At 41.1% G+C, this 72,089-nt stretch overlaps 2 protein-coding genes across 5 annotated transcripts in view; both read left to right on the top strand.

Annotated features, from left to right (window-relative positions):
* ap3s1 (adaptor related protein complex 3 subunit sigma 1) overlaps positions 1-10,315 on the top strand; it is an 11,304-nt gene extending 989 nt beyond the window's left edge. The window contains exons 2-7 of one of the 2 annotated variants that reach the window (XM_080467142.1): positions 2,757-2,848; positions 3,348-3,459; positions 3,552-3,623; positions 4,839-4,946; positions 6,383-6,424; positions 9,468-10,315. In XM_080467142.1, coding sequence (XP_080323268.1) covers positions 2,757-2,848; positions 3,348-3,459; positions 3,552-3,623; positions 4,839-4,946; positions 6,383-6,418 — 420 coding nt within the window. In that variant the 3' untranslated portion in view covers positions 6,419-6,424; positions 9,468-10,315. The remainder of the gene's footprint in view (positions 1-2,756; positions 2,849-3,347; positions 3,460-3,551; positions 3,624-4,838; positions 4,947-6,382; positions 6,425-9,467) is intronic. The other variant, XM_080467141.1, reaches the window with a different exon arrangement.
* A 1,905-nt stretch (positions 10,316-12,220) lies between these two features.
* On the top strand, positions 12,221-71,396 carry commd10 (COMM domain containing 10). Of its 3 annotated transcripts, XM_080468034.1 has the most exons (8): positions 12,225-12,383; positions 13,928-14,018; positions 14,899-15,009; positions 15,452-15,607; positions 18,699-18,809; positions 39,405-39,435; positions 70,496-70,555; positions 70,880-71,384. In XM_080468034.1, exons 1-7 carry the CDS (start codon positions 12,355-12,357, stop codon positions 70,522-70,524), a joined length of 558 nt encoding a protein of 185 aa, XP_080324160.1. In that variant the 5' UTR covers positions 12,225-12,354; the 3' UTR covers positions 70,525-70,555; positions 70,880-71,384. The 3 variants fall into 3 exon arrangements, with proteins under 3 accessions (XP_080324159.1, XP_080324160.1, XP_080324161.1); XM_080468033.1 differs by lacking the exon at positions 39,405-39,435 and having other exon boundaries at positions 12,221-12,383; positions 70,880-71,396; XM_080468035.1 differs by lacking the exons at positions 39,405-39,435; positions 70,496-70,555; positions 70,880-71,384 and adding an exon at positions 18,976-19,632.
* The last annotated feature ends 693 nt before the right edge of the window (positions 71,397-72,089 follow it).

Genomic DNA, 72,089 nt, shown 5'->3' with positions numbered 1-72,089 from the left:
ATTTTTCTCTCAAAATAGATTTATTGAATAACCAGGAGCTTCAGTATTGTGTGTGTGCGCGTGTAAGAATCATACACAGGCACTATAGCAAGGCACCTTCCCTTACTTCACGGCGGTTTCTCACCTGCTCACACGCCGCTGTGTGCATCGCTTCCCTTCCTTCCACGAGCATTTGTTGCAAGTCAGTCTGGCACAAGCAACAGGCCCAAGCTGACCCCGCAAGTCTTCAGTGGGCTTGAGGTCACGAGTGCCGGGTGGTCATTCCCTCCGCTCCCAAAATAATGGCGATCGTCTCTGATAAACCCCACGAGGTTCGTCATCTTTTGGGACAGAGTTTGGAGATGTGGGATCGATACTCATTGCAGAATTGCACCTATTTGTGCAGAGTTCATGGCTTCACCCAGCATGATCCATTTGGCCCATTTTGTATGTCTATAGTCTGGTAGAGGAAACCATCAGAGTACTCTGAGGAAACTCAAAGGCTTCCAACTATCAAACTGGTAAAAGTTCCAGTGTAAGCAGAGAGTGCGAACTACTCCACCTCTACAAGGAGTTACTTGTACTTGTAGTAGTGGAGAACTAAATCCTCGGAATCTGGTCCAGCTTTAGAAGAAGATGAAGATTTCTACTTTCTCTGAAATTGACCCAAAACCTCCTCACAGTTCAGGAGGCCGTGTTTAAAGTCCTTGTTTGATCAGACACTGTGTTCAAAATGTGGACGTGGTGCTTCTCAGAGCGTGGGGCGTGGCTCCCACGCTGGGTGCTCCAGCCAGGGCGATTGCTTTTCCCAGGATGACTTTTCTTTTTTTTGTATTCGTTTCTGTCCAATGTTCATTAACAAAATTAAAGATGAATGGAAGAGTTTATTAATGAACGCAGTCCCTCGGCTGTATTTCTCCACTTTCTGCTGACGATGATTGAGACGTTCCGTGTGAATGCGTTTGCACGTCAGGATTGATAAACTGCGCTTGATTGGATTATAGGAAAGCCATACAGACACCCATCTGCTCTGTTACAGGCCAAGGTGTCCGCTTACAAGCCCGCAGCGTCTAAAATTTCACACGAGCTGCTCGCTGTGAAAGCTGCCCCCGTCGTGCAGTTTGTTTAAGTTAGTTTGTTGTTAAAGGTGGGCCTCGGTTTGCACTTTGAGGTTGTGCAGGCAAACACAAGTTTGACTTATTGTGTGTGTGTGTGTGTGTGTGTGTGTGTGTGTGTGTGTGTGTGTGTGTGTGTGTGTGTGTGTGTGTGTGTGTGTGTGTGTGTGTGTGTGTGTGTGTGTGTGTGTGTGTGTGTGTGTGTGTGTGTGTGTGTGTGTGTGTGTGTGTGTGTGTGTGTGTGTGTGTGTGGAGGGAGTGATAGAGAGAGAGAGAGTTGTTTCAAACGAATCCGTCAGGTCTGAGGGTGACATCTTTGGAGGAGGGCGGTGAAATATATCCACATGCTGCTCATTTATCTCACACTCGAGGGACTGTGTGGACAACGGGGGTGCACTTTATTGGAAATGTGACAATGCTGATTGCTGTAATTAAGTAAGGCAATCACCGGAGTATACAGTGAACGTCTCCTAACACTTTGCACTTATATTCAGAGCCACTGTAACGACGTCTTTCCTAATTCTTTGCGATGTGAAGTATGTTTAGTGTATCCGTGTTGGGTTCTGTGGTCCATAACGGGGCTGATGCAGACACGTCTACAGGCAGTTTTAAAGTCGCAGATCGCATGAAACGCTCGCATTTTGATTGATTGCTAGTAACCAGGGAAACTGTGCATGCACAGGAAGAACATGTGAAACTCTACATTATGATTTTGTCCACAATCAAACAAGTTATTGGTAATAACTAGTGTTTACGTGTCTTTGTACATGCTTCTAGAGAGTCGTCAGTGTGGATAAGCACATTTCTCTCATGTTTATTTCTGTCTACATTTACATGATTTAGGGACCGAATGTGGTTTATTTTCAGTGTCAAACTGGGGCGGACCCGCAACGGCCGTGAGTTACAGAACTGAATGTACCATGTATATCTGAATTTCATCAGAGAGGAGCGTTGTTGCTGCGCTTTCTCTTTAAATCTGTAAACCAAATACAGGAACTGAGAAGTAGAATCTGTCGGGGCTGATCATTTGCAGCTCTGTAACGAAAGCTCTGCGAGTCACATGACCGCTTCAGTCATCCAGCCGGCTGCATCCTGGTCACCCTCTCCTCTCCCTGTGTGCACGGAGCGGTTATGGACCTCTGGCAGGGCTCTGGCACCCTCGCTCCCTGCTAAAGCCGGAAGGTTCACCCCAACATGAACATGCCAGAAACAAATGTTTTTAGAAGCTTTCATTGGATTCCTTTTTTTCATATTACCTAATGTGTGTTAAGCTGCAAAACAATGCATTCCAGGAGGCTTGTTTTTCCTATTTAGTCTAAAAAGCCCAGGGATATTTGAGGGTTTAAACAAAATCTCATCCATTGGCGAATTACGAGATAAGTCTACCTTGCTTCAGTTTGTCTAGTAAAATCATTGCCCCTGTGGGTAATGTTGTGTGTTTGACTATGACAAAGAGAAAGATTGGTATATAAATCAGTTTGAAGCAGTAAACAAATAAAAAAAAAAAAGGAGAAGCGAGACCAGCGTTATTACACCTGACCTGCCAGCCTCATCCGTGGCCGGGTTGTAATTCCTGGACGCAATTAAGCAAATAAACTACCGCAACTGTTTACCATTTCCTGGCCGTCTTAACAGGATCCTTTCCCTCATTTGTCCCCGCAGAGTGAAGACACGGAGCAGCAGATCATCAGGGAAACCTTCCACTTGGTCTCAAAACGAGATGAGAACGTCTGTAATTTCCTTGAAGGAGGAATGTGAGTTCATGAAGTGTCCCGTTTTCGGGCTGTCCGTTCCGACGCGGCCGTTTCCAAGTGTTATAGAGCCCCGTTTAAACTCGGCAGTCGGTGCCGGTTTGACACACTAATGTTCCACTACAGGGATTCACTCCACAGTCTGCAGGAAAGCTCAGAGGCCTTTATGTAAGACGATCAATAGTAACAGTGTTTGGTGGATGTTCATTCATGAATCAGGACCTAGGTGTCTGTCTGCATCTTGGGGCTCCCCCACTCGCCGTTTTGCCCTCTTATCTCCTCCAAAGGATATGACATTGCTGCCACTGCAGTGAGAAATATGAATATTGTTTTTCTCCAGGTGTTTTTATGTGTCAGAACATGTTTGCATGAACTCCCAGTGACCTTCAGCAAAGCAGAGATCAAAATCCATCCACGTAAATGTACATTAGACAGCCGGCGACGAAGGTCCGTGTGGTGGTAACGGGGAATCTGTTGAGTTTTCCGCTCTCCCGTGTTACAGGCTGATCGGAGGATCCGACTACAAGTTGATCTACAGACACTACGCCACGCTCTACTTTGTGTTTTGTGTTGACTCTTCGGAGAGCGAGCTGGGAATTTTAGACTTAATCCAGGTAAAGACTTGACACGCCGCAGGTAATCTGTACGACGCTGGAGTTTTTTTTGTCGCGATAAACGACAGGTTCAATTTTTTTTTTTTTCGCAGGTATTTGTGGAAACGCTGGATAAATGCTTCGAGAACGTCTGCGAGCTCGACTTGATTTTCCATGTAGACAAGGTAGGACAATCAGTTGTTGCCCTCAGTGTCGCAGTCACTGTGTCTGTCTGTAACATATTGTTGTTCTCAGCAGCTTCAATCAAAAGTGTCACAATTAAGAGGCGATGTGATTAATTTATTATATTTATCACATGTCATATTTATGATTTTCCATTTATTTTTCATTGATTATTCCAGTTCTTTACATAAAGTTCTTGAGTAGTGAAAATGTTTGTATTTTCCTTATCACATTGGCTTTTTTGAATTTAGGCTATACTTCGGATGAAACATGTTCTGGGAAATTGTGATTGGCATTTTTTTTTTTTCCCCCATTATTTTTTTTATGATGTGCAGAGAAAGCAAAATGTATCATTTAGTTGGAAAACAAATAATCGGCAAACTAATTAAACAATCAAGAGTGACGCTCCTGGAGTGAGTTTGATTTCAGCTTAGTGAACGATGTCGAGTGTAACTCATTGAAATACTTAATCATTTCAACCCAGTTGTTGTTGTGACATTCACTAGCCTTTCCTGGTCACAATTCTGTTCAGTTTCATTGGTTGAATACATCTATTCTTCATAGTTTGATCCCATTTAAAAAAGAAATGGTGGACATGCACCTTCATAGTCATTTCAATTTCCAGTTCTAATCTCTAAGATAAGACGCATTTGTGGTTTTATAAACCATATTAAAAAAAGAACCCTATTATATTGCTTTACTTCAGTTCTTTCAAACTTCTCTGAAGCCAGGAAGAGGCTGTTTTGTGTCTGTTTCACTTCTGATTGACTGAATGTTTATTACATATCAAGGAGGACTTTTACCATAGACCGTATGTTGTCTATGATTGGCTCGCAACGGCTTTCTTTGTCCGAAGCAAGTCAATCAACACTTGTCGCACTCAGATTCGCTCACCAGCCAGTCAGAGGTAGCGAGACGGTCCAGAGTGCTGCCGCAGGAGGATTTATATGCAGTGGGCAGGCTGTCCAGCTGAAGGCAGATGATAACAAAAAAAGACTTTACATATAGTTACCGTTTTCTGAGTTATTGACCCGCACAGTTGCTGACTGCATTCATTTCCCCGTGCTTCCATTGATTTTCAGCATTTGTCCAGAATTGATTCTGCTGTGTAATCCAAAACAGAACAAAAAAGGTCTCCCTACAAAACCTGGGAACATCTTTTGCTGAGTCGGCGAGCTGCCGCTGTAATGCACACGGCCACCTCTTTTGTGTCTCAGGTTCACAACATCTTGGCAGAGATGGTGATGGGCGGCATGGTCCTGGAGACCAACATGAACGAGATCATCATGCAGGTGGACGCCCAGAACAAGATGGAGAAGTCGGAGGTAAGCGTGACCCTTCCCCTTTAAGCGTACGTACGACCCGATTCTCACCTCCGAGCCCTCTGAGGTATTGTCTACAGTATGCAGGCATGTGTGTATGCTGCACCCTGCATGCATCTCTCCAGTGACCTTGTGGATGCGCCCTACCTACTCTTGAGTGTTTGTGCTATTTTTTTTTTTTTTCTTCCCCCGGCCTCTTCTCTCGCTGCTGCACTGCCCTCAACGCAGATCAGGACACATGTTTTTTCTCTTGTAACCCCCCTCCCTTCCCCCTCAGTTATAAATTACAGTACCATAGTCATCACTTCTATCATTATTACACAGAATATTACCATTGTTCAATGCACCTCCAGAACCTGTGACCATTAAGTCTCCCATATCACCCAGATTTTGACACATAGTAATGAAAACAGGCTGTATCTCTACATACTCATGGCTTTTAGAGGTGAATGTGAGTTTTTTTTTTAAAAATGCTTTTCCAATGTGTTTCGTAGCATCTACACATCGGTGTCCTTGCTTAGATATTTGCTCTGTGCAAGGACATTGCTTTGCTTCTCCATACAGCTTCTGCGAGCAGATAAACATTTCTTTCTTTGTTGGAAAGTCGTAATCAGACAGACAGCCAGAGACAATTTCATGAATTGGTTCGGTTCTGCGTAGTGTGGATCGTATCCTCTGATAAAAGCTAAAACTGTACTAATTGTTTGGCTTTGTTTGCATTTTTATTAACAAGACACTGAGTCAGTGTTTTTCGTTATCTTTTTTTTTTTTTTTTCTTTGCTGAAATCCTTTTTTACTTTTGCAAATGAGAAACACTAGAGTTGCCATGATTTTTTTTATTTTATTTTTTTTTTAACGAAAGTTTGCTTCGGAAGATTTTAAACTTGCCGATCACTTGTTTGCACTAATGTTTTTATAGTGTCCAAGTATATTTCTATATATCTTTCAATAATCTTAGCCGCACTGTGTGCTTTTAATCAGACAGACTCTTCTTTTCCAATTGACGTTCTGTAAGCAAAGCCTCTTACTGTTTTCCAGTCATCAGAGCTGCTCTGTCTCTTCCCTCTTGGACCTACCGTAGACCACAGTTTGTTTTTCACACTGATGCTAACTGGTATGGACACGGCTCATTTGCAGGACAGTGGGGGCGGGGGGGGGGGGGGGACGAGAAACGAGCTGTTGTTGTTCCTTACCTACTAAAATTATATTTCTCAATTAATATCTTGGCTTTTTTTTTTTTTTTTTTTTTTTCCTTTCTTTCCCCAATGAAGAAAGTTGCACGAGATGGCACTTTTCAGTTGGCACATGTGGTGTATGATAGGTCCTATCACTTTTTTTCTGTGCAGATAAACTGTAATTACTTTAATCTGCTTTAACATTCCTCATTCCTCTTTTTCCTGACCCTGTCCAGTTCTTTCCATTCTTCTCTCTCTTTACAGACGTTTATCTTTCAGTCTACCAGGCAGGACAGGTAGACACAGGTACTGCTAAATTTACAACCGAGTACTTTTAACCTTAACTGGAGTTTAATCCCCCACCCCCACCCCCGCCCTTTGAGTCCCTCCATACGGCCCTCCATGTGATAGCGAAGTGATGTCACTAACATACAGCAGGGATCTTTCATGGCAGACTCAAAAATACCTCAAAGAGCAAAACAATCTCGGACAATGAGGAGTTGAATTTCTCATTTCGAATTCAACACTATGATTTTTGGGGCTCTACTTTGAGACGTCACGTCCAGGATCAAGTTCCTTTGGCCTCTACTGTCATTTATAGGAATTAAACCGGCAAGATAGGCTACTGGGTTGAATTATTTGTAACCACCTGAAGTCATTTCAGGAAACATTTCAAACACATTTATTAATTAACCCCCCCCCCCCAAAACGTTTTCGCTGATATAATTGGAAACATACTTTATAGTCATTCTTGCATAGAGTTGGATGAGAACATCTGCACTACTTTTATGGTATGAATTTGAGAACCTTAGGATAGGAATCTGAAACAGGCAAATAGCGAGACTGGTTCTGTCAAACCGCATCACATTATACACTGACCTTCACTTCAAAACTCCAGCACTTCATTAGTTAATTATATCCTGGACTATATGTTGGCCCGAAAAGGCATCAGGGAATTAGTCGCCGAAGCCAATAAATTGCCTCGCACATTGCACTGCATGAGTTAATACCATTACAGTTCAGTTTTAATGCAACAGCTATCAGCCAGAGGCCATGTGTTTTTCTATTGTCCAGTCAGTTATACCACAAAATGTCTGTTTGAAGTGATCTGAATGTGAGTAGGACTTACGTTTATATGAATGTGGAGAGGAATTATCCAGGATAGCTTTTAATTTTTGTATCAAAACTCTCTCACCAGTGGTTCTTTTATCTCATCTGTAATAGCATCTAAGAAAAAACTGCATACATGCCCCCAGAAACTGAAGACATCAGAATGAGACAGTGATGCCATTTTTTTTTTTTTTTTTTGCAAAACCATGCATCTGATGCATTTCTAAACACACTGACAAAGACGACATTAACAGACTACATTAACTATGTTTATTCAGTGGTGCCTATGGAAGTATGTTGCATTCATATGAAAAAGGTCTGTTTTTCAAAAGTAAAAAGAGAAGTTTAAGTTGTTTTCTTTATTGAAATAGGGAGGGTCACAATTGTATGAGCAATTGCCTGATTGTCTCTTGTGTCAACACATGGCCAGCTGGACTGCATTTCATGTATATAATCTGATCACAGTCATCACACTTGAGACATGGTTGTCTCCACAAGAGCAAGTATATATAAAAATATTTCTCATGAAAACTCATTTGGTTCATTTAGAAAAACAGCTTTTTGAATTTGATTTGATTCGACAACATCTTAGCTGCACAGTTTTGGACACGAAAGTGCGATTGATCTCATCCAACTGTCGTAGAGGAAGTGAATGGGAATAGTTCTCAAACTTCAGAAATTTTCCTCCATCATGACCTTTATCATGCAATCTTTGAATATTGATGTCCGTTACATAGAGGCGCTTGGTTGTCTTTCGTGCTTTTGAAAGGAAACCCTCTGACTTGCACAGAGAAACCAGAGACTCGAACCGCTGTTGTGTCATCAACAGCTGGTGTTGCTATTTCTGTGTGTTAGTCATACAGCATTTAATTAAAACCCTCTATAATGGAGTCACACAGTAGGCCTCTTTGGTGACCTACCGTGAGACGACACCATCCTGAACACTGAGCCCATGTGCTGGATCAGCATTCCTCTCCATTAAACAACACGGCCATCTTTCCATCCGACACAAGTCTCCTTGGTTCTTGGCAAAAAGAAGAATGACCCCTAAGACAAATGGTCCATTGAAATAACCTTGTGCTAAAGTAGAGTGGATTAATCTGCATTCCAGACGTGCTTTGTGTGCCTCATATCACTTGATTTAGAAGGTAGGCTCATTTTAATGTGTCTGGATAAAAAGGCACTATTCTTTTTTTTAAATATCTTTTGGTCATTTTTGGGTCTGTCTGCCAAAGATTCAAGCAGGGGGATCTCTAACTGCAGTGATTCTCAAATGTCTGCTCACACTAGAGACCAAAACCATGAATCATTCACTCTCCATAGATGTATTGCTCTAATGAAGCTTTAACACTTGTTCACATTTGAGTTTATCTCGTACAACATTGAGATTCATTGTGTTAGAGTGAAATGCCTCCTCCGTCCCTGAGACTAGAAATCCCATCATAGTTTAGTACTAGTAGGCCTAGAGCCTCATCACTAGTCCACACTGTAGCGGCGCACATGCCTCAAACGCCTCGTTACTCTACCCACTAACATGGAATCAGACAGAGAATATTAGCTCCAGCCAGGTTTAGGCTTTCCAGAACTAACTTTAAAGGTACAGTATCTCCTGGATTGTTTTCCCAGATTTGATCCACGTGTTCCTCAAACACCTATCTATTTCGAACATCATTTCCGTCTTCATATCCAAATCCATTTTTCCTGCTTTATCCAAATCTCTCCTGGCATTTTTACCCTTACCGGTCCTCAAGAGTCTGGTGGATTCACTTCCTAAGCAATGCTGCCTCTTGTTCCATTTGAAGAATGTCCAGGATACTGACTGCTCAGTACACCCTTAGTGAATGAGCGTTCTAGTCTAGTATGTCCTCACAGTTGACTCATAATTGGCTCTGGTTGTGATGTAAGTCATTCAAAGAAAAATACATCAATAATGATAATAATGCATGTGCGTATGGAGCTATGAAGGCATCTGAATGTACATTTGCACATGTCTGTCTCAGTAGCCGTCAGTGCTTTTGCATTTTGTCAGCAGGTGACTGTTTTTTCCGTCTAGTACTCTGTTTTAGCACTATACATATATATTTGTGTGTGTCAGTGTTTGTGTGTGTGTGTCCAGTGTTCACTGTTCAGTGTCTGGTCATTTGCGGCATGTTTCTTTTTTTATTTTCACTTGATTGGCTTGTATCTTATCAATGCTCCCTGTGTGTGTTTTGTGTGTGTGTGTGTTACGTGTGTGTAGGCGGGTATTGCAGGAGCACCCGCTCGTGCCGTATCAGCTGTAAAGAACATGAACCTCCCGGAAATGCCCAGAAACATCAACATTGGCGACATCAGCATAAAAGTGCCAAATTTACCCTCCTTCAAATAGTGGCAGCGAGATCCTGAGGCTGCAGATGTCGGCCAATGTTTACGGTGATGATGATGATGATGACGACGATGATGATGATGATGATGATGCAATCTGTTTACCAAAACCTCAAATTACTAACTTTTATCAAAAGTATACATCTAGAAGGTACTGTGTGAATTGACACTCCTTGTCCTGGTGTGACCTCTTGTTTCCCTGTTGAAAGAATGATTTGTTTTCTTCTTCTTCTTTTTTTTTCTTGAAGGAAAGGTTTGAAGTATTTATTTATCACTGGTACATTCCTTCTGCCTCACTGGAGGTCAGTCCGACTCCTCCAGAATCGATCTGTGTCGGTTTGTAACTGAAATAATTTCACTTACTCAAGTGTTTACTGGAAAGCAGGTTGTGACATCTTGTGAGAGTCTTGCTGGATTGTTTATCTCCCGGCTAGAAAAATCAATCAAAGGGAGAAAGGTAAATGAAACTGTTTTCACATCCCAAACTGGAACAGGTGTGCTACAGTATTGCAAGTGATACTTTATAGAATATTATTATATTGCAGAAAGTGTGACAGAAATATGGAGATATATATATAATGAAATGATTTTTTTTTTTCTTGTTTGTATGCAAAATATTTTTTAAATGATTTGTCTTGTATTATGAAATTCTATTAATTTTCATCAGTGCATGATTTTTTTTTTTTTTTCTCCTTTTTCAACTTAATAAACTCTTGAAACTCACCACTTTGCTTCTGGACAATTTTTTTTTCATGTGTTCTATTATGCTACCTAGTTGGATTTGACAATATGTGTAACAGTAATTGAGAAATACACTAACTCTGTCTTATCTTTTTCAATATTACAGAATATACCGACAATCACTTATGTTATAAGAAATTGAACAGAGCTTTTAAATGATCTTTACTTGTTTTGAGAATGTGGGAACTTGTGTCTGTAACAGCTACAGAGACACAATAGATTGTCTTGTCTCTTACAACTGCACTTATTACAAAAAATGTATATTGTTCTGTGAAGCTGCATCACTGAACCAATAAAACCATGATTCAACAATGACTATTCACAAATATTTTCCGTTACACAGCTTTTAATAGGATGAGGAGGGAACCTGTAAGATGTGATACAGAAAAGTCATGGGAAGAAAGGTATTTGTTTGAATACAAATATGCCTACCATGACGTTTATAGAGTCGCTTATTTTATATGACAAATCTTGTATATGTATTTTTAATGTATGTGATCTGTCGACAGCAGTGCATCACTTTTCAGGAAAACGCTGATCTTTTGTTTCGAGTTTTACAATCAAGTCATTTAGAATTTGTAAAGAAACTAGAACCGTGACGTATATATTTACCACACAGAAATGTCAGACAAGAGCAGACTCCGAGCTGGATGGCTCCTTGACCTCAACCAAGCAAACAATTCCACAAAGCAAGGCTGAGAGAGTTCAGTGGTCCGAAATATCAGCAAAGACAAAAGAAAGCTCTGGCTTAAGCCCGCAAGAGGTGCATAAAGGTTATTGCATGCACCAATGGCAAATAAAAGTCATGGAAGCAGAGGCAAGCAGTTCAATTAATATAGCAGGGTCTCCGAACAATCTAAACCAAAAGCAATGAATGAATTTGTTGATGGTCCTTTGCATTAACCTCAGCATATCAAACATGAAGGTTATCTTTGGGTGTTGTCTCCATAAAGGAAACTGGCAGCTGGTGCTATAAGAAGGTGCCTCCCGCTCTACACGTTGGAGACTGGGGAACTTTCAGTAAGCAAGTCCTGTGTAACATAGTATTATTATACAGTTACAACAATGGAAGAGTTGCGTTTTCCTCACACTTATTCAAGCAGTGAAATTTCAAGATTATATACAAAATATAAATATAGTTTAGATTTATTGCATCTAAGCAACCCCCCCCCCCCCCCCCCCCACTTCAGAATATTACGAATGCTTCCTAATTATTTTAACTATGAACCATACAGTCATAATCAAAATTTCTAAAACGTTTTTAACTTTTCAGTTAACTTTTCGCTTTTAATGTTGTGAATGTGGAAATAACGGACAATAAATAAATAAATTAAAACACAATCCTTTAATAATGTATTTATTTATTTTAGATACACGTGCAGTTTTGAGGGGTGTTTAAAGAATTTTTGGACAGAACGAGCATGTTTGTGGGCAGATTTTTTTCAAGTATATTTTTAATGACTTGAATATTGATTTGTATAGAAACGCTTATGGAGCATAAAGCAATGTTAAGCCACTACAGCATTTCTAGCATATAATCAACATTTAATGCCGATGAAGAGGATACAAAAACGATAAATTACCAAATTAACTGAGATTTTAACACACCTTAAATTTAAGTTACGGGTTTACAAACGTGGTTCGCGATGTTCGGCGTATTTAGTCCCAAATCGGATTCCGTACAGTCCTGTGGTCGAAAGTGGCGCATGTTTTACGCAGGATATATTCGGTATATATTTGTTAGGATATCCAAATATTCAGAAATCCTATTAATCACATTTCCTTTTCTGCTGCGTTTGATTATCACCACTCACAAAGTGACACTGTATCGCAGACGTAACCATATTTGCGTCTCTCGGACTGCGTCGTGACGCAGCTTTGACGCTCACGTGACTCGACTCGTGATAACAGGAAGCAGCAGTGACACTTCGAGGATGCTGCTCCCGCTGCTGCGGTGTCTGTGAAACTTTAAAGATCTAAATCACCCCCCGTCCCACGGAGTCCCACGGAAACACACAAAAATGACTTCTATCATTAAGGAAACGCAAAGGTGAGCGGCCGCCTCTGAAAACGCAAGAACACAGAGACAAAACGAGCCAGTTGTCAAACGCTGAGCTACCTGTAGCTCAGTAAAGGTGATGATATTAAGCTTTAATGCATCAAAAGATTGGATGAAGTACTTCACAGCTTTCCGGGACACTTTGCCAACTTTATGTTAATGTATTTTTAATAGTGTGGATTTATTAATCTTTCCTTTAATTTCACACAGCCGATACTCTATTTTCCTTGTTAAATCAGTAGCATGGTTGTATTTAAAAGAGCAATACAATCCAATTGGCTGCAAAATACAGGCTATCTGATGTTTTTTTAAATTTAATTTAATTGTTTTACCCTCTGATCCAGCTCTCGATGGTCCTAGAAATCTCTAGTAAAACACCCTCTAACCTCAGTTAGTACATTAGTTAGTACACTAATATGTACTATAGTCAATCAATCAGACAGATGCTTCCCATGCAGAATGCTGCAGTCAGATGTTCACCAACACAAAGAGAATGGACAACATTACACCTGAGCTTCAATCTCTACACTGGCTGTCTGTGTGTCAAAGGATCCACTTCAAGATCTATAAAGCTTTGAATGGTCTTGAACCTGAATACTTGTCAGATTTACTTGTAGAATTATGAAACATCCAGTCCTCAGGAATGTTTCCAGAGTCAGAAGGAAACAGAGGAAACAGTTTTTAGTTACCACACTCCACTATTTATAAAATTATATTTTATATTACATTACTGTATACCTTGTAAATCACCGTGAATTGCATTGTTTTTTAATGGTACTATAAAAACTTGCCTTTCTTCTAGTATATAAAAAAGACGTAAAGAAGTAGGCTAGAAATGTAAATTAATTCTTCAGAAATGATCATTTCTGGTGCATGAGGGTTGCTACTTGCGCTGCAAAAAGTGGAAGTTGTACAAAGGTATATTTTCATGCTTGATTATTTGTGAAAATACCTCACTTATTATAAGACCTCGTCATATGAATATTATGAAATCATGGCTTATTAATACTGAATTATTGCAAAAACAAAATTGCTAATGCAACTCGTAAAAGTTGTAGGACGTTCATGACGGCGAGTTTGGAAAGAATTGCTTACATCTAACTGAAAATATACTTTGAGGTCATTTTATGTATTTCGTGGGACAAGATATGTTGACGAAAAATTTGACAAATAAATTTGATTAAAATGTCACATTTTGTAGTTGGAGTTCAGTAAAATCTTTGGAGTGTTGATTTAATGAATGGAATTCTTCAGTAACTTCTCTATATATGCTGTCATATTTGTATTTTATATATGTTCACATTGTCATATTATTTGCCTTCAAAACTCAAATGACGTTCTTACTTCTCCTGTACAACAGTTGTTTTGGAGACTATGCAATATTTCTGTTCACAACGTATAGGAGCGCTTCTGAAAATCACAGACGGCCAAAGACAAACATCTGTCGTCAGCAGGAAACTCCGATTTTGTTTGTACACTCCAAGCTCTGAGCACTGCCGCTGTCATTCGTACCTGTGACTTGTCTTTCTAAACAGCATAAAAGAAGCTGTGACTTTCGTCAACGCGATTGATGTGAACAAGTTCGCCAGGCTGATCTCCCGCATCATACAAAAGCTCCATCTGAAGGTAACAGGGCCTGAACGTGCTGTCCGTGACAAACGCGAGGGGCTTTCGCGGCAGAGCGGACAGTGCATGAATAATGACTTACAGGAACGTCACTGTAATTAATGCACATGCAAGCTTGGCCTGTTTGATTGTACTGGTTTGTTACAAGACTTTGGGCCTTTTATTCTGGGAGGATATTCATTCCATTGTTTTGACCTGCAAGGGGAAGATTAAGTGCTCCTGGTTAATAATGTTATGTCAGGTAACAGACATTTTGACATGCGATAGTAGCAAATACACGCACGTGTAACCCATAACATCGATAATGATGCTTTTTGATAAACAGGTCTTTGTGTTAGTCCTGTTAAGTCTTTGTTCAAGTTGTTAGTTTTGTCATGTATTGTATTGTCTGAAATTGAAAAGTTCTACTAATATTAATATGTAATTGTATTTTAGATTGCTTATGGCAGTCCTGTGCCAGTTATTGTTCAGCGGCCTTTGGTTTGGGTTAATAAAGGCATTTTACTACAGCTTCAATACATATTCAATTGCTCCAGGTGACAATGCTTTTATTGTGTTCTGTTTAATGTGTATTCATATTATGGAGTACAGCCATTCAATGTAGCAAATGTGATGCTGCAAACTAAGACTATTATATATGTTGCATACTTGGATTGTTGTTGCCAATAAATGAAATGAATATACGAAATCAACTTAATTGACTTTACCTGTGATTTAACTGTCTGAAGTGAGTCTGCTGTGATTGTTGTTTTAAACTCAGAAAACCTCATGTTGTCAAGAATTAGAAATGCTCTTCTGTTTAGGTAGAAAGACTTTTCGTTTTTACGACGACTCTAGAGTATTTTTCACATAAATGCTTTAAGCACATCTCTTTCAACAGGGAGAGCGCACATTCAGCGAAGACGAGGAACAAAAACTCCAGGCTGCTCTTTCACTGGATAAGCATGCTCTCAATTTGGTCCTGGAAACCGCTGCCTTCATACTCGAGCAGGTAAGGGGGTGGGGGGTCTTCTGAGATTCTTTGTTACATCACTTGAGCTGGCATGGTGACCTAATCTATACTGTGTTTCCGTGTGTTGCCAAAGAGACGACAGTGAACAAGAGTGTGCATTACTCCTCTCTCTTGCCACCTAAAAAAAAAAAATCATGTCTTTAGTGTACATGGAATCATTCAGTATGAGGAGAATTTGGCAACAGTTTAGCAGTTCATTGTCTTTTATTGCTTGTTCTTTTATGTTTTAGATGAAACAATGAGCACATTTGACCAGCAGGGGTCTCTGTTGGATTAGGAATGATTGAGCTTTACAACGTTCTCTTTAACCTACTGGCAGCACTGATAAAGAATTGCTACTTTGTATTTCTATTACTGAACCCTCTCCTCTCCTCTCCTCTCCTCTCCTCTCCTCTCCTCTCCTCTCCTCTCCTCTCCTCAGGCAGTTTATCATAACATAAAGCCGCCATCTCTACAACAGCAGCTGGAGTTGCTTCACCTAAACGCAGACAAGGCTGAGGTGTTTTCTCAAACCTGGGCCACTGCTGGCCCCGAACTAGTGGAGAAGCTAAAGCGGAATATCTTTTCTCCTAAGAAGGTACGGCCTAATAAACAACATCTATTTAGATTCCAGCACTAAATGTGACAATTAAATTGTGCCGATAAATTTGACTTTTCTCATAAACTGAGCACTCACGAGGCTGTAATGCCTCCGAAGTGCTCGGTTTATGAGAAAAGTGGAATATTAAAGTGGAAATAATACTCAATACTTTACTGCCAATATAATGGCTTCCCCGTTATTGTGCAAGGTCTTTCCAGCAGCTGGCTCACTGGGGATTCTTCCCGAGCGTGCACAACTTGTCCTATTAATTTTAACACTTGTTTCTGTCTACAGCTTGATTAAACAGTGAGACTTCAAACAGGGCAACTTTCAAAGAGGAGTGCATTAAGATCCAGCAGCAAACATAATTCTAAGTGTGTACACATCATGTGTATGATGCTGGAGTCGCTGATGCTGTCATATGTGCAACATCTCACCCGTGTCTCACAAGACGCCTTTGTCTCTTCCTGCTGTGATGCTATAATGTGCAGGTGTTGACTTCCAATGATCCACATGCATCCTCGGCTCCTGACTTGCTAACTTTGTCGCTGACATCATGATCTAGCTGTTGAAGATACAGGGCTCCCGTGGACTATTAATGCGGTTTGAATTTAATTTGTTAAATTACATTTATCTTGATTTTTTAGTTTTTTTTGCAATAGTTTGAAGAAGATGTGGAAAAAAAGCTGTGAAGTAAGAATGTCTATGCATATCCTCATTCGCCCAGATAGGAGCCATCTCAAAACAAATTTAATCAGTTCATCGGTTCATGGTGTTCCCTCGGCCAAGTTCTTTAAAATGATTCAGTTTGCTTCGAGGCGCAGTACAGTTTCACAACTAAAAGTGTTCATTTCTTATCAGCGAGCATAAAGCAAAGTGAATGATGAGAAGATGAATTGAAATAAAATCATAGAGTTTTTTTTGCCTTCAGAACAGCATTCATTCTTAGTTTTCAGTACTTTTGCACAGTTCTTGAAGGATTCTGACGGCTCTTAAAGAACTAACCTTGAATTTTCTGTGAAAGCAGAGGGGAGCTCCAATCCTTCCTCATAAAATTCCAAACCAAGATCAGTGACATGCCATTACTTTTCCTCACTCTTTAATCTCCTAGTGACATTGTCAGTGAGGTTGAGGTCGCCTATACCCGGCTGCAGAATAGATTCTGGCCAATCGGAGTCTTCTCTGATAGTACTTCACGATGGACAAAATCATGCCTGTCATTCCTCGCCATTAATCTCCACCGAATCCCAAACTCCATATGCTAAAATTACAGCTCCGTCCTTGTAAGAAGCCTCCGCCAACTGCTCTATTTCGGAGGAACTCACTGTTGTACAATCCTGCAAACTTTTTAGAAACTGTCTTTTTTTAGTTTTGTCGCACTAAATGTTGACTTATTTGTTCTTCCTTTCATTCACTCTGTTGCCGTTTAAACACTAAACGCTTCTGTTCACTGAAACTGAATGACATCGCCCTCATTTGTAGTGAACGGTGATGATTCCATCAAACGCCCACAAGGAAAATAACAGATGACGGAATAGGAAATTAAAAAAAAAAAAAAAAATGCATTAGTTGATAAGAGTACTCTGCCATTTGCCTTTTAAGCATAATGATTTACTCTGCCCATTTATGTTTTCACTCAAAATTAATAAAAAAAAAAAAAAAGAAGTAACAAATCACCATGGAGTTGTGATTTTCAGTCGCACTAATTTGAATGTCGTTCCAGTCGTGAAAAATGTGGCGGAGTCCACCTCACACCTGTCCTCCACTGCTGCGAAAGCATCCAGCCCCAATAAGTCACACATGCTTTATTATTATGGCCTCTTGCTGCATCATAAAACACTTAACTGCTCTGCCTTGACTCAATGCTGCTAATCTATCACACGGCTACAGCTGACTGATGAAATATCTCTCAGTAAATCAGCTGGACAGGCTGTGAATTGTTAAGATTGCAATGAGAAGCCACAAGGCTTTTATAGAATTTAAGCATCATGCAGGATTGTTTTTCGTTTTTTTTTTTTTTCTACACATTTAGATTTGTTTGTCGAAGGTTAGGGTGACAGAATGATAGGCTGACAACCAGCAGCTTGGAAACAAGGCAACGTTAACATCAACTTTATGGTTTTAGAGCCGTAAGTCATATTTGAATCCGTGGTAATAGAGATGCTTGTATCAACGCAGTTGGCAGCAGGTCGACCAGACTGGATGTAGTTAAGGAACAAGCCCCAACACTTTTGCAGACTTTCTTTTTAGCTGAACAAGTTGGGATTTTTCTGAAAAGCTTTTTTTTTTTTCCCCCAATAAAAGAAAATAAATCCTCAAATCTGGTTACAGCTGACCGACAGCTGATGGGTCAAGTAAATATATAATTTTCCTCAGTTTAATGATTTCTTAATGATGTCAGTTATTTCTAAACTCATAATGTATCTGTCTTATAACTAAATACTTTTAACATTTTATTTTAATCATCTGATTTTGTCGAAAAAAATACAAAACCCAAGACATCTTTTCACATACAATTTTGTTTTTATTTTTATGACTCACAAAATTACATGAATAACAATAAAACAATGTAAGGTGAAATGATTCAGCTCATATTTAAAGTGTAGAACGTTTATGATTTGTAATAAATTACATGAAAACACCACACGCAAAGTACTTAAAAATTTTTTTTTTTATATCACATTACAGGAACATCCAGAGTATGTAGGTGTTTTGTGTCCATATGCCTTAATAAAGAAATCAAACATGTTTAACTTATATCAACAGAAACATTATTAGTTACCTGTTTTTTTTTTTCTATGTCTATTTTCCCGCCCTTGATCCCCAGCAGCTCCCCGGACGCCGCACCCTGCCAGCCCACCTCTCTGAGTGTGGGCGGTTAAGGTTAAACTATGAAGATGAATACGAAGGGTTAAATGCAGAGAAATAATTTCCCAAGAGGAATAAACTATATGTAATATACTATTTCATCGGAAAAGTTTCTGTCTCTTTGAAAAGGCTGAAGGGTCATTTATTGGACTGAAGTTTGTCTTTCTTTTTTTTTTTTTTTACTTCTTGACGTTATTATTTCCCCATTTCATTCTCTCAGCTGGAGCATGTCGGTTGGCAGTTGAACCTGCAGATGGCTCAGTCCAGCCATGCCAAACTGAAGTCTCCCAGTGCCGTCCTCCAACTGGGGCTCCGCAGTGAAGACTCTGAGGTATGAATACATGCATCCAGCTTATACTTACCATATCGACTGCAAACCCCCTAATTACTACAACTCTCACTATGCATTGCAATTAAAGAACTGTTGTTTTTTCTTTGTTTTTTTTTAAGCCAATTGAGAAGCTTCTCCAATCTGTCCCCTCTTTTCTGTCTAATAGATGGTAATCCCACTGGTGTCAGTCTTGACCCAGAGGTAGCGCTGCATCTGGCTCCGGAGTAAGTGTAGTGTAAAGAGCAGTGATCAGGGAGCTTGTTATCTGAACCCTCCAGGGTCTCTTTGTTCTCCAGAGAGGATTCCTTGGCTGCTAAAATTGGATAGTATATGCTTTTTTATATTGGGAGGAGGTCGTTGCTAGAATTGTAACTGGCATCGAACTGTATTCATTAATGTACAGTATTGAGGCTCGTTGACAATATGTTTTCGATTGTCTAGACCTCTACTGAGGCCATTAGTGTTGATTAGTGGAATTCTTTATTTATATTCTGAATCGTTTATCTTTCAAACACAAGTTAAAGGGAAGGCGTTTGCTATAGATTATACAAATGAGGCTTGCTCTTGAATATTGTCTATGTCCTTAGGGAAACACTTGGAAACATGGCATCAGTGTTCATTCTGGCTTTCCCGTTTCTATTTGTTTCAACTCAGTTAAATATGTTCACATCCCAATTAGTTAATGGCATGTATTTAATAACCAAGACCTCATGAACCATTGGTCCGTATCCATTGGGACAAATATTGCACTGTCGCTGTTTTGCACGAGCGGTGCAAAGGCAAATGTGTGCGTATTTTTCACATTAAATGCTTTTAAGACTTTAAAGTTCCTGATTTAATTAAGATATTTCATTCAAACTAAGTGTTTTAATTCATCCAATGATCTCAAATAGGAACATATACTTGGTGAAATAATTTTGATGCTGTGAGACACATTTGAATTACCTTCTACACATAATGAATGCAGCAAAGGATTGTTGGTATTTGGCATGGACATTTTTAGTGATGGCCTTCAGGCACTCAAATGGTCTCTTTTAAAGCAGGTTCTTGTCTCAAAATGGTGGGACTGATTATCCCTCGAGCCTGGATGATGTTCTTCCATCTGACTAGTCAAGTGTCTTTCTGGCATGCTGCTTTCTGTTCAGTCCCTGGAGAATGCCGGATCAGCCTAAACTTGGAATTATCCATGACATATTTAAATTTCCTTCATCTTAAATACGGGCCTATAGGCGTATGCTACAAAAAAAATTATGTTTTTCCTTTATCTCTATGAATGTGACACCAACATTTTCTTTTTTTTTTTTTTTACTGTGTGTCTTGGAATATTTTCAGCAGTTTTTTTTGAAGGCATGCAAAAGAGGCATTCATTTATTTAAATCCACTTACACAATTCCCCCTTGTGGGAGTAGATAGCCGGGGGACTAAAACAAAACTGGGTAATAATGTAAAGGGATCAACTCTAGAGCCCTTCTGAGATTGAGTTCTCCGGTTGACCTGCAGGGGGCACTGTTGGCTCACTGATGGGGGAAGCTTCCCTCGGGGCAGTGAAGTATCTGAGATGGAAAGGATTCCTTGTTTAACTTTGGACGAGGGGTAGTTTGAGAACCCATAGATTTTGTTTTTGTTTTTCCCCTCTATAAAATTTTCCCTTTTTTTTTTTTTTTCCCCCTGATTAAAGTTTACGGACAATTTCTTCCAAACTCACTGAGAATCAATCTGTGCAACTTATGGGATGTCAAAACATTGCATTGACTGAGAAGTAAATTAGTTGCAAATTGAAATGGAATTCAGCTGTAAGTGTCATACTAATTGCGGTGCAGGTTTCCAACATCCTCACAACTAACTGTGAGCGAAGGGAAGGCAAAGCGAAGAAATTAGTCAATAAAGACGTGTGGAGGACAGATGAGGCGAGATGCAGCGGGGGGGGGGGGGGGACAAATAAAAGAGAACATGGGGGGAGCAGTTTTGAAAATGAAGAAAAAAAATGAAAGAAAATCACAGATGAAGAAGGGGAAGCAAGTGTAGCCTTCTGTATTTTATTGATTGCCTGGAACCAGAGAGGAGAGCTAAAGAGCCTCCCATCTGACTAGACTCCTACTTCATTAACGCTCTCCCTGAGGAAGAGGAAGAGGAGGAGGACTGCCAGGGTTCTTCACATCTCACAAACCCCAACAATAAGTGACACGGAAGAAAAATTTCATGCTCGGAAATATATTTGATATTGTAAGTAAGTGGAGTGAATTAAAGAATATTTAAGTATAGTCTTTTTAACTATTTGGTGTTTTTCAAAATCCGTCTATCCCAGTTTATCAAACCCAGAGTGGTGGGGTGCTGGGAGTTGGTGTACACATCGAGAGGAACCTAAAATAATCTAAAGTAACCTAAAATGCACGTGTTTGGATTGTTGGAGGGAAGAACATGCGCACCCCACAGAAAGGCACCACAAGCCAGGGTTTGTTATGGTTGCTTGTATTAAAACTGAGGAAGCATTTCATAACGCCACAAGAGTGAGCACTCTCACTTATTCCCATAAGGACCCTGAGGAAATTGCCTTGTTCAGCATAGGTATGACATAAGACCTGTTGCATCGCTTGTTATCTCCAAGGAGAGGGGAGCTGAGACAGAAAAATGACTTGACTGATCTGCTGTCACAAGAAAAGTTCGCAGGAAGAGCTTGATGAAAGCGGATGGGCGTAAGAAAGACAATCAGTATGAAGAGGAAGGTGATAAGAAGGACAAAAAAAACTGAGAAAAGATAATGAATACTAGCTGAAAATGACAATAGACATATGACAAGAAGATGAAGTAAGGTGGAATTTATTGAAATTCCTCCCCGAGGTCACTTTGAGAAACATGAAACAGCAGTGGAAATGCTCATATGAGAAGTCTCTCTGCCTCCAGGAGTAACGAGAAACTCGTTAACGTTGTGCTTTACGTTCGCCCATAGTCTGCTCTGCTCCTGCACCCTGACACCCTGTTAGATAAAGCAGTCCAGAAGATCGATGGCACTAGTATGAAGTGAGACTGTGTAGTTTTATTCATACTTAGATGATGTAATCTACTTTGCTGCTTTTAAAATCACAAATCTATATTAAGGGCACACATAGTTTGCATTAACATGCATGTTTGTAGCCGATGTCTTCTTTTTTCAAATATACATGATTCTTTTCGAGAAACATGTTTTGATCAAGTTCTTGCAGTTTGCACTTCAACTTGAGTATTGTTATGACAAGAGTACTTTTGTCTGTATTTAAGTACAGTCAAAGCAATGTCTTGTCATTTGTAGTTGAGTACAATTTTTTTTTTAACTTTTCCATATTAGCTGTAGTTTTCGCTCGCGAACACGACTAAAGTAACAGGGATGAGGACATTATCCGTATTTGAAGAAGGCTTCCGAGAGCGCACTAGGTAGAATACAAATAACTTGATTTATAAATTATTTCAGTGGCACAGACCTTGAAAAAGAACTACACAAACTTCCCATTTTCATGCGGCGCTGTGTTCTCTTTGGAGGTTTGGTCTTTGTGGGACGAAGCTGTGTTTGAAGAGAAACAACTAAAAACACTGGTGGCGTCCTGCCTGGGTACCTGGTGCTTGACTGTGCAAGAGTCTAGTGCGTACACGTCTCCTTTTCACTTTTTAAGTTGCTTCGTCTCTTCCTCTTTTACTGCGTGTGCTCCTCTGGGCCTCCTGCTTAGGAAGCTTCAGAAAATGTGGCGCAGAAGGATTATGAAGGAAAGAAATGGAGAAAAAACAGAGGAGAAAAAAAAAATCTAGTGGTCGATTCATTTAGGTGTTTGATTCGCACAAAACCACCTGTTGTGTTTTCTGCAGGAGCAGATACGATCGAAAATTAGTGTCGCCACATGCCAATATTGCAGTTTCATGTGTGAGTTGCTTAAACCTTTTGGGGTGAGTAATTATGTGGTAAAAACCTATTTTTATATTCATGGACGCAGTGTCTTCTGTGATTTCCAAACAATAAAAAGTGTACCGAAAGCAAATGGACCAGTGCAGAATAAGCCGAAGAAAGGGCAAAGATAATTAGAGGGACACCGTAAATTAAACTGTAAATATACAATGGCAAGATAAGTGCTTACAGGGGCCATTAGTCATTTTAAAATATTTGTCCACAGAATGAGCAGACGGGTATAAATAATACATTCAGCTGCCCCCATTCATTTGTGCAGGAATTATTCAGGTATTCGATGGTCAGGAAAGAGCAAATTTGGCGTCTTTTAGATAGAAAAGGCAAATGGAGATACTTTTAATGAGAAATTCATATTCTTAGCAGTAAGTGCAATGGGTCTAAAATGGTTTGACAAGTCATTCGGGAGAAGAAAGATACGGCAACATCATTTTTATAAAGGTGACCATATATGAGTTACTATCTTACAGGCAGGACCTCACATTCCTGCCTGAATTAATTAATTAATTAAATAAATAAATAAAGGAATAAAGGAAACACACAATTCTTGTCTTTTTCTCACTCCTGCAAATGTATGTGAACATTATTACAATTAAAATACAGATAAATAGGGGGGGGGGGGACATAGTAGTAGGGTTACACATGTGAATAAACAAGCTCAAATACAGATACACGGATACAACATGCGCACATAGAATTAAGTAGTCCTAACTCTCTCTCTGTCTCTGTCTCATCTGTATATATATATATATATATATATATATATATATATATATATATATATATATGGCGATTCTAATACAAACTGTGTGCACTTGCAAGCAGCCACCACTGATTTCAATATTTGTCATGGACACGCTAAGCTGCTAAAGCATGGGGTGAGCTGGTGAGCTAATGTAGCTTCTACATGTTGGCCCAGACTTCAAAGGATCTCTTTAGTTGATAGCTTCAGACAGACTTGATGAGAATTGATCAAGCAAAGCTCTTCTAAGTTCTGTACTCCAAAAGGGGGAAAAAAAAGTACTAAATGTAGCTTTAAGCCAAATCCCAGAGTCCCACCACCCCCCCAAGCAGATTTTGTTTTTCTGATCTTCCTCTCATTGACCATTCAATCAAAAGTTGCAAGTGAGGACAGCTTTCTCCCTCCAGAGTACCCAGCTGGACACCACCCAAGTGCTTTCATTCACTTCCCAAAGTAACTTCCCACATCACCTTAGATGTAGATATGGGTGGCTGATCAGTCAATTAGTTGTCAAGTCAGTTTTATTTATGTAGCCCGATATCACAGATTTGTTATGAGTGGCAACACAATCTGTCTGGGATATGTTCAGACTCGATCTTCTGTGCTTCAAAAAAAACAACCCAAAAACACTAGTGCGATGAAACCTCAGAGAGAGTGAGGCAAGATAAATGTGTATTCTACAAAAAAAAAAAAAATTGGATGAGTGTAAGTGAAGGATGTTAAATAAAACCTATAATATATCAGTAAAGTGATTGCACCTGAGCCTGAGATCTAAGAGTCGGGCAAACCGCACCAAGTTCAAAAGTCACACTCACAATTTGTTTGAGAGGAAAACAAATACACGGAGTTCACCTTAGCGCATGCGTTTGGATTGTGGGAGGAAGGAGAAAACCCACGCATGCAAAGGGAGGAACTCCTCTCTGAAAAAGCCATGGCCCACAATTGAACTGTTTTTTTGTTTCCTGAGGCATAGTGAGAAGTATCACAGCACCACGCGCGCAAAAGAAAAAACAACAATAATAACATCAATTTATCAAGCTGAAAAACAGAATAAGTATTTGTTTGTTGCTTCTCAATGGTTTTTTTATGTTTAGAATAGAATATGTATCAGTTTTGGACTGTTTGCATTCTGATATTTTACACTGAATCGATTGGTCCACTCTGGAGAAGAAAAAAAAATAGTGATTGTAATAATCGTGTGCGGTCAGAGGTCGGAGGTCGGAGGTTGAGGTCAGCTGGCAGAGCTGTGGCTTCCGGTAATTTTGTTCCGCTGATGGATTTTGACTGTGAAAGTTTTGCCCTTGTGTCTCTTGTCCGTGTCTGATCTGTCTCTCCACTGGCACAGTCTGTACTTTCTTAATCCGCGTCACGTTCTTTCTTTCCACAATGTCACCCAGTATAACCAAATGCATTGAATCACCAAGCTGTGTCGCTCAAGTCTGTTCTCTGTGCAGCTGAAGAAGAAAACAAGTGGGTTTTCTTTTGATCAATAGTCCAGATGGATACAAAGCTATCGCGGTTTATAAAGCTTTTAGTCAAATTTGAGCTTCAAGTATTGCTCCAGCTGCACTTGTTCAAATTTCTCGTGGGCCGAGTGTCTGTAAGCATCATAGAAGCTCTACTGTTAATTGTGTTCATTCATTCAAGAGTGCTTCTGAATTGTCTGCAAGAGTATATTCCTGTCAGATCAGAGAGCAGCAGCATCCTCGACTCCTCCATATTTGCACTAATCTACCTCAATCTTCCTTTTTTTTTTTAATAGATCCCAAAATAAATGCCATATTGGAATTTGTTCTTTTATTTCTGACTTATTCATGAGTCTTCCATGGATTGTTTGAAATTTTTGTGTCAAGTTGTCCCCCAGCTAGCGCTGCCAACTATAAGCCAACTAATTCTAGTTTGTGGAAACCTGCTTGTTTGTGTTATCAAAGCGTCAGACATGAAAGACTTTTTCTTTCTTGTGATTCGAATTTATTTCCTCTGTTCTGGCTTACAACACTAGTGCTGTAATCACGGAGGGAACCAAAGCTCTTTGTTCGACGGGCGCACAATAACACGCGCACTCTCACTCCACTCACTTTTTGAGCCCTCCCCGTGAAAGCTTCTGACTTTTGTTTATTACTGCCGTGTGATGAGAAAATGCAATTAAACTTAACACTCCCGACCTGTGCGAGGAGGCGCTGTGATTAGAGCCTCCTCAAACATCTGTTACCCCCTCGTGTGTCTCCATCAAGCTGGCATCACGAACATCGGGCCAAACTTTGAACGCATCACAAAGCTCTCCTGACAAGTTATGTAAAACCCAGTTCTTGGCTCCCACACACAGTCATTGTAGCAGGGCCCAACAAACACGCATCCAGCCTGGATCCAACCTTTTCATTTTTTTTTTTTTCATTCGAGGGATTACATGGCCCAATCAATAAATTGGAGAGCTCTGATGTAAATGGTACCATGTTCAAATCCTTCACATCAAGCCACCCACCAGCCAGGGAAGGACAAAAGCAGCTTTGTCTCACTCTCTACTTGCCTTGCTCTACATGTCCCAAGATGCTTTGTTGCTTTGTGTGCACATCTTTTTAAGAGTCTCCCTTTTCTCTTCCCATCTCTCCCTCTCTCTTGCTCTCGCTCTCTCTCTCTCTCTCTCTCTCTCTCTCTCTCTCTCTCTCTCTCTCTCTCTCTCTCTCTCTCTCTCTCTATCTCACCGTCGCCCTTCCACTTTCCCACTGTGATTTGTTTTTTTTACTGTGGGATTTGGGATCCCATTCATTGGGGAGCGCATTGTTCAGCTCATATCCATTCCAGTGGATGGGCCCCTAGAGGCAGAATGGGTGACTGTGGGTGCTCTCTCTCTCTCTCTCTCTCTCTCTCTCTCTCTCTCTCTCTCTCTCTCTCTCTCTCTCTCTCTCTCTCTCTCTCCCCCCCCTTTGCCATACGATGATGTCATGGCCTTTATTTGCTCCGGGGGCGCCCATTGATTCTCTCCCCCTATTACACACTCTCTATATCTACCCCCCCCCCCCCCCCCCCCCCGACCGACCTACACTCCAGTTTTCCAAATTCTTTCGGCTCTCAAAAGGTGCCCGGAGGATTTGGGGATGTTTGCTTGTTGTTTAGCACACCCACGGTACATGCTTGACACCCAGATAGGGAAGCCATCAACCCCACAAATCCAACCGCAACTCCCATGTAAATCTCATTGATTTAACATCCTCCCTCCTCTCTGATTTTCACATCTCCCACTCCCGTGATCAGCTTTTATTTATCTGCGGTCATTGAACCCGTTTGGTTTCACACCCAGTTTGTGAAGTGTTCATTAATCCCTGGATAATGCGGTGCCATTTTACCAAAAGGCTGTAGCGATAGTTAAAAAAAGAAATTGCTAAAGAGCGATATTTTTACATGTGCATGTGTGTGTGCATATTTTTTCCTTCCTCATTTCAGCTTTTTGTTGGGGTTTATTTCAGAGAGGCTGCTTTGCCTCTCAGATGAACTATGTCGGAGTGAGAAATCTATTTCAGCTTAAACAAGACACACTGATTGCAGAAGCTCCGAGCCAAATCACATTCATTCATTCCAGTGAAAGTTGTTTGATAAGCATTCACAAACCCCCCCCCCCAATTCAAATGCCTTATAATGGTCCAGGAATAATATCACGTCATGCACAGGTTTGGTGGATATTTCTTCTCTGGATACTCATTGTTTTGTTTCATATTCTCAATTGTCGTTGTGTGCTTGCATCACATTGCGACATTATATGATGGCAATGAGAGGATATGCGCCATAGACCACCTCTTCTGCATGGGAAGAATGATTATAATGACTGAGTTGGATCCTGGCACTGTTGTCATTCCACATGCAATAATAGGGCACAGAGTGCTTCCTCTGCCTGTGTCAACAAATAGTTTTTTTTTTGCTGCGCGCCCAGCTTCTTTGATGTTACTCTGGTATTTTGACTGAAAAATAAAACACTGCTTAAGATTTTGAGGTTTACCAATACATGTATTTTTATTTTTGCACAACCTGTCGAGAAGGTGCGATGATGCACAGAATATAAAAAAATATCAAAAATGTATATAAACAAGGCTTTTAAAAAATCCTTTAAAAACAAATATGCCTATGTGTGGAAAATACCTTGATTTTTTTCTGGTGCCATAGCTCGTCCAAATGCAGTTGGATGATAATGTAAAGTTTTGACATGAGTGTGGCAGTGATGCACGCCACCCACAGAGGCATGGAGTCAGAGGTTCCAAAAACCATTCATTTATTGAATAAATGAAAACAAACTCAAAACTCTCACACACAGAGACTCTGCGGTACTGTGTCTCCCGCCTGTCGTGTCTCTTTAATCATATTCACCTTGTAACCTCGCTAGTGTATGAGCCCCGCAGCTCGTTAAAATGTTGGAGGGCGGGCTTACATGATGCACCTGAACGCACCACTCGGGTCCTGTGTTTAAAACCGGACCAACATGGCGGCTCAGACACAAACTTTCTCTTTTATTACTGAAACAGTTCAGCGAAATGTACTTCTGAAAGCATTGGAAGGGAGAAATAAGCTGTGCAGTTAAAACGCTGCTTCGAAGATGTGTGCCTGCTGTGAGTGGGCGTGGCCTACGAGTTCGATAGCTTCTCCCCGGAACATGAACCCTTTTTTCGGCAGCTGGCTGACGTCACAGCCTGACGTCACAGCCTGACTTTTCTTCTTGTTCTTAAGGGTTCTTCTGGGAGTATGCAGGGGCCTTTAGGCTACTCACCCCCACCACGCCCTGTACAACTAAAGTTGAATGAATCTCATAACACACTATATGTAAAATACAGTTTTTGTGTATTTTTGTGAGGATAAACTCTTTGGGTTTACACACCGTCTCGGGGTGTTTAGTGGACTGGTGCCACTTCAGTATGTAACTCTGTTGGTACACTCTTTTTCTTTCTTTCTAACAATTTTTTCTTTAGCCTGATGCCAGTTTTTCTCCTGCTGCTCACTTTGCAAGCTTACCTTTGTGTATATTTGAGACAGGATGTTCTCATTCAACATGCCCATGTCCACACAATATATTAAAACTTGAACAGTGATTGAAAGAAATATTTCCATACACATTTTTTGTTTTTGAATAAATGATACGCTGCTGCTCTGAGATTTGAAAATCCGATGTGTACATATCAAGGAAAATAATTTAAGAATCTTGTGCAAACCATGGAAACTGCCAAATGCTTTTTTTTTTTTTTTCCTCAAAGGTTCATCCTTTTTATGTTTGGTGGAGGGGTATCAACTAGAGTATGACTTCACTGTGATGTTTTGGCAAAGCTGAAATTGAAGAGGGGGCACACAGCCTTGTTTTGTGGGCAGTCTTGTGGCACTCAAATAAAAGGAAAAGTTTGGAAGCATTGGTCTAAACTAAAAAATGACAGGCTTCACAAGCACCGCCTCATTGCAAAGGATCTTAGTTGATGTGTACCTTAGAGGAATTTCACTTTTTTGACTCATTTTTAGGCGTCTGAGGTAGAATTACCCCCACGAAACCCCACAAACTGCTTTCCACTGAGTCGAATACTGTTGTGGTTTAAAATATGAAAAGTGCAGTGCAGAATATACGTCACAGCGGCTGTACAGCTTGATGTTTTTCACATTTTTTGATGGTAAAAAGGTCAATGTGAAATTAAGATTATGTAGATTATGAGCTTTCCATTTGTTTTCTTTAACTTCGGTCCATTCCCAGAAACTGTACCACAACTGTGCCCACAGCTTCCTTCCAGTTTTCCCACAATGCACTTCTTAATGAGCCTGCATTTTCATTTTGCACAGGAAATACCGAACGGAAAGGAATATGAAATGTCATTGTCTCTCGTCATAAGTGTAGTATATTTGTTAATGAGACTGTATTTATCTGTGGCTTTGTATTCTTGTTTTCGTGAATTATTTTCACTTTATCTTACGGTAGTCGCCAGTGTCTCCTGGAGACTGTACTGCAAAGCCTCTTGCCTCCGTCTTTTAGTCTCTCTTTTACTTGATCACTCTCACATACCCACATTTCAGCCCTCCCCCTCCCCTGTCGCTGTGTTGGAGGGCGACAGTGTCTACATACCATGGGGGCACAGGGTGGCTGCCTTGGCAATGGTCTAGCGCTGCCACACAAGGGGAAAAAACAGGCCAGTTGCTACTCGTCTTGTGCATCCACTCCCGCTCTCTTGAACTCACACACCGCTCACACAAACGCAGCGTTCCAAACACACACATGCACATCAGTTTCTCCACGACCCCTACTCTAACCTTGTGCCAATCTAATACATTAAAATGCCTACTGTTTCAAAGTGGAGGTCTTGGCTGAAGAGGTTGAGTGCCTCTTATCCTAAAACCTGGCACAACTGTTGCTCGTTCAGGCTCACATTACAGCATGCTGGCGAGCAGCACTTCTTAGTTTGGCCACCCCGCACACATTTAGGAGAATACGATTTGACGCAGCTTTTTTCGATGGAGTCTCGGTGTCATGTTGTAGTAAGCAGATTCAGAGGTGAGCATAGGGTTTGCAGGGAAAAACTTCGACTTGTTAAAGTTGAAAACTTTTTGTCAATCACAAGCACAGGCATGTGGCCTATACACACACACACACACCCACACAAAAAAGAGCCAGAAACTCAAATGGAAATCGCTAATATTAGTTCACGTCATGCTTTCAATATCCAGCCATTATAGCTTTTTCTCACGGCGGATGCTCCACGGTATGAGCATCGTTTCCCAGCCCCGTTGGAAGGAATGCAGAGCGTGTGGGCTTGGCAGCAGAGGTCGGTGTATGACATGGCATCTTTGCTCTTTTTGTTATATCAGGCTACGGTAACTAGCCGCAACCACCGTAATCATCTTGTTAAGGTTCACACATGCCTCACGTTCTTTGGCTCATTTTGTCTTGGTGCTCGAGCCAGTGGTGTCTCCATTTTCTCTGGCTTGCAGTGTCGAGCTATTTAGAGGATTTTAAACAGGAGTATTTTCGGTGTAGAAACAGGCCTGGAGAAGAATTTTAGGAAACAACTGACTATATTGGATAAGTAAAGACCCGAAAAAAATAATTTGTTTCACTGTAATTAGATGTTTGGTTATCGTGTGATGATGAGATTTCATTACATAACATTCACAGCAAACACAGTAGAGACTCATAACTATAAATGTTGATTTTGCTGTTTTGTCTCACTTGAGGAGGCGATTTTAAAAGGTCGCCTTCATATTGTGTCATGGACAAGAACATGTTGGCAAGGTGTCATCTACTTGCGTCTCATAGATGTCAAAAAACAAACTTTCTGTCACAGAAAACTCATTTAGTATTGTAAAAAAGCTTCAGTGCAGACCCCTCTCTATGGAGGGTCACAAATAGCCATTGCGTTAGTGTAAAACAGTGAATGAGGCTGAAATATATGAATTTAAAATTTAATTTCAGCAATCTTCAGAAAAAAAACCCCAAAACAGAACAAATAACACTCAATTGTTCAACTAATCAGCCGAAAGGGTGTAGGTTGAAGCAAAAACTTATACACCCCATCACAAAAAAGAGCATTTAAACCCTACAATCATGTGAATCATAAGTACATCAACAGAGATATCTGAAAACAGTCCGACAGAACTGCATTAAGAACATCTGTCTGGTTTAATTCCAATTACTTAAGGGAAAGTGAAGTTTTGGCTAAAAACAGTAAAATCTTGAGGAGGGGAGGAGAGATACAGGCATACGTTGCATATTTTGAATATTGTAAATATAAATTATGGTCCAACAGAAAACTCCTTGAGTGGTTCCTCAGTGAGAAACGAGCAGAAAAACATCTGTTGTATTTGCTTAATGTGCAGCCAAACAAAGTCACTGCGTTTATTTTCTTTTAAGTGAGGCAGTAGTCATTCATGTGCTGAAGTCATGCATGTTCTTAATGTGGCACCCAGCGCAGTTAAACACAGTTAAACACAGTTAAACACGGGACAGAGATCAGTACCAGCATCCGGTAACCCCATAGGACAGGATGGAAGTGTCTGCATTTCTGTAATTCTGTAGTTTAGCTTGGTCAGCGCTAATCTCTCTGACAAACAAGGTATTTTTCTACTGGCCCCTTCCACAACAAAAATAACCGATTTCTTTCTGCGGTTCAGTCTTTGTAAGATGAAAATGCATCACTTGAAGTATCTAAGAAGAGGGTTTTTGGATTTTTCAACTATTATAGGATGTGTCCCTGGTGAGCTGTCCATTTGGCAGATTTCACAAGTGATCCCGTAGCCCCACATTTTTTATTTATTTATTTATGTTTAAATGAAAAGAACAACATCACACAAACATTGTCTGATAAAAAGAAAATCTTTGCATTTGTCTGGAGGGCACCATTTGAATTTACTGTTCCTTGTTAAAATTTTGATTTGGAGCGAAAGCTGTTAGAAAACAACATGTTTTCCACTATGGCACAAATGTTGTTTATATGCTCTCAGGCGTTTTGAGATGTATCATCATTGGTGTGGGCATAGCCTAAATTCAAGAGTGGAAAGGCTTTCAGGTTGAGCTGAAAGTCCTGAGCGTAGTGAGCATTGGATAAATAGTCCGCAGAGGCAGCGCTTCCCTCTGCCCACGGATAAACTGCCAGTTCCAGTCATTCCAATTCAGGGTTTGGCATTTTTTAGGTTTCATATGTGATTTGTCTCCTTTCAATGTTTTCAACCTCCATCGTGGCTGTGTAGGCGGTGTGAACAAACAATGTGAAAGCACCAGGCTATTTGCAGATATTTATTTTTTATTTTTTTTGGTCAGGTGCCATTCATATAGCGTACCGCTGTACATTTTACATTAAAATATCAAACCCCAATTTCGTCAACCCTGAATTGACTCCACTAGACCTCTGACAGCGTGCTATGGCATCTGGAAACAGGATATTAGCTGCTGATCCTTTAAATGGTAGAGTTTGTGAGGCAGTGCCTCTACGGAATAGACTTGTTTGTCTAGCTCATCCCACTGATGCGCCATTGAATTCAGATCTTGTGAATTTGGAGGGCAAGTCAAACATCTCAGAGCCGTTGTTCTCACACCACTCTTGAACACTGTTTGCCTTGTGGCAGGGTGTAATACCCTGATGCAAGTGGCTGCTGGCATCAGGGAGCACAGTTTCTATAAAAGGACACACATCCTCCACAACAGTGCAGTCATGGGCAATATTTATCAAAGTAACATCCACATAAGATTGCAGAAACCCAAGACTTTACCTATGCTATGACGCAGTTGTCGAGCCCTTCGACCCTTAGAGCACTTCATGCTTCTTTCTGCTGACAAGTTTTATGGAGATGCTGATGGACTTGGCACCTGCCCACACTGCCAAAGGTACCAAAAGCTGGTTTAATGACCATGGTGTTCCTGTGCTTGATTGGCCAGCAAACTGGCCTGACCGGAACCCCAGAGAGAATCTCTGGGCTATGGTCAAGAGGAAGGTGAGAGACACCAGACCCAACAATGCAGATGACCTGAAGGCTGCTATCAAAGCAACCTGGGCTTCCATTACAGCTGAGCAGTGCCACAGGTTGTTCGCCTCCATGCCACGCCGTTAAGACGCAGTGATTCAAAAAATATTGAACATTTTCATAATATTCACTTTTTTTTTTTTTTTGATGTACCTGTATATTCCCTACCAAGACCCAGTCATAGTGGAGAAATTAGGTCTATTCTGAAATTCTGGCACTTGGACACTCCGAAGGGTTGTCATCAAGCTCTTTTGAAACATAATAGCGGCCCATTAAATAGTAATGGTTTTCACTCATACAACTCTTTTCCTCCGCTTTAGCAGCCCTCAAAGTGCTATACATTGTTAGTCCTATTCACAGTCACAGGAGGGGTTTGATGGCTCAGGGACACTTTAACATATGGACAGGGCGGTCGGGGAGCAAACCTTGAATTTTACCTTTGGGGGACGACCCACTCCACCAACTGAGCCACAGCTGCTCCCATTCATGTCAATCAGGTTTGAGCAAGAATACACCTAAAGCTGTGATTAATTTTTGCTCTGCAGCATTCACAACTTTCCCCTCCATCCTTCCATCACGCACTCTCTTATTGTTTTCTCGGTTTTTTGTTTTTTTTCGTTGAACAGAATGAATGAGATAAGGAGTGCATTGTGTGCAGCTGGGGAGAAAGTTATTTTTGGCAGCTCTAAAGGATGAGTCACAGCTAAATATTCTGAATAGATAAGACATCATGTCTCCGTAAGTTGCAGAAAAGGTAAGAAGTCGATTATTCCCCAGCCAAGCATCACCACTGCCGCGTCCATGCCATTTGTATTGTCGTCATCTTCCCATGTCTGCATAAGCTCATCTCTCTTGCCAGTGTTTGACATGCTTTCGTTTGCTTTCTCTTGGGTTTTTTTTTTTTTTCACCGTAATGAACTTACTCTCGTCTGTGTGACTCATTTGTCTGTGTGATAATTGCAGCAGGCATCACAGTGACGGTGAAAGCCCATGACAGTTTGTGTGTTTAGAGCATCACGATTGTCACCCGCTATTAGCAAAATGTAGCATTTTAATTACCGTGCATACGTGTCCCACCAGTTACAAGAGTTGTTGAAACGGAAACCCACAGGGGCAGATGTGAAGTGGGCCTTCAAGGAAGCATCATTTGCTCAGAATGAATAGAAGCAACAGCTTGTCCCGGCAGCATGTGGAAAAACGATGGCCGTGGTAAAAGTGCTGATGCTTCAGCTTGATATCAACATGGAGAGATTCTAGTCTAGTCTATTCTATTCTATTCTATTCTATTCTATTCTATTCTATTTGTGCGCTGCGTTCTCAAAAATGTCATGATGCAAAAGTTTTCCAAAAGTGGCAATCAAGCAAGCGCAGCCACTAAAAGTGACAGTGTTCAGAAGACAACTTCTCTCTCAAGTTCTCTTCTTCAAGTTCACACAAGTGCTTTTGTCATTTTCAAACAACTGAAACTCCTTGCATGCCTTTGATGAAGAGTAGTGTGCACATTTCAGTTTGAAAGCCGGAATCTTTAATGCATCTTTTTCAAGCAACACTACACAACCTGAAGGTACTCAATTACCAATGCTATATATATATATATATCAGAGCCGGAAAAATGGTACAGATTAGTCAAGCATTCACTTGATTAGCTAATCTATGACTTAAAAGCCTATTAATTCTTGTTCTGTTGATCAGTGAGTTACTACAAATTACACAGTGAGAGTTTTCTAATTGCAGTTTTCTATTATTTTTCAACATTACCGCGCTCAGGAACTAGCTGCCGTTTGAATCAAAATGTTTTTGATTATCTGCTTTGATTCTGAAAGATACTTTCTTAGCGGGGATGAGTTGTCAGGCTGACTAATATGACAAGCTGCTGCTTGTGTGGCAGGAAGACAAACCTTGACACACAAAAGGTATAAATTTTACATGTTCCCTCAGAGAATCATCTCTTGAGCTTGAGTTTCTAAGTACTGCACAATTGTCCGTTTGAGCGTGGGCTGATTACAGGTGTCTGTCACAACAAGTGGACTATAGTACAGTGTTGAAAGGGCCTTTGTTTTTTGTGCAAACAGAACACTGAGGCATATTTGAACCTGTTTACATGTCTGCCTGTCTGTTTCCTGATAATGTGGGTCAGAGAAAATCCATCAAATAAGTAAAAAACAAAAAAAAACAAAAAGGGAGAAGAAGAAAATAGTTTCCCCTATTTCACACATGGCTGTCAGCTTTCCTGTCAGTCCTGGTGCCCCTTCCCGCTAGCGCAGTCTGTAATACCGCTTATTAGCTCCAGGTCCTCGCTATCCGGCGATATTTTGTTTGCAGCTTTAGCAGCCGTGTCACTCCCCATGTAGCATGTCTGAGGGGAGCCTCTTGTTCTTTGTTTAGAGCTTGCACTATGAATTATAGATTCAGGAAGCTTCCGCAATATGTCACCTTCTTAGGTTTGCCTGAACACAACACACCCGAGACCGCTATAAGGCGGGCAGACACACACGTATTACACAAAAGCGCACGGTTTCATGCAAATGTATATAAACTGAGTTTGTAGTATTCCTAGACAAATTCACAGCCGAGAACTCTGAAGCACACATTCGTACATGCACGCACTCAAATCAGGTGGCATCCTGGGAAGCTATTCTTTTTTTTATTGTGAGGGCTTTTCACAGTCACCCACAGTGCTCCAAATACCTGCGCCCTGGAAATCTACTCAGGCTTTGGTTGCTTTTACTGCTGTTGTCAGATCCAAACTCACAGCAAACCCACACATACAAAACACATGTGCTATTGATGCGCTTGTCAGAACAGGCACCTGGCGTACGTGCAGTTTAATCATCGTGTTGTCACCTCTCCCTAAGTGTGTGCGGTCTTGTTTTCTATCATTTCTTCTCTAATCTTAACAGAAAAACCTCACACAGGCTCTCGACAGGAGATTTTTGAGGCGTATTTTTGTAAACTAGGACGGGGCCCATGGTATGTCTTCATATCTGCCGAGATGCTAATTCATCGCTGTTCCTTCTGTTTCTTCTCCGTGATACACTTCGTTTTGTGCTATACCATCTTGCACTGCAGGATTTAATGCAGTTTATGAACGTCCCAAAAGACTAATCCATTTTATTCTACTTCCTTGTGATGTCATTTTGTTATAAAGACAATAATGTTAGTGATAACTTTGTGCTCATTGGATGAGAAATATGTTGGACTGGCTGTGTGATTTTGGGCTGAAAAAGTTGACTAATCTTGGTAATATCGGTGCATATCAATGACGGATGTCACAATCTTACAAACGAATATTACCTGACGAAACTGCTGAGAGTGTAAGAAAATCTGGCAAGGACTGGCATCTTACCACATCTCACACTGTGGGTCCTGCTGCGACCAACAACCGGCTGAAACTGAAGCACCATCGATTTCTAGACATATACAGAAAAAAATTGTAATCTCTTAGTTTAAGTATCCGTTGACTGCATTTGCTTAGATTACGCAATTATTGCATATCGAGAGACTCTAATCCTTGATATGGTACGTTAGTTAATGAAAAGGCTATTTCCATTAATAGGCCTTTAAAATATGATGAAAATCACTTTTAAATTAAAAAAAATAGAATGTGATTCTTTCTTTTTTTTTTATTTGTGCATTTGTGAGTTGACAAAATAACTTTTAAAACTTAAGATTCTTTACTGCACAGGATCAGCCATTTTTATATTTTTCTTGAATTGCATTGTATTGAATTTTTTTTGTATATGTTAAAGAACGTTCAATAAACATAGTCAAAGCAAAGGGGAAAAACCCAGCTGTGTTTGTGTGATTATGAGATGTTTAAAGACGTGACATAAATTGGTATAATTTCTAGGAATGTTGAAACTCAAGCTACACCTATCTCAAAGTACAGTACAGCTATATATTTAATGGATTGAGTGATTTGTGGTATCCTACTTTTATTAGTCCGGAAGAAATATGAATAATTTAGTACTTTACCAGTTACCAAGTATTGTCACTTGCTTGATAGAGGATTAATGATTTCGTCAAGAAACTTGCCACTTGGCACAATTCACGAATTATTGTATATTTCATGTTCATCCAATTATATCTACTATATGAGATGCATTGTTGTAGTTTTTGCTGGTCATGGACTGTAACCAAAACAGTTCTTGAATCAGACAAAGTATTTCCAATAGCTTTGTGTTCTCTGCTTAGACCTTTGTTCGTACATAGCTGTAGCCGGTGGCGATGACTGTGTCATATAAAGTGGACATGTAATTTAAGGTGGATCTCTCCTCACTTCAGCCTTGCATGACACACCGCATAAAACAGCCTGGTGTTTATTTGTGAGCCTGGGGAACGCGTTTCTCAGCGCTGTAAACTTTGACTCAACTCCTCAACTTCATGATGTCATCTGGTGTCAAATGTGAGAGAGAGGAGATAAGTGTGTCTGGGAATACACCCACAGGCATGTACTGTAGATAGATGTATTTTGGTAGAGAGCCGAGAACTCCATGCGGGATGAAAATTCAAACAACACTTCTTTGAGTCCATAATAGGAAGTTCAAACCCTGACAGCAACTTTGGCGCTGTCTTAATTATACCTCCTTAATTCAGCATCTGGCTGTTGCTCATGATCACAAGTATTTATTGGAGCATCGGCGAAGCAGTGGAATAACAAATACATTCTTAATCTTAATGATGTTTCTCTTTATGTCTGTGCAAATTGAGTAATTGAGAGTGTTGCTTACAGTGGCAGCCATTATATTCCGTGGCCATTAGCCGGCCATGATCTGCTGCTGCACTGCGACTGTTTTCTAAATGATATAGGAGGAGAGCGGAGGCAACGGAGGAGTAAGCACTTTTGTTATCATCTCCTTGTCAGATCCTCACAACCGCAGCCCTCTATTACACTGCTAATAATAGAGGCAAGCTTTATCGCTTGGATCACTATCGCAGTCGGAAGGAGAGGGAGATGGAAAGAGAGGCTGCTCTGCAATATTGACAAAACTCATATTGTGATTTTTTTTTTCTTCTTCTTCTGCTGTCAAAAATATTGTAAAGTATAAAGGGAAACAGGCAGGTAGAGAAAGATGATGTTGAAAGTCTAAAAGTAGGTAGTTATGAATCTTTGATTGGCATCCTAAAGAGAAAACGTAACCCTGGATGAAAGACGTGTGCAGTCTTTGTAGTGTGGAGTTCAACATGTATGGGTGGAAATAGGCGGGTCTGGGCTCTTTCCTGGTTTGAGCCGTTTCTGGCAGGGCCTGTCTGCAAAACTGGAGGCCTCATCAAACAAGACAAAACACGTTTTAGATTAGAGCAGATAGCTTTGTGGCATCAAGGCCTCCCGGTAATCAAAGCGAGACTCAACCCTCCGCACTATCTGGGGTGGGCTTGATGGTACAGTGGGGCAGATAGGAGCAGATTAGCTCGGTGATGATGTAGAATTGTGTTTTGGCCGAGACAAAGCTCGGGGAGATGAGAGATGGCTGCATACATGGACGGTTGGAGAGAAGAGCTTGCTTTTTTGTTGTGGTTTCAGTGCTTTCTTCAGATGTTTGCTGACATGTTGATGTGAAAGAGACTGTTTGTTTTGCTGTGTGAGGAGTTCTTGAAGTTTAGCCTATTTGCGGAGCTCGAAAACTCATTTTGGGACAATTGAGAGATTCTTTTATTTTTTTTGTCATAAGCCCCGTGTCAAATACTTGTGTGATTTAGATTTAACATTCAAGCCTTCAAGTCCATTATGTGTTTGACATTTATATATACAAGCAACAAATTTTAAACCTGAGTTTTATGAGCCTATTTATAATAGCTTGGATTATGTAGAGATGTGTCTTTGGGTGATTCTATGACTTTGATCATTGGTATGAATCTTTCTGTATTGTGTGGAGTGAAAACTCCTACAGAACTTGTATCGGTGTTTGTACTTCTGCACTGTCAGAACAGTTTGGCAGACTCTTTATAGAGGCACGATATGAACGCTTTGAACATGCATAGACACTCGCATACACACACTCACAAACTCTGCCTGTGTCTTTCTGAAATACATATGCAAACCCACACTGTCCATCTCCGCTTTCCTTACTCAAACACACACGCATCTGCAAAAACCCGCACAAAGACACACACTCGAACAGCGCCCTTTGGTCATATATTCTCTTTGCTGTGTCAGGGTGAACTGACTGGCTTTGAACACACTTACTGTGCGCGTGTGCGTGCGTGATTTTGTGTTTCATGCTTTTTGGACCTTAAGGGGTCCAAAAAGTGGGGCCCCGCACCAGTTTATAGATATTCAAGGTTTAAAATGTAGTTTTAGGGCTGTAGTTACAACAGGATTAAGTTGAGACAGTTGTCATGATTCAGGTTAGGCTTCCAGGTTAGCTTCACATCAATTAAATCAAAAAGCCCCACAAGATGAGCCATGTAAATCTGTGTGTGTGTGTGTGTGTTTGCATGTCGGTGTGCGCAGAGGAAACATGAGTGTGGAGACAAGATCCTCAGTAAGTATTCCCTACACAATATATCTAAGTTTAGACATGTCTGAATACTTATTTGTATTTCACAAAGTTTCTTGTCAGTTATGAATAATAGAAAGTACTGAATCTGAAAGTGAGAGCAGCCGAACTGACTGCCGCATTTTTTGATGGGTGGGTCTTTTAAACACTGAAAACCAATTAGGTGGGTCAGGGGCCTGGGGAGCGGGACAGAAAAGAATCCAGTGGCACTGTTCTGTCATCAGCAGCTTCAATCAGTGCTCGGAAATGTGCATAAAAGAGGCTCATGCACACATTCAGGAACTGCAACAGCTGAGTTACCCGAGCGGGTCCGCAGCTATGTTTCCATTCAGCTGTCAAGTGAATTGTAAGGACGCCGTTTGAAATGTAACATTTAAGTGAAATGCAAAGTAGATTTCAAGCGGCTGGGTTTAGTCATTTAAGTCAATGTCCCTGCGGCACTTGATGTGAACGAGTGACGACAAATCCCCCAAAAAATACTTTCAACAGTGGATTTATTTTCTGTTGATCGCTGTAGGAAACAAGGAAGTGTAGTCGGTAGATGTCATATCCTACAATTGAGTTTATGACAGGCGCCCAGGTCAACAGTGCGGCTGACATTTTCTTTGCATCGCTTTTTCTGGGTCACACATTTCAGCATCAAAGCATTGACTTTCAACAGTTTGTCAACCCTATCATTTAATGTAATTTACTTCAATAGCTATCAAATAATTTCCTTGTCCTTCACTTGAATGCTGGAATTCATCAGGGTTTTCATTGCTGCTTTATTAGCGCGTTCTCAAGTCACAAGATGTATGAATCCTAAGCAAAAGTCACTCGCTGTAGATTAATTATCACGTTTGCTGTCAACACTGTTTCATTTAATGGCTCTTTGTGTTTCTGTGAAGTAGTTTGTATCTTCAGGTGAACACAATATTTATCTTTTGTCGAGCAGTTCAGATGCCAGTGTCTTATTCATTTGTTTTCTCCCGCTATATTTGCGAGAGGCAAACACTACAGACTCCCACGGAAGTCTGCCTGATGCTCTCGGCATTCAAGCCCCTCACTCCGGAGAGCACTCTGGCCTCAAATTCTGCATGTGAAATACGACATTACTTAAATCCTTAATTTTTTGGCTTCTGACAGATTTCTGCCAGGAGGAGAACTGTAACTTCTGTCGTGTAAGTCGTCTCTGGGGTGAACGGTCGGTACTTTGTGTGATAAGGCCCGGCTTTCAGACAAAGGCAGTCGCACGCTGAGTTGCTGAGATAGCAGTGGCCTTTTTCCTCCTTCCTCTTTCCTCGAACTGTGTCAGTTCGACCATTCAGCCGGCCAAATGTGCCAACCTCATCAGGGTGCTCAGCTTTGGCCTTTTCAATAATTCATGCCTTAAATTTGCAGGGAGGAGCTGATGTTAGTCTAAGAGTTTGCCGTACAGGGGAGTGTGTCTCCTAATTGGAGTGACATGCAGTCCCTGGTGGTCAGCATTAAATGTCATTAGACCAGCAGCCAAATACCACGTGCTGTTTAAGGATAAGTCACAGCTGCCAGATTGGAAGTGGCAGTGTAAACTGTGGCCGACCCGACAGGGATGAGTATGATTACAAGTGCAACACTCACTTTTACTTACTGCTAGGCGCACTTTATAAAAAAAAACCCCAAAAAGCATGGTCAATTTTACATTTATCGATAAAATGGGTCTAACATTTGTACTTTGCCTCTTTCTCTCTCGTTCTTCTACAAATACAGAAATGTATGCCCATTTATCTCATAGATAGCTAGACAAATAGATGATATATAAAGCAAAGCATTAAGAGAGCCCTGTGCTGACTCCTCCGCTGCCAGCGCTTACAAATGCAACACTTTAATAGCCACTGTTATTCTCTTGGACCTAATTAGAGATTACACAAATGCTCACACACATGCACATACATGCAAAATGGCCCCCATAGTGCCATGGAGAGGTGTAATTACAAAGTCTAATTCTTGTATTGTTTTACATTATTTATGAAGTAGTGTTGCTCTTGTCGCACTGACCTTCCTCTAATGAAACACACACACACACACACACACACACACACACACACGCACGCACACGCACACACTCCTGCATGCCAACATCTTAGAGAGTAGTACATTAACTCACATTATTGTCTTTAGTCTTCACTGTAATCCAAACCATAACCAGCACTTGGCTCAACCTCAGCCCTGATCTAAACCTAACCTTACCCCAACCTTTAAGCATTTGTTCAACCTTAAATTAATTGATAGGTGACAGGGGGGCTTGATTCTGTTCCTCAAAAAGAATCAAGTGCAGAATATGGGCGCTTTCTCACTTTGAGTTGTGTAAACCAAGGACATATGTATATTATATTCCGTTGCATCTTTACCCTTTACCCTTAGCTATCCCACTTCAGTGTATATGCTCAACCTCAACCCTAACCTCTTAAAACGATATCTTAATCTTTAAACAAAAATGTAAAACATGTGAATCCAACACTGATGTTTTAAAGGGTAGTTATAGAGCAAGAAGTCAACGCACGCACACACAGACACACACACACACCCACACACACATGCACACACAGCTGTGGAGCCCTAACTCTCCCCCCCCAGTAATCTGAATATATCCTCACATTTTAAAAGCAACTTTCAAAACCTTCCAAGTGGCTCCCAGCTGTGACTTGGTGCCGGTTCAACCGCTTGAAGCTTGCATTCATTTTCAGTTTGAATATTGTGTTGTTGAAAACCAAATAAAACTGACACTGTTGCATGAAAGACAACCAAGTTACTGTTCAAAGAGGGGCAGTGGCTGTTGGCACTGGTTTTGATCATTTGCATCAGCGTTGTACATTTGATGTGAATAGTGAAGAACTGCCATTTAAGATGCGACACAGGAGCTCCATACTTGATCTCGTACAACCAGTGTAGTGAGAGTCAGCGGTGGTTATTCAAATGGTTGCCAGTAGTTGAGATTATCTACTGTAGTATGGCTTTTTTTTTTTCCCAATAAATCTGAGCTGTTCTCCTACACAGCTTTGTTCGTACCATTTGTCACTATGCAGTAGCATGAAGTGAACAATGCGGAAGATGACAGCTTGTCAGATAGGCCAGAACATGCCAGTGGTGGTGGGTGTAGAAAAATAATCCTCATTGTTCTATGTCTAGTACAAATGTCAGAACCCACTTGTTTACGTAGGCGTCTTCTGCCTCTGTGTTTCACAGGCTTTGGCCCCTTCATACACATATATAGGAGTGTGCTTACAACTAAGCAGCGACACAAAATACCCATACCCACTTTCTGAACAAGCACCGAACATAAATAACATTGATGTTTTTGCACACCTGTCCTCACAGAACATTGTCAGTGAATGCATCCTGCAGGTGGTTTCCAAATGTCCTGCTGTATGGATCAAGACAGCTGGACTCTACCCAAAGAAAACTGCAGGGATTTAACTTTGCTCACAGCTGTGAGAGAAAATCCACAGAAAACAAAGGTTAACAGAGGTAAATGTCACTCACTCCCAACTTCCCAGGGAAATACTTTTCTCATTTTGAGCGCGCAACTTTTGATTTATGTCATCAATTTAAGTTTGCGCTATTTCATATTCCCTCTTTGAGCATAATCCATAAGCTGTAAAATAAACATGTTGGAGGAGAGAGCTCGTTGGTCATGCAGGATGAATAAAGACAATAAAAGACAAAGAGAGATAGAAAATATCAACGACAGAAACTTCAAGTGTTATGTTTTGTTGCACAATGTTTTGGAAAATATATAATTTTTTCTTTGCATTTGAAGTGGTTTTACCCTATTTGGGTGTGCTACCTTTCTTCCACACCAATATGTTAGATGTCGGGAATTCTCCCGCTGTTGCCCTTGACCAAAGAAGCAGGAGAAGGCTTACTGGGTGCTGTGCTGTGAGTGCCTGCTGCTTCTAATTAGTTTGGATGGGTCAGACGAAGAGGACAAAGTTCCCCAAGGGGAAGCATAACATATTTGACTTAAGGAGTTTAGCGTGGAGACTTATGGGGTATCCAATTACATAACTTGTCTAGTCATTTTGAATGTAAACTTATACTAAAATCTCCTCATAGTCAGAGATATTAATGACAAACACGCAGTGCCAGGGGATTCTGATGTCAGTAAGATATAGATAGATGAGGCTGGCTCAATTTCCTGGCATGCCGGTTCAGTTTTGAGATACCTTCTGGTACCCAGAGCTCATTTGGTTGGGGTAATTTTAATCAGTGAAGTGTGTTTCTCTGTCATGGTACAGCACTCTTTTCAACTGACACAAACCCCGTACAGATACACCCTCTGCAAAGTGCATACTTTGATAACGAGGCGTGAAACACTTTCAAAGATTGTATGAAGTTGTTTTCGTGCGTTTATTTGTGCGCAAGTGATTTCTAGGTCACCGATTAAAACAATGGGGGTGGTTCACAGTGCTCATCTGATAATCACACCGGCAGCGTCTGAGAAAACAATGGACAAAGAAGGAAGCATGTCCCCCCCCCCCCACCCCCCCCGTATGTCTTACACAGATTTTATGTAAACTTTAATAGCAGGGGGATTTTTTTTTCTTTTCCTAATGACGTGACTCATCACACGTACTGAGATAACCGCGCCACAATAATAACCACAGTCACAATTTGTCAATGGGTGTTCGTGTCTAACTGCGACAAACATGAATAGTTGGCTGACAAATGACAGGAATGTAGTAAAAAAAAAATAACTGAGCTTACTAATAACCGATGTTTCTAAAACTGTCGATGATAGAGAATTGTTATTATTTCTCTGACAGTGAGAAACAAAAGTACATTCAGCAAATTAGGGCTATATTTTTTTTTTCTATAGAGCATTACAGAAAGAAAACCTCCATCTATTTGCCAGTCATGCACTTTATTTACATTTGCTTTTCACTGGCTGGATAGGATGGAGCTGTATTCAGCATCTTATCTGAATAAAGTGTCATCCTGTTGTAAGCTGTGCCCAGTCTCTATTAACTGCCCCGCTTCCTCCTGACAGGTTTCATAAAGCATTTTTTTTTTTAAATTATGTCCATTAAGCACATTTTTTCTTTTTGCTGAAGCCTTCTGGGAAAACGCGTCGAGTCTGACTCCGACTTTTGTTTAGGTCGGATAAACGTGTGTGTGTGTGTGTGTGTGTGTGTGTGTGTGTGTGTGTGTGTGTGTGTGTGTGTGTGTGTGTGTGTGTGTGTGTGTGTGTGTGTGTGTGTGTGTGTGTGTGTGTGTGTGTGTGTGTGTGTGTGTGTGTGTGTGTGTGTGTGTGTGTGTGTGTGTGTGTGTGTGTGTGTGTACATGTCTTTGTGTGTTTATATGTGTGGTGAGTGTGCTTGCTTGAGTATGCATGTCGGCCTCATTGTGACTGCCACGGGGCTGATAGCAGAGAGTGGGGGTGACAGAAGCTTCTCCTCCGTTTTGCCCGTAGACCTGGGAAACCTCGATAAGACGCTCAGACTGTGAAGGCTCTAAAAAGACACATTGGTGTGGAGAGCCTAAAGAAGCGATATGTTAGTGAGGCGAAGAGGAAGAAGAAGGAGGAGGAGGAGGAGGAGGAGGAGGAGGAGGAGGAAGAAAACAAGAAGAAGAAGAAGGATGGAGGGTGGGGAAGGGATGGAGAGGATGTAAAAAATTATTTTGGCAGTGTCTACCAACGAGGCAGTTTTCTCTTTCTGTCATGACGTCAAAAAAAAAAACCTAAAAAAAAATCCTCACAATCCTTTTAGTCACAGCGGAGATGGGAGAAACCCTCAAAGGAAGGCAGTTACCCACACACCAACACACACTTGCTCACACTCAGCCTTTTAAGGGTTCATCTTTGTCACCAGTAGTTTGAAACTTAGGTAATGCTATCTGAAGGCATATTTCAGTCTTCAGCTCTGTTGCTCATGCGGCTTAAAAACTAAAGCAGCTTGTCTGAAATATCCCAAATTAGGTGTCTGTAGCACCTCTGTGGTTTTTATCCATATACCTGTACCATGGAATAAAGTTTGCTTTAACACAGGCAGCGCTACAAGTTTCAAAGTTGGATAGCACCTTGCCGTGCCCCCACAGATAAATGGGATCAACACAGAATTGCATTTTCAGCAAAGCACTTAAGTCGACAGGAATCATCCATTTTTGAGAGAGACAGCACACAACCTGGACTCGGAACATCGGGAAACCTTTTCACAGACCTCTCTGAAATTTGCGAGACACTGGACTTCCTTCGACAACAAGCGTGTTTGACCCGAGATAGTAAAAGCGTGGTTGGAGGATTGGCGGAGGCTACGCTTCTCGCGATCGCGGAAACCATCACGACTTGATTGTGGAGACGGGAAGGGTTAAAGGTGGCGAGGGGGAGTTGCGCCGTACGCGTACGTGCATGTGTGAGCAGGCAAGAATGTCTAGTATTTGTCTAATTGGTGTGTGGATGCGGAAGCAGCACGAGATGGATGAATCTGCAGCTGAGTGTTTACGTCTGTGCATGAGTCAGCGTGGTGCTTTCAGGTTAGAAAAACATGGGGTTGATGGATGGGAGGAGGAGCAGGGACAGGGAAGGAGGGGAAAAAATGGGTTGACAGTGAAGACGAGAGACACTGGGTATGTTTTGATTTGGTCATGAAAGACGAAAGGATAGCTGAGGAATCTGGATGGCACCTGAAACTTCTCCCACCCCCCCCCCCTTCGCTCCCTTTGCCGGGCTTCCTTTACTTTTTCACACTTCAAGGATAAAGTACAATCAAAGCTTTCACATCTCCTCTGTGAGATGTTGAAAGAGAGGAAAAGAATCTAGGCTACAGCATTGGGAGGTGTTAGGTCTGTGATGTTATTTTGCAGGGTTGGGTTTTATTTCAGGAATGCATTGCTTTAAAGCTTTCTGATGTGCTGATTGGTATGACAAAAATGTGACTTCTGTTCTTGCAAAAAAAACCTGAATAACAAACACAATATTCATTATTCGGCATTAGACGTGTGATAACATTATTTGGATGATTATTTGAGAAATAGAAAGTCTCATTATGGGACAAATGTATTCAGGATCAAACATAAAACATTTGTAAAAGTAGACAGAGTTACCAAGAAACATATCCTGTGCGGAAAGATTCAAAATGTAGAGGATGAGATTGAATTTGTTGTATTCCGTTTCATGAAAGCTGTATGAACTCCTTCTGGTGAACATTGTGTGATATGAATGAGCGTTTAAAAAAAAAGAGCCTCTAAATTGATCCCGCTGTGTCAGTATTTTGTCTGTCAGGTTAACGCTGTGTGAGTGTGCTCACATAAGACTAACTTTTCACACCCTGAAAACAATTTTGGCGTAAAACACATTTGCTGCAACTGTTAACAACATTGCAGTTCTCATCCTATATATACATATAGGTTTTGTTTTTTCACGCAGAACTGGCTGAGCAGTTAGCTCACCTGAGCATAAAGAGGTTTCCCAATAGTTTCACCCAATTGTTTATTCGAAGCACAAACTGGAAGTAGGAGAGTTAGTTTGACAGTGTTGTCAACAGTGTTGATAAGGTTTTTCACTGTTGTTATTGTGAACGGTACCTCATATGTACATGTGAATCCTCTCCTGTTCAGATATATTTGAGGTTTTATGTATTCATGGTTTGGCCAAATGTATAGTTTTTCAGGAGACTGGGATGGATACCAATAATTCCCACACATGAATGAAGCTTGAAAGGGACAAGTTGTGCATGTTATGTTCAGCAATAAGAGCATTGCTCAGATTTCAAGGACACGTCTTTGATTCACGTGTGGCGTTTCTCTCACAATCATGGTCCATTGGAGTTTAAAAGGCGACTCTTTGCTTTCGCTTCATGTTTGACCTTTCAGTTCAGGTTACAAGAAAACTTGTATCAGTGCTGGAAAAAGAAAAAAAATGGACACCAGAGATTTTTTTTTCTTGTAAAATGACACTCCTGTAAGGTTAATGTGGCTTCAGTGAGCTTGGTTTTGCAGAGGTTTGATACACACACACACACACACATACTCTTCTATATAAAAAGAAGTATAGCTCATTAGCCTAGAGCACATTGTTCAGTCCCAGTGCCTCCTGGCCAAAGTCAGCTCAGACTGTGTAGGTAATAATAAGTCTGCCAACCTTTAGATAATCAGCTTCCCCCCAGAGTCCATTAGAGAGGAAGGCGAGGCGTCAGTGGCATATGGTTAGACGGAAGAAGAAAAAAACTGGATAATTCGTTGTATGACTTAGTTGAAAATATCGTGAATTATCGCATGACACCAGGGAGTCAAAGGGGTGAAGGAATGGAGTTACCGTGTATAGATTCTATAGGTTAATTTCAGCTAAGAAAATATTTAAATAGTTCTATTTTTTTTGGGGGGGGGGGGGGGGGGGGGGTTAAGCTCATCCAGGTATTCAGAGAGAATACAGGATGAGTTCAGATGTTTTAAATTCTATTTACGCTTGGTCGATGGCGGGTCTCTACCTAATTAAACATCTAAGGGTTTGAAATATAGCTTTTGTGAGGGTCAATAACCCATTTATTTAATTAGTTATTATTTACAAAATAGGTCTACAAAAGAGCAAAACAAAGTTAGAGGTTAGAAAACTTCATATTTCTTTCTAGTGGAAGTGTCGTAATGCAGGTGGTATCCCTAATTAGACACTTTTTTAAAGTTGGGTTTGATTTTTACAATGAGGGTCAGGATATTTCTGCCTTCCTATGACAGGTAGTTTCATTAATTAGGCCTATTAAATCTAAAGGTTAAAACACTTCAGTGGGATTTATCACTTCTACTTATGAGAGAAGCAGCAGTGAAGGGCAGCCTCAGAGGATAGGACAGTGTAGCACACGAGCTCTTGGAGAGTTGTCTAGAGAAGCTTTGTTTGACCACTTTAAACTGATACAGTCTCGCATAAGGGTAATTACACTGTTCTTCTTCATCTTTGGCTTTTGAATTCAAACATTCAGAGAATAGCTGTCGCGGCAATGATGTGGCCAGCATGCTTCCCAAGAGGCGTTCATGTCAAATTGTGTTCATAAATGTAATGTTTGCTGTAGTTTAAGTGGTTTGTTCTGGCGAAACTTTGATCTCTAGCTTTAGTATGACCGAGGTCTCCTATTCCTTCAGCAACAGACTAATTGGGAAGATAAAAATTTGAGTTGCTTATTTTTTGTGGGTCGGATAGAGACTCAGGATATCTATGAAAATGACCAATGCAGACCCGAACCGCAACATCCATTCTTCTAGGATTACTATATTGAAGCTCTGACAGACTTCTGTCAGAGGAGTAATGAGCTGCATGAATGCAACACAGTCATAGAGAAGGTGTAAAGACAGAATGAGGAGGGGATTGGCAAAGGATGATAGAAGTATGGGCGCAGGCTGTCAGAGAGAGGAAACCATCTTGCACATTCATGGTCAGAGACATTCGAGATACTTTAATAGCAAATTTTATACCATACATCGATTTTTATCTTCCCCCAAATTGAGTCCATCTTTTCCCTGCCACTTATCTCTAATTCTGGTCTTTGCCTGCCTTTCAGACTGTGAAATGGAGAGTGGTAATTTCCCTTCGCTTCTCTCTGTATGTTAATGAAGCGCTAATCTGTTCCTGAGCGAGTGCCTTAATGAGGGCGAGGTGCCCCTCGCTCAGCCGGCTAGCTCCTGTTAAGCTACCATTATGGAAATCGCTCTGCACCGCACAGCGTCCTGGGACCGGACTCAAATGTATGCCTTATTTCCACTTTTAAAGCTTTCTTCTCCCTCCTTAACAAGGCTGGGTGTTCCTCTGAGGGAGCAGGCAGTAGATAAACAAACATGGTAATGACGAGCACGGGGAGAAGCCTCGCACACTTTGAGGTCTGGTCCTTTTCAGATGCTGGATGTTAGTTCGACTAAATAGGCCACATAGGAGAGATTGTTGGAGATGGAGAGCAGAGTGTGAGCCAAGTAAACCTTTTCTCGCTCAGATGTACAACCAGTTCAACTGATTTATTATTAATCAGTGTTATTGTGTTTATATGGTACTTCTTTTTTTTTCCAGTGATGCTCTATACATTGTGTAGTCCCGGCCAGAGTTAAATATGTAAGCTAAGCAATTGAATTAACAGGGATTATTGACATTATTTTCCGCCGAATTAGCGCATTTCATTGATTGTGTCACATCCCCCTATCCATAACGCCTGCTGATGACGATAATGCTTGGCTGCGTTTGGAGAAACACCCTAACCAGATTAAAAGTAGGAACAGATGCTGCTTGAAGCTGAACATGTTTCAAAGACTTGTATCAAAGGATATTATGGCTTTATTCATTTTGCATGTATCTAGGCCAGCCCAGCCTGTGCCACTCCCACAGACCACATATGAAGGGTAGAGTGGTGGGTGACTATGAAATGGATTAACGTCTTGCCTCACAATCAAAATGAAATTGCTCATCTTCCGGATTTCCTCTTTGTCGCTCCCTTTCAGTTTTCTCTTTCGTCTTAGATTCTTCACCCGTCCTCTTCTTTGCTCAGTCTTTGTGTTTTTCGGTGCTGTGAATGCGATGCATATTTGTTCGTCACCTTTTTGGGGTAAATGTTCGAAAGAAAGTCAAGAACTCGCAGACTCTGTTGCACTGATCTCTAGTACTTCTTATTGTCACAATCCCATACTGAAAGATGAGTTTATACTTTTTCAAATCGGCATTGAAATGACTTTTCCGTAGACAGTAACTTCACATTCACTAAACTTTTTGGAAGTCTCATAGTCATGAGCTCCACAGGACTAAAATAGCCTAGATGAGTAGACATACATTGGTTAAACCGTATCTTTTGGGGAAGAAACAACTAAGAACAAACTTTAAGTGTCTGAAATACAAGTGGGAGGTTTGGGAATGGGAGTGAGATGGTATCAGTTTTCTCTTGCACTCACACATTAAACAAATTCTACTACAGGGGTGGAAACCTCAGGATTCCTCTTAAGATGATGAAAAGATGTCTGAGCCTTGTCTCAGATGAGTCTTTAAGGGTGTGCTTGAACCTAAAGACTCTCTCGAGGCCTTTGTTACAAGTTTTTAAGTTCATACATCAATGAAATACTGCACCAGTTTGTCAGATTAAGATTGTCAAGCTTAGGCGGTTGGGGGACTAGTTTGATGTTGGCAAAACTTAATGGCTCGCACAGCTTCCGTCCTCGCTCCATAAGGAGAGGTTTAATCAGAATTCAATGACACCTCCTGCATGCAGTTTCTTTTATTGTGATCACTTAGCAGTCATGCATCATATGCTGGGCTTCAAAAGGTGAAATTTGCTGAAGTATATCGCATGGTGTCAGAGCCGGAATTAAAATGTACTGCCACAGAAAGTGCAGAATAAATTTGTTATATATAAAGTGGTTTGGGATGTATTTGATGTGAAACATCAATAATTATCTCTGAGTCTTCTAAAAAAAAAAAAAAAAAAAAAAAGAAGAAAGTGCCCCAGATTCACTTATTAAAAATTTACAAACTGTTTTGTACATGGCATAGTGTGTGTCAGTTATTTCTTGCTGCCGTTGGCTCAGCTTTGGGCTATACTGGCTGTAGCTGCAGCAAAACGCTGCTGATACATGAAGTTCGCCACAAGCACAGTGATTAAGGAGAGAAAATGACCAAGCGAAAACTCCCCAAAAATAATCAGAACTGAAATATCTGGGTTTTTTTTTTTAACAAAACTATCTCATTGCCGAAAGCTTGAAATATTGACCTTTGCCATAAGTCTCAGGCAGAAAGACTGCACATCTTCGCCAGACAGAGGAAACTTATCAAGTCAATATGACAGGAGCTTGTTTCAAGAATATCGGTTTAGACTTATGAACTGTTGAGGCCGTGGAACCACAACATATGGTAGATGACGCATTGCAGACGTTGTCACGGGGCTGATCAGAATCAGGCTCTGTTTCTGTTCAGAGGTGACCACAGTATGGAGCGAGAGGAGGATGGAGCGGTTGAGAAGCTGCCATATTGTTCGAAAGGAGGGCGGGAGAGACTCCCATGTGGTTGAATATTAAAGTGACTTTACCTCACCAGACAGAGACGTTGGGAGTGTTGCACTGCGGACACAGCGGGAAGGAATTTGGAACATCTGTCTCCAGAGTTCACGAACGTCGCCGGCACCACAAAAGGCACTGCAAGCGCCTTTGACGCCATAAAATTCAGTTGCATGCGTGCATGTCTTTGCGCTGTGTTTTCTATTAAAGTTATGGCTGTGAGGCCGTGAGAGGCTAGCGTGAGGTATGCGGTGGTGATGCGGCCTTCCCAGTCGTCGTCACTTAGCTCACAGTGGCCGCGGAGGAGCGCAGATGTTGCACTGCTGCTTCTGAGGCACCACGAGTCCACGCCCCCAGCAAGATGTGAGCCACATTCATCCCAAATATTTTAGCCTGATGCTTGTCCTGTGCGAATAAATAGCGTCTATGTTTTTGGAGTTTACCCGTCTAATTTACATTTGAAGGCGAAACCCTTGGCCTTTATACATCTTTCATACCCGTTTCATCCAGACTATGGTTGAAGGGGAGTTTAGTAATTTTTAGGTGCACCCTTATGAGGTTGCCAATTGCCTTCTTAAGCTTTTTGTCCCCACAAATTATCTTTGACTCTTTCAGTAAAATGTCAAGTCTGTTCAGGGATAATAATGCCGTGCAGTGAAGTCCATCCATCTTCAGTGTCCTCCTTATCCAAGCTCGTGTTGAAAGGGGCTGACTGAGGGTGATTGGCAGGTTACTTCCTGGACAGCCCGTCAGCTTATCGCACGGCCAACACACACAGACTGACAGTCACACCTACAGGCATTTTAGAGTCACCATTTAACCCCACACACACACACACACACACACACACACACACACACACACACACACACACACACACACACACACACACACACACACACACACACACACACACACACACACACACACACACACACACACACGTGTTTGTACAGTTTGGCCCGAACCTGAAATTTAACCTGGTTTTCCCGACTGAAGCAAGAATGCAAACCACCACATCATCATTGTGATGCAGCCGCCCTGTAAGGCATTACTCATTGGGGTTTTTTTTTTCCGCTTAAAGGTAACTCTTTTATAGCACTCGAGCAATAATAAGTTTTTACCATCTTCATTCATCGAATGTGGCATCTGTGTCGAAGTATGAACTTTACTACCTGGATGGTTTCGGTGAAGAAATAAGAGTTTAGTTTTCACTTCAAACTTGTGTCAGGTTTGGGGAAAAACTAAGGCGAACAACTCCATTTTGGAGCAATGTGCGTATGCAATCCATTCATTGCAACAAATGTAACTAATCTACTTGTTGGTTGTGAACGGTTGTGAAATAGGTTTTTACAGAAACTACTTTCAATCTTGAGATTGTTTCTGGAATTGTTGACTTAAAGATACTTTTGTTTCTTCCTTGCAACAGTGACACAGTAATTGTTTTTACATCCAGTTCACAGTTTTGTGACTGCAGACTGGTTATTTTCAATTAGTTGTATGCGTTCTGTTTCTTTCCTGTTTAGAACCCAGGGTCAGTGATTTTGGGATTCGGTGCCATTTTCACCGTGTCACTTTCCTCCCCGTGAAAACTTCAAAGGCTAACTGTAGCCTTCAACCTTAATTGGAAGTGTGTTTGGATTCTGCATAGCTGCACACCTACATGCACAGTGCTATCTCACAAGCAAACGTATTTAACAAAGGTTATGGATAAACTGAACTACTGGAGGAGCGAGAAAGGCAAGGAGTGAATAGGAATGAGCAAGACCTTGAATGTACTTCAGATGTAAGAAATGAAAACCCCGGTTCTCTGACTTGCTGCAAAAATCAAATACTTAACAGTGCGCTGTTTTCACATAAAGGAAATGGAGCATTTTACAACTTTTTAAAAACCGAATCGTGTGCAAGAGGCTCTTTCCCTCTCTCTGCTATTCATCCACTGTCTACCTTTCTTTCAGCAATGCACAGTCAGCCCTGAAATTTATGTTTAAGAGAGTATATTGCAGCCGTTTCTAATAAAATAAGGATGAAGAATCTTTTATTCACAGAACAGTCAGTGGCATTCAAATGTTTATTCCTGCTTAGTTCCAGAGTCCCTCATGGCCCCGACTATTATTTATGAATTAACTGCTAAAAATGCCTCAAAAATCCTTTTATCTCTCCACATGAGCACTATTAAAGTGGAGCAGCTGAATTTCGATAAGCAAAAGCTTGTGTCGAGGTTGTGAAAAGTAATATGTAGATATACACCGTTTATTCACAACAGAAAGGTCTGCTATCTGATGCTTGTCAGAAAGGCCACTAATGTGTGTTGGGAGCAAAGATTAAACTGTGTCCTTCAATTAGCATTATTGTTCATTTTCCACATAACTGAGCAGTCTCTGACTTTATAGCCGTGGCCTCCCATAGCACTACCCAGCCAAAACTGTGTTAGGATGGCTTAAGAAATATGACAAGCAGTTGAGATATATTTGAACTGAAATTTCCCACCATTGGGGGAAATTGTGTCCAAATATACAATGTATTATAAGGATATGAAGGAATAATGGAAAGTAAATTGATGAAAAATTATTCCGGTAAATAAAGAGTCAGCTTCAGTTGCAGTTCAAACGACTTTCCTCCTCATATATTCTGCAAAACCAATAGTATACCACAGTGTCAGCCTGATCTCCAAACAGTCTGAATCTTAGTCTGATCAATAATCTGATCTGAACAAAGTGTGATCGAGGGATGCTCAGCAGTGCAACCCATAAAACACAGCACAGAATTTGCAGCTAATATCTGGTCACCTGCGACCACAAAGGATATTAAGTGTTTTCTATAAGACAGGCATACCTGGGTCTGAGATCATGCAAATGCGCCGGTACAATAGTATATACAATATACAACAGTATATATGACCAGTTTTTACCCAGATTACCCATATGGAGTAATGATTCTGTTTGCTGTTTTTCCTCTAAAACTTGCTGGGTTTGTGTGTGTGTTGTGTAACAGCCTGGGTGCAGGTGCTAGAGTTGATCAAGGTCACTCTATCCAATACTTGTGGCGACAGCATGTCTTGCCACATTTTACAAGTGTCATTGTGACACTCTAAACTTGTACCTAAGGTTTATTTTTATTGGAAATTGTGTTGTGTTCAGCAGCACCTAGCACATAAAGAAAGATGGAAAGACAGACGCAGTGAAGAGTGTAGAAAAGGAAGTGAAAGAACAATTCAAACCCCAGAGGCAACATAATAAATTTGCAACTGTTCGTTACAAGGGGTGACTTGTTGAAACTTTAATAAATGTCTGTCCGACCCATCATTATATTGCTTTCTAAGACGACTCCTGACATGTCAGTTTAGCATTTAACTATTTCGTTGTTGTTGTTTTTTTTTTTCAAATATGTCACACAGTTTGGCTGAAGAGTGAGCTAGTGAATGAGCCTTGCAGGCTGGTTCTCATTGAAGGCCCCAGATAGACGGTGTTTCCGCTAAAAGGCCTTTGTTTCCCAGATACAAGGCACTAAGTGTGTGTGTGTGTGTGTGTGTGTGTGTGTGTGTGTGTGTGTGTGTGTGTGTGTGTGTGTGTGTGTGTGTGTGTGTGTGTGTGTGTGTGTGTGTGTGTGTGTGTGTGTGTGTGTGTGTGTGTGTGTGTGTGTGTGTGTGTGTGTGTCTTTCAATGTGCCTGCAGGGAGCCTGTGCACGTATCTGCATGCACGCTCCTGTCTGTCTGTCATTAGAGTTCAGTGAGTGGCCCACTGGGTGCAGACAATCCGGGCCTTTGTGTGCGCGTCCTGCTGCCATGTTCTGTACTGTACTGAATGTGCTCTGGGGAGTGAGGCGTGTGAAAATCCCTCCCATGCCCACCTAGACACTGTCAGCTGTGTGTCTGTGTGTACGTTTTCGTACGAGAAAGGCACAGTAAGAGAAAGAGTGTTTGTGTGTGTGTAGGTGTGTGTATCCCTGTGTGTGTAAGATGGGAAGCGGCGGGTGAAAGGGGACACTCCACGCCGAACAACCACTCTCTATGTTGGACAATATAGAGGGATCTTTTATTATTCTTTTATTTTATTAACTTGGGAACCTAATGACCTGGCGAATGACCGCTAGCTGAGGCGATGCACGACTGCCGGTGCCTGTCTCTCCCTGTCTCTTTGTCTGTGTGTCTCTCTACAATCTTTCATAATGCTTTTAAGTCTCAAAGCATCTGTCGGCCATTACCACAACAAGCGGTTTTACATGACGCACCCTGGAATGTTTATTTTGCCAATATTTTAATGAGTGTGATGATGGGCTGAGTGAAAAGCATGGCTATTATCAGTATCAAAGGTCTTTCACACTCTCCTGTTTTTAATTACGCTCTCTGATTTTGTGGCTATTCAAATCGAAGCTGTGTGATGGGAGGATGGCACCAGAGCCTGCAAGCTAATACCGTTAATAATGTGTAAATTGTTCAGTATTTAACAGTCATGCTCATAGAGATGCAACAAAACTAACATGGGCACCAATAAGCTGTCAATCAAATGGGGAAGAAGAAATATTCCGAAGACACAAGTAAAAACACTATGGGTGAACTGTGGCTGCACAGGCCTTTTAAGTAAAAATATTTTGGCTATATATATTTTTATGAGCTGCGACTAAATACCAGACACGTCTTTCCCAAGTTTTTTGACCTGACACCTCACAATTGTGGCATTGTGAGGTGTCAAGCATCTGGAAGTGAACATCTGGAAGTGACACATAAATGCTGATCATGAAAAAAATGTTCAGACTGAGATTTTACTCCAAAATCAGACGTTTGCAACATGTTTTACCCATGTACAAAGATTGCTTGTGTCAGGAATAGATGTTGCTTTCTTTCTTAAGGGTCAGACAATATGACTGAGCGACCTGTTTTCCTAAACACTCCCCTCCCTTGTGCTTCAATAAACTTTCTGTATTGCCTTCTGTGGTTATGTGTGCCTGATGCTGTGGATCATACAAACATTGTCGGTCTATAAATAGCAGTTCTGTCTTAAGTTAACGTGGAACGTATCCAAAGCAGAGGCCTGCGTATGAAAGGCAACAATTAATTACATAGGCAGAAGAGGGAAGTTTTTTCCAGGTTTCAGACCTAAAAGGGGTTTTTTTCTTCCTGTGTTCTGCCTTCCTGTTTCTCTCCCTGTGATTCATATCTGAATGGATCCCCCACATGGAGTCATCATCCTCCTTAGTAAGTCACTGGCGCTTGTGTTCAGTTGTGTTGTGCAGCATAGCATGTGAAGATCCGAGTGGCGGATGTGGGAACGGTACGCTCTGGTGGAAGCCTCGTCATGTCCCATTGTCTATAACCACAACACAGGATGTGGCAGCTCTGAGTTTGGGAGGTGGATGGACGGTGCGCGCACACACTCAAACACACACACACACACACACACACACACACACACACACACACACACACACACACACACACGCACAAATATTGAATAGGCACACGCACTCTGACTGGACAGACAGGACATAGGTGACCTCATGCATGTCAGACAAAACCGATAGGCAAAATATCTCTATTCCTATTCAGTCCACCACTGAGGATGTTATTTGTTTAGCCCCAACAGCTGCCTCCTGCTGCTCGCTGTAAATGTCAAGCCTCATCATGACTGACAGAGAATTTGCTGCACAATTTAGCTGAGCAGGGTGCTCTGGTGTGTTTAATGCTTCGGATAAAGGTGCTGTGGGCTTAGTTTGGCAAGTTTGGTATATCTCTTTCTTTTACGACACTCTTATTGTCTTCTGCATTTCCAAACTAATGTAACTAAGATATATGCCTCGTTTCCCTTTCTAATATATGTGAGGTTCCAAGCTGCCTCTCCTCTCCTCATCCTTCTATCCTTCCATCCTCCCATCTGTCGACCCTCCCTCTCTTCGGGTATTTGTTTGTCTTTGTGGCCGAGCCTTCTCAGAGTTTGTAGACATATGCCCCGTTCTCTCTCTAATTGGTTCTCTGTATTCTTGTGGGGATGCAAAGAGACTTTGGGAGACTGCAGGCAAAGCTGACTCTTAATAAATGTCAGTCCACAGCGGAGCTACGGATAGACAGCTCACTGATGGGCTGCTTATAAGAAGGCGTCACCTAATGAAGGGAGAGACGGGAGCCGGGGTGAAGGTACAAAGATAAAGAAAAGAAATACATCAAATAAAAGGGGCTGGCTCTTGAGTTGGACGAAGATACAAAAGATACAGAGTATCTGTCTTTCCTACTGGAAGACAGATCCTCAGCAAGACCTCATGTTATTTCATCCTGAGAGACGTGATCGTAGAACAACATGGTGTGTGACAGGAGTGAGGTCACAGAGAAGTAGCAATGCACGCATGCAAACTTGATTTGTATCTGCGTTAATGCAGCAGATGGGATTTGCAGATATAAATTCGTCGGCAGTTCCTACTGGGTATGTGAAAGTCAGAACTCATACCACTTGTTTGTCTGTCCTCAACCATCACATTTATTGATGTGTACGATTTGTTAAAACAGCTAAATGATGCATAAAGTGAGAAATGCTTGAGGGTATTTGTTGTATGAATGTAAACGTCCCCAAAATCAGCAGTCCGCTGACATTTGTCTTGGATCATTGTAATATTATCGACTATTATTGTGTTGATGGCGGTAAAAATATCCTGTTTATGATCCATTGTTGTGAAACAATGTTTGTGTCCATGTACACACAAAGCAAACTTTTTTCATTCTCCTGTATGTGTGTTACTCTCTTGACTGTGTTCCCCGCTTCAACATTTATGTGTGTTTGATATTTGCGTTATCAGTGGGTGGCCTTCGGGACTCACACATGCATAGCATAAAACCGATGTGTCCATGAGTGTCTTCGACTCACAACAAAGGAAGAAGGCCGAGCTCGTTTGCTTTGCCTGCCTTGTTTTTCTTAAGCCTGTTGTCTAAGTTCCCACAGTCTCCCCTGCTGTAGCAGTGCACACTTCACTCTTTAGTTATTCCCTGTGGGTATTTTTTTTTTTTAAAGTGCAGATGGAATAAAATCTTGATGAAAAGAAGAACAAGCAAAGGAAAGCATGTAAAGAGGAATGAAGTGTTGTGTTATACGGAATGTTCAGGGCCAGTTCATCACCAGGTGTTGAACCAAGTTAAAGAAATGAGTCTGAGTGACATCTGGCCCCTATACACATCTTTAGGAGGCCCCCCTCTCCATCGTGTCATCGGCATTGTACGTCATAAATCACAGAGGTTTGGAAAATAACTTTGCTTCCCTCTCCTTTCCTCTCCTTCCCCTCTATCCGTTTGTGCTCATTTCTGTTATAAATACCAGAAGTGATTGACAGTTTCTAGTGTTTGGCTGTGACAGCTCTTATTTGTTGCAGTCGACAGGCTTTTAGTGAATGGCTGACATTTTGAGGTTCTGTGTCTGTCAGTGTGCAATCGCTACAGGGCAGGGTTTGAGTGGATACCATTGCATGGTGCCCCCCCCCCCCCCCCCCCCCCCCCCCCCCCCCCCCCCCCCCCCCCCCAGCAGCATGTATGCACCGAGCATATGTGGCTGTTGTTTTGAGTAACTGTGGCCTCGAAGGGTCATGGGAAGATTAAACATAGAAGAGTTTGGAACTGCTTATTTTCGAAGTGTAATGTGCCACTGAAGAACATCAAACAGATGTTTGTTACGGCTCACTGGAACCCTGGAGTTGGCTGTAAAGCCACTGGTAGCCGCAGTGGATATTTTGCCTCTCGTCCGTTGATCCTCTTGGTCTAACTCAAGGTCGCAGATAAGTTACGTAAAATATATATTTGTATAGCGACATAGAATACTGTACAAAAACATTTTGCGCTGAAGGACTTTTCGCAACTACAACTACTAGACCATTTATGATGTATATAGAATTCAGAACCCAGCAGAAAACAGGGGAATGCTGCATCTATTCGACATCGTGGTGTCCCTCAGGGCTTCTGCAGTAAGACCATTCAGTCGCAGAGAAGATTCACCAGCTTGTCACACATTTTTATCACGGGTGTCTCGGTGCTCTCAAAAACACATAGTGATGTTGAAGAAGTGCCGGGTATTGAAAGTTGAACTTTTCTTTACAAAAGGAGCAAACTCAAAAGGTATTCAGATGGCTTCAGAAAGATTAGAACTATGAAAGGGTCAACAAGCTGATGAAGCACTCACATCTTCAAACATTTGAATACCATGACAGGTTTCTGAACAACGGCTGAGAGTTTCGAGGTCCTACATGAAATAATAAGAATTAAAAAAAGAAATCTTTCGAGTTTTGTTAGCAAACCAAAACGTTACATTTTTGTGAAAGAATCACTTTCTTTGGATTGAATAACTCCCTTATAATGCACTTTGTCCTGTCTGAGCATGTGCAAAGCGTTCTAGAAATGAACAAAACAAAGTCTGTCTGGTCACATGGTCTTCATCAGGAGATGGAGTGTTCGGAGGCTAAAGGGAAGTTTATGGAAAGAATTATTATTGTTATTGAACGAATGACAACAAAGTGAAGCGGCAACAAAACAGCTGAGTCAAACTGCCAAGAAGCAGGCGGCAGCAGACACATTTGTTAAAAGTAAGCCCTCGTTCATTCAGTGCTGCTAATTCATGACAAGCCCTGTGAATAAATGCAGATTCTAATGTTATTTACAATCGGGCATCTTTCATGACGCTATCAGGAGGTTTAACAAGAAGACAGTCCCACATACTTTTACCTCAAATGCATTTTTTTTTGTAATGAATCCCACTTATGTACAGAGTGAAGACGTAAACCCCACAATTATGAGCCCAGACTGTAATTAGGTTGTTTTTTAAAGAATGTATTATTATTACAATTATGAAATAATAGTTTTGCTTGAACTGATCTTTTGAGTTATGTTTTAATCCATAAAGCTCCTGAGTAGTTTATTTTATTCAATCATCTGCAGCTAAACTTCTGAGTGTACTCACTGTTTACTCTCTGTTTACCCTGAAGTCTAATCTAAATACCTGTGCTGTGTAACGAATGAAAACACTGGTATCTAAAAGAGGGCTAAAAGAAAACCCCGCTGCATTTTCCATGGGCTGTGACATTTTCAAACTTCTACAGATCAATAAAATACTGCGAGAGTCTCATTCTCCTCTTGTTTGGAAAACGTAGTCAGAAAACTGATTTTACTATTTCAGTAAGTAGAATTTTGTTCACTTAGTGTTCCATAATGAGTAGAAAGCAATTATTCACCTCCGCCTAATGTTTTAGCAAATGTGCTTTTTTTTTTTTTTTTTTTTTTGTGTTCTTGGTTTGACCTTTGACCGTCTTCCGGTTCCTCACCACAGTTGTCCTCCTCCGTAGTGAGTCAGGCGGTCTGAGCTGGCAGACGTCAGCAGTGTTGATGAAGCAGGGACAGGTGGACATAAAGACTCACAACATAAAAGAGGAGGCAATGCACCTGCAGTAATGAAGCAAACAACAAAAATCCTTATTGAGACATAAAAAAGAGAGCTGCGTTTTGACAGCACAGCTGCTTTTGTTTGAGTAGTTGTTCCACTGACAGACAGCGATGTAGCTGAAAAAAACACATAAACACATAGATCCTCAAGCACGCTAAAACACTCTCCTGCAAGCTAAAGGAACCCACACTTGCCTCAAGAAGTTGTTCTTTTTACACTGATGTTTTAGATGTGTTGTCTTTCGTAGTTATTCATATCTTGCAAAAATATTCAAGTCATATAAACCTTTAGGAATACTCCACCTCATATTTTTTATTTTATTTTTTTTGTTGAATAGGAATATTACTGGGTGCAATCTGCCAGTCGATCTCACGCAATCATTTTCTGGTACACGCTGCCCAGTGTCTTCATGCGACGGTGTTGTTTGTGCTATCAACTGCATGCATGCCCAGCAAAAGACAAAGATGTCCTCCTTCAGTATCCCTCACCAATCAGCCTTCAGCGAGATGACAGACTGCAGCTCAGACAGCCAGGGAAGCTTGTGAATGTTGGATGGCACGAAGAATGAGGGAAGCATTGGGCAGACAGGTTGGCAGACATGCACGTATTGTAAGCTGACTGACAAACTGGAGGGCACAGAGTTGTTGCTGTAAGCTGGCATACTGCAAGGAGCGAGAGAGAGAGCGGGGTAGTCAAGCATGCAGAGGGAGTTGTTAAACCAGACTGAAAGATAGGGCAACGGTCATCCGGGCAATAGATATGTATATAAGTGGCATAAAGCAAGGTCACAGTGTGCTGCATCTTGTTTTTGTATTTGATTATCGGATCTTGGTTTGGTGAAACCAAAAATTGAAAAAGCAACCAGGAAAAGAGGGGGTGTATTTTTGAGAGTATTGAGTTGCCAAAAATCCTACAGCTCAGCCTCCTGTGCAAGTCTACTCTGGGTTTTTTTTTTTTTTTTTGTATTTTTGTCTTTCACTGTCAAGTAATCTCTCAGTCAGCGAGCAAGTAGCCCTCAATGTGCTCCACAAACTGTCAAAGAGACATGTGGTGCAGCAAAGTCACAGGGGACCCATAATGCGGCGGATCCTCTTTCCACAGAGCACCTTGGCCGGTGAAATGACACGAACCCTTTCTTTTTGATGTCGACTCAAGGCCGGTCCGGAGTCACCCTGACAGAATCACAGCGGTTTGGATTCTGGACGTAGGTTTTCACACATGTGTACTGCCAATTTCATTTATATTAATTAAAAATCTTTTGGGGTGGTGACAGCCCTGAACTGGAGAGCATTTTCACCTTTTTGGAAGCAGCACTAATTATAGGGGCATAAATCTGTTTTTAATTTAAAATGATCTTGACTGTCAAAGTCAGTGGATTCACAGATGTGTCGTTTCTGACACCAAATGGGGACATCGTCATAATCTTTCCAAAAAAAGGCATTTTGTGTGATCCCTGGTAGAGTAGAATGCATCTGTTTTTATGTCTCCTTTTTCAATTCCTTGCACGTCATTTTTTAAAGTTATTGTCAAGTTGTTATTATTAGCACTTTGTTATTGTTTTGTCATTTTCTGTCTACCTGGGATGTTTCAATTAAGAGACTACAACAAATGGAATATGAAAAGATAATCCCTGCAGATGGGGACGCAGTGGTCATGGTGAGTACCCGGGCGCTTTCCGGTAGCCCGGTGTTTCGTTTTTTTTTTTTTTTTATAATTAACATGACGCGAGCTGCTCATCAACAAGCTGACCAGGTGTAAAAGAACAAGCAGGATCCAGTTGAACAGACTCTCAGTAAAGGTAATGAGGCATAACGCTCGCTGTCGGCACAGTAATCTCATCATTACATCCATTCCATACGTTGTACCCTGCCTAAGCGCCCTCGCCCTTAGTTAGCTGGGATCGACTCAAGTGCCCTGCGACCCAGAGCTGGGGCGAAGAGGTAAAGAGCAAAGATGAATGATATAGTAGCAATAGGAAATGAGGAATCATTTCGTCAAACATTGAAGAGAATACATTTCAGGTAGTAAATTCTTTTTTTATATAAAAATCTATATTTGCCTGCATGGGCTCATGGCACCACATAAGGTCGCAGTATATAGAGCTCCATGTAATTAGACACGTGGGGATTCTGCTGCCTGACGGCCAAGTATGGCTCTTTGGCTGTCACTAAGTGGTCTGTGCCAAGTCAGTGAGAAATTATGAATGAATAAAAATCGCTGTACAGGTTTTGTTATTCAGTAAAAGCTCATCATTAAAAGATTGATTGGAATCTGACTGTAGTGTTCTAACAGGGCATGAGCATGAAAGTATGTGTACTTGAGTCAAAGTTGAAGCTATGCACAGGAATTCGTATGGCTGTGGCTTAGTTGGTTGAGCAGACCGTTTTCCAGTGGTGAGGTTTAGAGTTCAGTCCTCCCATCTCGCCCTGACCAACGCCAAAATCTCCTGAAACTCATAATTGATCCCAATGGAACTGAAGCATTAGTGTGAGTGACTGTGAATAACAAAGTAAAGCACTTTGGGACCACTGAAGTAGTAAAGCATTGTATAAGTGCATCTATGCATATTCTCATTCGTCTCGGTAGGAGGCATCTCAATGCAAATTGAATTAGTTTAACTGGACTTGGAGATACGGGTGCTTCATCAGTTTAGGACGTTAACTCGTCTCGGCTGACTAGATGAAGTCAGTGGGGGGAAGCTCAGGTACTGAAACGGTTTGGAAGTGTCAACCAGGCTGTCCTATGCTAATTGACTAAGGCTTCTACGTTGACTCTTTCTGTATGGATTGGCCAAAGCACCCAGGGTGTGGCTTGTTGATACTATTGTGTTCTAATGACTTTCAACGTGGTCATCGGAGTCAGATGAGGTCAAATGGGGCTCAAATGACATCATCTGTGATTGACCATGACTTATTGAAGCGGGATTTTTTTTAAATCAAATTTGTTTGACAGAGAACAAAGTACAATCTTATAAATGAGGGACGGATTGTGGCATAAACCTCCTGTTTCTCCACTTTCAAGTCGTTGGCTTCGTTTTCCCCTCTCTCAAACCCACCTGTCTTCCCCATCCAAAGTTTGTACGTTGCTATCTTCAAAAGACTATTCCTTGAGATGTGAATATTCGTCTCAATCCACATCTATCTGAGGGATTAGTTCTTCTGTGTTGAGCCCTACCTTTGTGTAATGGTTGTTTGGGTTCACCCATATTCAGACAATTACCCTGCTGGCTGCATCTTCTGTTATACTCCAAATTGCTGTTCTCAGAATATGGTGTGCAGCTCTAGGAATGTGACACCGGGATGTGATGTTTGTTGATCCGCTTCAATTCCTCAGATGTTACCCAACACGTGCTGTTGCATTTGTTTTCTCCTCCCTCCTCACCGCCCCCCCGTGTCGTTCCTCTTTCTTGAGCATTCTGTTCTTTTTCTCGACGTCCAGCTGAGGTTACAAAGTATTTCCCTGACGTGTTTGTGTTTCCTTTGTGAGTTTGAGTACCGGTAGGTCTTTTATCAGCCGTGTGTCGCCGTGCTCATGATACTGCTGTCCTGGATGGAGACGTTAGATGAGGAAGTCTCGGCATTGGTCAGGATTGCTGACATCTTGAGCCACAGCTGTTCGGCTGAGGATTCATTTAGGTAGTATTTCTTTATAATTAATTAAGTCGCTGCGATGAGCTATAAGTTAAGTAATGGTATAATTAATTATGTCACCATTAAGTAAGATTGAATCCCAAACAGAACTTCATTTAAAGTGGCTCTTGGATCAGACACCATGGTTACAAGCGACTGCCACCCTTGCTTTTGACTCGGTGATTGAAGAAAGTGCCAACAATTTCTCATCTGTGGGACGAACAAAGGTTTATCTCATCTAATTAAAATAACATTGAGGATGCTTTTTAATTCTTTATAAAGAAACGGGACAGCCAATCTAAATGGCACTGTGTGCACACACACTTCAGGAGCTGTAAAGGTTTTCTTCAGGACACACTGTCTTTCAAACAAACACAACACATACTGTAGAAGAGTGATTGGCACGCCATCTTGTTTCACTTTATATCTGTCTGGCGTTGACTTTGCTGTGCATGTTCTAAACTATCTTCAATCGTCAGATGGCTTTAAAAAGTAATTTCCTGTTCCGTCTTTGAAGGCATACACAACTTTGGCGTACTTATAATACATTTGCTTCCTTTGGAATAAACCTATATTTTTCCGTCCACAACTTTATTTGATTGATGTTCTGAAAAGGTTCAAGTTGTTTGTTGTTCTAAATTCTGGCGACCGGTCGTCCTCTTTGCCCTGGTCATGCCTGCTTTTAACGTCCTGTCTGGAACATTCAGGAGGGCTCCATAAATCGATGAAAATGTCCACCTTATGTTGTTTTTCAAGGTGCTTTGACGCTCTGTACAAAATATAATCCTGCTTTGTTTGGTGTGACGCAAACCCCGAGAGGCTGTACTGTCGATGGCTTGACTGTCCTCACAGACAGCGGGAGCCCACAGATCTGCCAACAAAATGTTTTTTTTAACATTATTACATTCAAGAAACAATTATTTATATTGTTAAAGGCATTTTCTTTTTAAGGACAGAAAATAAATTCCCATGTTTTATTCATGTGTCTTTGAAAATATCATTTTGTTGTTGTATTTTGATTTTCTCTGCAGAAGACTTATCAATTTATTCCTGAGATTTTTAAAAGTTTATTTTGTACTGTTGATTGTTGAAGAGAGATTTTTTTAATTTTTTTTATTTTTTGCATTGAAAAGCTTGTTAAATAACCTTGTAGCCAGTCTAAGTCTCTTTTTTGGGGGGAAAATCTAAATCTGGCCACTGTGCTACAAAAAAGCTCCTAACATCTTCACAATGTCTGAGTTTTCTTTGTCTTAAGCGACTTTCTGTCCCTGAGTGTTTTCACTTGGCGCTTCCCTTTGCCTCTCACTGAGAAGCTCATTCGTTCCCTCTCCTCCTTTTATGTCTCAATTCTTTGTCGTCTTTAGAGTTTTGGTTCTCTCATTTTCAGCTGCCCCTTTTTCAATTTTATTATTTAAAAGTTACCAAAGAAATCACTCTCTGTCAAGTTATGAGCACAAAATTAAGTATTTTGCATCGAAGCTCCACTTTACTGCAGTGAGTCCAGTAATGGATGAAGAGTGCCTCCACACAGCCCCCATTCGTCGGGACTCCTTCTACAAGCTTTATGTCACTGCTGTCCTATAGAAATGTATATAACTAATTCCAGTTACTACTTGAGGTAAAAGCGCTGCTCGAAAACCAAACCTTTAAAAGTTGAATTTTATGAATTGCCCTTTTTAACTTTTCAATGAAGAAATCCCGTCTATGTGTTGCCACATCAGTTGTTTTCAACAAAGGTTCTGCAGGAACAAGACCAAAGTCACGCTGCAGTCACGCCTCTGACTCTGTCAGGTTGCGAAAAAGAAAACAGATCTGTGAGACAGATGAAATCAAATATTTTACCCGACGATGACACGAGATCGCGAGTAAGAGGGACCAACAGAGTTCACTCAATATCTACCTCACGAAGCAGCCAAAGAGTGTCGAGGAGTTCTCACTCAGTGACAGATGTCAGTCTTCTGTTGACACAAGAGAGAGAAAATATCAAAACTGGTGCGAGCCCATTTTGATATTTCGCTCAATGAAACTTTTATGTGCTTATTTCATTAGATTAAAAAGTCAGGCGAACACTGCGGAAGTGGGATGCGTCCTCTGGGTTCATTAAATATATGTGCCAAACTCTAATCCATCTAATTCCAGCTCAAGTGTTTGACTCCTTTTTGGATCACGTAGAAGGAAAAGGAAACTTGGTCGCACTGGATCATCCGTCAATCCGTCCTCTGGATCGTGTCGTCCAACTTAAAGTCGCAAGGGGGTTTTATCTGATGCCAGCTGACTAGATACCCCTAAACAACTACAGGCAATTTAAAGTCACAATTTATCTCAAATATATGTTTTTGAACTATAGGAAACCGGACCCAGACAAAACCTCCGTGCAAAGTCAATACCGACTTGGCGATATAGCGATTAACATTAGTACAGTAATGCTTCATTTAAGGTAGAATCTTCGTGTCACAGAGAGCAGGAGCCGATACCAGCTGAGTAAAGCGGGATACACCCAGGAAAAGTCACAGTAAAAGACGAACACAGAGAGAAGGAGTCGTATAGTAACCACAAAAGCATGTTTTTGGACTGCATGGAAACACCCACTGTGAATAAAACTTTTAGTGTTAGCACTCCAGAAATGTCCTCAATAGTCTTTGACAGAAAGGCTATGATGAATGTATAATCAGTTTTAATAATTTTACTTTGATTTATTTCTGTTTCTTGTTTTAAATTAATTTAATTAACATTAGGAATAATTGAAACCCTGTTGTCTGTTTTTTTTTTTTTTTGTCCGTCAGATTTTCCTATTTGGTGAGTTTTACTCTTTCAGACATATTGTTTCTATTAGTGCCTGAAATGAATGCTATAGGTGTTAAAATGATTTTGCTTCAGGTGTCCGCAGGCATCACCATTCTGCTGTCCTCATGTTAAGTTAGTGTGTAATCCCTGAAGAGCATCCGCTCCCAGACTTTCTTGTCTCATCAAGGGAATTGTTCAAGTTAACATTGTCGAAAGCCATTAAGGGTGTGCTGAGAGCTGCTACGGGACATTTAGTCCCACATTTCAGTGGCTATTGAAGAAAAAACATGGAGAACTTTTCTGGATTTCTTCACTTTTTTCCTTTTGTTTGTTGATTCTGACACATGCGTTGGGCATCCCTCAGTGTGTAGCCTATATAACAACATTGTAATTCAGCATGTCGTGCATATGGTGCGGCACATCCAAGTGAATTTGTGATCAACTGGTTAATGTGGTGCTCTGTATCTTGGCACGGAGACTGACAACACATCTATGTTTATGTGTGCGTTCTGCTTGTGTGATGATGAGGAGGACGATGCATCTTATCCCCATTAGTGTTAGCCTAGATCTGTCAGAGCTTTGTTGGGTTACTGCCTGGCGATATCTGAACCCCGAGGAACAATGTGATAATGTGATGGGCCGCACGCACGCACGCACGCACACACACACACACACACACACACACACACGCACATGCACACACACGCACACACACAAAGCACTTCCTTGAAGAGCATTTCAGAAAATACTGTCAATCTCGCACTCGCGTAAGCACCAACACACATGAGCACACTTTCATCTGTAACCCCGGTGTAACAGAGAGGAAGAGCTGCAGTCTGATTGTCGTCTTCAACTTTTCTGGTTTGGGAGTTTTGATCGACATCACTTTCCACACGCTCACGCTGCATTGTGGTTGCACTGTGTCTCACCTCCGTCAGATAATAATAGAGACAACTCGGCTGCTCGACAAACGTTCATTCCCGTTCTTCCCGGTAGGTTCCAGGGGGTATCGTGACCCAAACAAACTGAAGACTATTACCCGAAATGAATCACCACGCAGCGCTCATTTTTCCTCATTATAGCTTTTGCTACACTTGAGATCAATATAAAAAGACTCGTGTCAACTGAGACACAGACGAGTGCTGCTGGAGGCACACACGACGTTCAACACATTAAATGTGAATATTTTTTATTTGATACCAGATCATTTCCTTGTTTCCTCTGAGCAATAGCCGCCCTGTCGAGCTACGTTCATGCTATTTAAATTTTTTTTTTTTTTTTATCGTATCTCACTCAGCAATGACTTAAATAGTTGTCTGGTCACCTGTTGTGACGTCCTTTGCTGCGCTGCCTCCACTATAAGCTCAATCCAAGGCCGTCCCACTTTTCCCCTTTGTTGTGGAGTCGCTTCGCAGTGGGAGGATTCTGTAACGAGATAACAGCTCTCCGTGCTTTCTGTTAAGAACTTTTAACATGGCTCTTAATGAATGTCTCTGTCATTAATTTGCCATGACACATGGCCTCCCTCCACCCACCCAATCAGCCAGCCAACCAAGCAGTGCGCTTCAAGCCCCCCTGAGCTTCGCCGAGTCCCGAAGCGCCAAACTGCAGGGAGGAGGGCTGCAGCCGAGCGCACAATCAGAGAAATCTCAGGGAGAGGTGGAGTTTTCTGCCTTCAGCAAGTGTTTCTGTCTTTTATTTGTTTGTTGGTTTTTTTTGTCTCTCTTTCGTCATTTATTATTCCTTTGTCCCGCCTCCTCAGTGGTACAAGGAGTTCAGTACTATTATCAGCATTCAGGAGAACAACACTGAGTGCCCTTCCCATTCTCTGCTACCCAGAAACCATTTTATGTATTATAGCTATTTTCCCATTGATGGCCGATGATAAAGTGGTGCGCCATTACACTCACGGCTCGATTATTGTTCAGTCTCGGTGTCCAATGGGGCGATGATGAAGATGATAGTGATGGCTGTCCTTAGTCTTTCGTGTTTGCCTCTGAAGACTGACTTCCCTCGATAGTTTGTCAAACTTGTGTCTCTCGTAAAAAGGAATGAGACACATAATAAAAATATGATGCGCGAGTAGGTTGTCATTCAAGAATTTACTTGATGAGCGAAAAAGACACAAATGCAACAAACTTGTTGGTAAAATTTGAATTACAGATTGCTTCTCCATTAAACATGAAATATATTGTCCTTAGTAGTGTTTTTTTTTTTATTAAATCAGAATTAATTCAATCACAGTATTTGACACAAGTAAACATTTTTCAGTTCAGACTCATTTTGGAAGGTAAATACATCTCTAGATCTATAAATCTAATAAATCTTTGTTTCATTAATAGATGAATAAAAACATAATGTCAAATGATAGAGCCATTATGCTGTCTGTGTGTCCATCAGCTGTACTTTTATTCACATGCCAGTGTCTGTCCTGCTTTCATAATACAGTTCAACATTTTTTTCTCAAACTCAACATGTAGTTCCTCTCACCCCAAAATGTATCTGATTAAATTTTAGTGGTCAAAAGTTGTCTTGCAGTCCCTCTTCTCGTCCTCTGTCAGGATATGTTTAACATAAAGAAATCAATAACGTGAACTCTATCCGGTTGCTGTTACACCTAAAAGACTGTAGCTCTGCTTCAGCAGATAACCGGCAAATAGTTTTGCTTTGTAAAGACAGTTTAACCTCGTACTTATTGTCACACACACTAGTTTACTGCTAGACTCCACATTTAGTTGAGGTGTTTCACCTCTTACGTATCCAGTATGTTTGTTCATTCTAGCTAATGGGAAACATCCCTTCCTTCACAGATTACACATCTTCACATACCTCAGTCCTTCAGACCTTTGAAGACTCGCACATGTGTTTTGATGTGATAATGTTCTCTGGTCTCATACCCAGTTACATAAAGATTCAATTGTTGCTGCCAAACTTCAACTTTTTAAAAGTGAGCCAGCGGAGGAACTGATGGTTTTTCCTTTCTTCAGGTTGGTGGACAGTGATTTTTCCTCGACTTATTTTTAAACACTCTGATGGATCAAACTTTGTGGATAGTGCATCGTGGCCAGAGAGAAGTAATAATTAATGAAGGTTTTTCGAGAAAGCACTAGAAGTCTCAGTGAATACTTTTACGCGTATGCTCTTATTGCTGCTTCCCCCCCCTATGTCCTGTCGTGTTTGTATATTCCTGAACTTGGTTCGCACATTGGTTGTTTGCTCTCCCTAACTCTGTCTTGCTTTTTCCTCTCGTTCTTCAGGTCCAGGAAAATGTCTTTGTCGAGTTTAACCACCAGGAGCTGCTTGACTTCTACAACAAGGTCTGTTTTTGTGTATCGTTAGTGTAATCTCGATGCACGCCGTGTCCTTTTCCCAACTGAGACACTTTGGCCCAACAAAATCCATCTGCCAAACTGTCGTCTTCATACATTGACACATTGTGTTGGCTTCTTCTCCACTTTCTCTTTTGCTAACAATTGTTCCGTCTTTGTTTATGTGTTTGTGTGTGTTGTGTGTGTGTGTGTGTGTGTGTGTGTGTGTGTGTGTGTGTGTGTGTGTGTGTGTGTGTGTGTGTGTGTGTGCGCCTCAGTTGTTTAGTGCTGTATCTTTTTCCAACTCTCAACATTTTGTTTTCTTTATTTCAGCTTGAAACCGTGCAAGGACAGTTGGACTCCCTAACTTGATGCCTGGCGGTTTTTGTGTGTACACAGACACACACACCACACACGCATACGTTGTTTGAAAGCTGGAAACTCTTCTTTCGTTCTTGTGCTGACTCATTAAAGTGTCAAGTTTGAAGGGATTTTTTGCTTTTTCTCTTTTGAGCTCCACTGAATCCAGGTTTGCACTTGTTACTGAGAGTTTGTTGTCAGGATCCTGGTCGTGTTAAATTTCAAACCGTGAGAAATCATTGTCTACGTTGTCAATGATAATTGTGTTTAATTTCTAGATTACGTTTTCTCACTCATAGATGATAAAAATGTGCCTGAAGTCAATTTCTTTAAAGTCTCATTTGTACCAATAGACAAAGAAAATGTGGGAGAATAAATGCCAAAATGTTATGTGATTTGAAACAGATTAATTTTGTAACATGGACACTGAGTTGCTGCCCATGGAATTCTAATAAAATCTGAAGTCGAAGTGAAATCCATCCAAGCTGTTGTTTTGTTGTGATGCCTCATTTTATTCTCATTAGGACCAACCTGGACTTCTGGTTCAACAGATGGGAGATCTGGGATGCACAACCAACCTCTGGTGTGTGTTTGTATTCATATACCTGTGTGTCTATATGCAGCTGAGCAGGATTGTCCTTGTTCATGCTCTTAAATGTGTGTTTTTTAAGAAAGCCTCATTAGGAGCTCCTCGTGGTACCTTTTACTCTGTGGTGACCTCATCAATATTTGCTCGTGTCCCTTAAACACAGTGGAACTGATGCTTGGTAAGGCCGTATAACAAGCCTGACCTCAGAGAGGGGCTCAGTAACAGGCTTTCTGTGGCGCTTGATGACGAAACATTGATCAGATTCAAGTGTGTCGAAGAACAGACACACCTATAACATGCAGGGCGAGGACTCTGTGCTACTGCTTTCAAACCCTCTAATGTGATTCCACCTTCTAAAGGTCATATAAGATTTACTGGGAGGGATGAGATGAGAGCATCCACTTCTGCTTCTGCTTCTCCTTTTTCTTTAAACCATGGGCTGGATAAAAGATAGTTCCCCTGTATAGCAATTAAAGATGCCTCCCCAGCAGACCAGACAAACCAACAAAGTAGAAGTCAACTAGAGCTGCTACATTTCTCAGGTCAAGAGTGAAACTGATTGTAGTAGTAATTTTTGTTTGAATCCTAGGGCAC

The sequence above is a fragment of the Lipophrys pholis genome, assembly GCF_963383615.2.
Source record: "Lipophrys pholis genome assembly, chromosome: 7".
Lineage (NCBI taxonomy): Eukaryota > Metazoa > Chordata > Actinopteri > Blenniiformes > Blenniidae > Lipophrys > Lipophrys pholis.
Note: the sequence above shows the minus strand (reverse complement) of the source record. Positions and strands in the feature narration are given on the sequence as shown.

Excerpts from the sequence above, each read along its gene's own strand:
- commd10 (XM_080468033.1), top strand. The coding sequence starts at position 12,355 with ATGACTTCTATCATTAAGGAAACGCAAAG. Across the intron at positions 15,010-15,451 it reads CTGCCTTCATACTCGAGCAG|GCAGTTTATCATAACATAAA; the intron begins GTAAGGGGGTGG and ends TCCTCTCCTCAG. Across the intron at positions 15,608-18,698 it reads ATATCTTTTCTCCTAAGAAG|CTGGAGCATGTCGGTTGGCA; the intron begins GTACGGCCTAAT and ends TCATTCTCTCAG.